Source organism: Zea mays, chromosome 10 (genome assembly GCF_902167145.1).
Source record: "Zea mays cultivar B73 chromosome 10, Zm-B73-REFERENCE-NAM-5.0, whole genome shotgun sequence".
Lineage (NCBI taxonomy): Eukaryota > Viridiplantae > Streptophyta > Magnoliopsida > Poales > Poaceae > Zea > Zea mays.
The window spans coordinates 52658201-52730289 of NC_050105.1; the positions used below are offsets into that span (position 1 = coordinate 52658201).

The window sequence follows — 72089 nt, forward strand, 5'->3', positions numbered from 1 at the left end:
TTCTCCTACAACAATAGTTACCAGGCCAGCTTGAAGATGTCACCGTTTCAGGCGCTCTATGGACGGAGTTGTAGGACTCCGCTGCATTGGGACCAGCCTGGAGAAAGACAGGTGTTTGGCCCCGACATCTTGCTTGAAGCCGAAGAGAATATCAAAATGGTTCGGGAGAACCTGAAGATAGCACAATCAAGACAGCGAAGCTATGCTGACAAAAGGAGAAGAGAACTGAGTTTCGAAGTGGGAGATTACGTCTATCTGAAGGTGTCACCTATCAGAGGAGTCAGAAGGTTCGGAGTTAAAGGCAAGTTAGCACCCCGGTACGTCGGACCATATCAGATCCAAGCAAAGCGTGGAGAAGTGGCCTATCAGCTCAACCTACCAGAAAGTTTGTCAGCAGTGCACAATGTGTTCCATGTGTCGCAATTGAAGAAGTGTCTGCGAGTACCAGAGGAACAGTTGCCAGTGGAGGACTTGGAAGTCCAAGAGGATCTGACCTACGTAGAGAAGCCAACGCAGATTCTGGAGTTTGCAGACAGAGTCACCCGAAGAAACACCATCAGAATGTGCAAAGTCAGATGGGGCCACCACTCTGAGGAAGAAGCAACCTGGGAACGAGAAGATGATCTGAAGGCCAAATACCCTGAACTCTTTGCTGACCAACCTTGAATCTCGGGGCGAGATTCTCTTAAGGGGGATAGGTTTGTAACACCCTGAAATTGGGGGTATAAAATTTCTTTGCTCATATTCACAAATTCAGGTGTTACTTCTCTTTTCACACTCTTCCCAATCCCCTCTTTCTCTTTTCTATAGAAGAAAAGTGGCTATTTACTTTGTGTAATTATAGCCTATTAGACTAAAACTCCAAGGAGTATGTATTGTGGCATCATGTCAAACCCTAAATTCTACTTTTGTTTGGTGCATAATTCTTAGAAATGCTAATTTGAATTTGTGGCTTATTTGGATTTGAATCAAATAGAGTAAATAAAAAGAAAAGGGAAAGCAAATGCCAGAATAAAAGAAAAAAGGAAAGAAGCCTGCTTCCCCCGCCCCCTCGGCCTTTCGGCCCATCTGGCCCATCCCCGCGCGCGCGCCCTCCTTCCCCCTCTTCTCTCTCTGCCCTGGCGGGCCCGCCCGTCAGCGCGACCGTCTTCCCCGCGCCCGCGCCCGCGCCCGCTTTCCCCGCTCTCTCTACTCGCGGGCCCGAGCTGTCAGCTCTTCCGTCTCCGCGTAACCGCCGCCCCGAGCCGCGCGTGCCGCGGACTCCGCGCCCACGTCGCGCGTGGAGCTCGCAACCACCTCGCCTCAGCCGCTTGAGCCCAGAACCTCGCTCGCCCTCTCCCCCTCCCTCATTTGCGCTCCTGCAGACCCCCCTTCCACCTCCCCCACGCTGCGCACACGCCAAAGCGCCGCCGCCATTAACCGCCGCCGCCCGAGCTCGTTTCTCCGTCGCCGTTGGAGCCCCGCTGTGCCCTCTGCCACGGTGAGCTTCGCCCCGACGTCCTCAACCCGGGACACACCCCAATTTCCCCTCTCCCTCCCCGAATTCCTCTGCCCGCGCTCACCCGACGTTCTCTGCGCAGTCGCCGAGGTCCGCCACTGTCGACTCGGGCTGCCGCCGCGTCTCCGTCGCCATCGAGGGGTCCCCGGAGTTCGCCTTGAGGTAAGGAACCTCTCCCGCCCTCTCCCGTCCTTTTTATTGCCCCCCGTCGCGTTTAATTGCTCGCCGGAGTTCTTTAGCGCCACCGCCGAGCCGCTTCGCCGTGGGCCGCCCCCCCTCCGGTGCCCCTGCCCCGACCCAGTCCCCACCGGAAGGTTCCTCGCGCCCTCCCCAACCTCCCCGGCCGCCCAGGTCGTCCCAAGGACCCGCAGAGTCCCCGCGCCCCTCGTCTCCGGCGAGTTCTCCGCCGCGGGGACGGGCGCCGCCGCCTCTGCTAGCCGGAGGGGAAGACAGAAGCCGGCCACCCAATCCTCGCCGTCCATCCCAGATCGAACAGCCCTGTTTCAAATAGCCCGAGCCCAGCCCTAGCCGTCCGCCTGAGATCCAACGGTCCAGGGCCGTTCCCCCCCCCCCCCCCCCCCCCCCCCCGCACTCCGCCTTCCTGCCATTTGGGCCCCGCCTGTCAGCCGTCCGCCCCGCGCTGCCCGCCCGGCCCCGCCTGTCAGCCGCTCGCGCGCCCGCGCTGCCCGCCCGGCCCCGCCTGTCAGCCGTCTGCCCCGCGCTGCCCGCCTGGCCCTGCCTGTCAGCCGCTCGCGCGCCCGCGCTGCCCGCCCGGCCCCGCATGTCAGCCGCTCCCACCGCCGCACGCTCGCTCGCCCGCCCGCGGATCTAATCTCGGGCGTTGATCCGAGATCCAACGGCTATAAGAGCCCGATACCCCTTCGCCCGCGCATTTTCTTAAAGAGACCCCCGCCTTTCTGCAAATTAACCCGCCGTCCCTGGATCTTCGCAGTTAGGTCCTCGGACCTTTTATTTAATCCAAAATAAGTATTTAAGGCATATTTTTAATCCCTAATCTTGTAAAATTCATAACTTTGTCATATGAACTCCAAATTAGGTGCTTCAAATTGCAAAATGTTCATAATATTCTTATCTATCTATTTAAACAATGTTTCCCTGCTGTTTTTATGTCCCAATTAATAGTTGATCATTAGGGTAAGATTAATGTTATTGGAACCCTATTTGAGATAAATAAAGGATAGTAGACTTTAATAAAAGTTGGAACACCTAAGTTTATGGACTTAACACCATGTAATGATTTAACCCCACCACTGACTTAGATCTGGTTAGTGGATAATGAATCACTTTGTATAGTCATCTACCCTAGACCTAGGGAACACCAGATTGCCAATCCTTTTCTACTGTGAACTTGTGATCTCTCTGCTGCATATGTTTGGTTTATTGCTCTTTGTTTGTTATTTCCCAAGTGCATAGAATGAATGATTACTTTACGTAGACAACGGGCAGTCTGTGTTTCCCGAGGAAGTTGCAGAGGAAGTCCCTGATCAGCAGTTTGGTGAAGGCAAGTGTCCTCTGACCCATTATGTCCTATTCACTTATAACTTACTATCCCGCATTACTTACTTGAAACCTAAGGATTGACTAGCTTTACACTTTACTTTATCCTTGATGACCTTCTGGGTTGTTATGGTTAGCATTTTGCTATTGCCTTAACTTAATCAATGAACATGATGTGACTATTTATGATACGATACTGTTATCCTGATGATATTGATGATCTTGTGATACTCTAGGGGGCTCAGGCTGTTTCCTGAGTACCTCTCCGTAAGGACCTGTTCGTTGAGAGACCACCCGGGATAACAGTGCAACCATGAGGGTGAAATGGGATACCCTTAGCCAATTAATTAGAGGAACTAGAGGTGTAGTTGCTTCGTCGTCGTGCCGTCAAAGGGGTCTAGGCACAGTGCTTGCTCTGCCGAGGCTGAGTGCCGAGGTTCTTTCGTTTTGCTTTTTGTTAGTCACTCTCCTGCGGGGAGGGGTATTGTGTTTATCAAACTGGAGAAACCTAACGGGCCGCTATGATCCCTAGGGAATCTTTGTAAAGGCTACGTAGTGATACCCTGCCGGACCACCTAGGTAGTGGTCAATGGGGATTAGCTCTCCCCGGGTAGAAAGGGAATCATGACTCATGGGTAAAGTGTGCGACCTCTGCAGAGGGTAGTGAAACTGATATATCAGCCGTGCTCACGGTTAAGAGCAGCCTTGGGATCCTCTTTGATTAGGGATATTCCGGATACACTTCAGATGATGACTCTAATGATGATGGTTAACGATGGTGACTTTAATTATGTATTCTAGTATTCCTTCTCGGAGGAAGTACTTTTTGGGTTTATAACTTGGGTTTTATGATAAAACCTGGCTCCTACTAATAATAAATACCTGACCAACTAAAAGCAACTGCTTGAGCCTAACCCCACATAAAGCTAGTCCACTTCAGCCAAACGGGACATTTGCTGAGTACGTTGATGTGTACTCATCCTTGCTTTACCACAAAACACCAGGTTGTCCACATTGTAACCACTGCTCAGGAGAAGACGAAGTCGTGGAAGGAGACTTCCAGGAGTTCCAAGACTATGACGAGTTTTAGGTGTGGGTTGGCGGCAACCCCCAGTCAGCAGCCTGTGAAGGCCTTATCTTTACTGTGTTTCGCTAGCACTTTGATTTATCTGTTAAGTTGATGACTATGTGGATGTCTATGACTCTGTGATGTAATAAGTTAATACTCTTTTATGTTATTATTCGAGCAATGTGTGTTGATGTTCATTTATGTAACCGCTGTGTACGTGAGTTCTGATCCTGGCACGTACATAGTTCGCATTCGGTTTACCTTCCAAAACCGGGTGTGACACCTTTCAACCCTTGCTCGTGATGTGTTATCTATGCAAGTGTCCACAGTTGCTTCGGAGTCGGCATTTAGCTCTAGTGGACGTGTTGTGTTGTTGATGTATTTCGTTCAAGACTCAAACCTAAAATTATTGAGGCCTTGATTTGTACCAAGGATTGGAAGATTGCTTTGGAGCAAGGTTTGATTTTTGTATACATTTGTTCGTTGCTCATTTCTATTTATTTATTTATGTATATGTGACTTGATGATGATGCTTACTAATATATTCTCTAAAATTTCAGATTTAGAGACTGAAATTAAAACCATAAGTGAAGCTATTAATGCATTGGACTTGGACGCAGATGCTGTTGCGGCGACATGACACCTTCAAGCATGTATTGCATTGGATATTTTTATGCCATTTGAAAACTATATCCATGTGTTCTGTTGGACTTGTTGAACTGTATTTTGTGAGTTGTGTGAACTAGTCATGTGTAACTATGATGTATGAACAATGAAGTTGAACTTGTGTGATTTGTTTGTGCTTTTGTAATGAACTATGCATGTTGTGTGGCTATGTTGCAAACTTGCAATGAACCTGTATGACTATGCTGCTTGTGTTATTATGCATATTGTGTAATTGTGTTGCAAACTTGCAATGAACTTGTGTGGCTAATGACTATGTCGTTGCAATTAAGTTGAAAGTTGATATCAAGGTCCATTTATATTTTGTAAGTGTACAAATAAAGTTCATGTGCTACACTTATTTTTTAGAATAATTAGCTTTACATTCAGAAATATCTGCCTGGATAATATTCGATATCCGTTTACTATCCGCCTAGATATTATCCGATCCCATCCTATATCCTACCCGACATTTTACTATCCGTATCCAGTCATGTATCCGATTAAAATTTATTTGGGTAGGATACGGGATGACCTACTATCCGTCCGTATCCGTCCCGTTTTCATCCCTAACTATGTTGGTGTTGTAGCTAGTCCAGTGTGCCACCGGACCGTTCGGTGACCGAGCCATGCCAGATGACTGTTGGAACTAGCCGTTGGGCCGACTATCCGATGCACCAGCTACCAGAGAGCTATTTGCAGAGCTTTCTACGCGGACGGTCTGGTGCACACTAAACATGTCGAGTGAGCCACAGGGTGCGTCACTGAACAGCCCATTTGTGGATTTCTTCAATCTTCTTTCTTGGGCTACTTGGTCTTTTATCTTGGATTTTTGCTGAGTATATGTTTATCCTTTTTTAGTCTTTTAGGTCTCCATTTGAGGTGTTGCATCCTCAGAGCCTTAGTCAATCCATTTCGCATCCTATGAACTACAAAACACAAACACTTAGAAACCATTAGTTTACAAGTTATGTTGTTCATCAAACACCAAAATCCCTTAGGTCCCGTTTGTTTCCTTTCATTTGGAGGAATTGGAATCTTAGTAATGGAATAGGCTATTTTTTTAAGAATGTGACATTCCACCACTTTCCAGAATTATCATATAAGCATATCTCAAATTCATGGGTTGATAGATGGAAATTGATTCTATAGATTTACATGCTATTTTTTCGATACACAACGTATATCACACTCTTCTACTTGCTTCGCTACAACATAAATGTAGTATATAACTATCTCTCTCATATGATTTAGGATAATATACAAATATATTACATATATAAATATATGAACTTAATTAGTTTGGTCTAAATTATAATTATTAAAATGGAATTCAATTCCAACAAAACAAACGGGGCCTTAGTTAAATGGGTCTAGATCCATTTTCCTTACTGAAAGTCGCCTAGAGGGGGGTGAATAGGGCGAATCTGAAATTTACAAACTTAAACACAACTACAAGCCGGGTTAGCGTTAGAAATATAAACGAGTCCGAGAGAGGGCGTGAAAACAAATCGCAAGCAAATAAAGAGTGAGACACAAGGATTTGTTTTACCGAAGTTCGGTTCTCGCGAACCTACTCCCCGTTGAGGTGGTCACAAAGACCGGGTCTCTTTCAACTCTTTCCCTCTCTCAAACAGTCCCTCGGACCGAGTGAGCTTCTCTTCTCAATCAATCGGAACACAAAGTTCCCGCAAGGACCACCACACAATTGGTGTCTCTTGCCTCGATTACAAATGAGTTTGATCGCAAGAAAGAATGAGAGAAAGAAGCAATCCAAGCGCAAGAGCTCAAAAGAACACAACAAATCACTCTCACTAATTACTAAAGCTTTGTGTGGAGTTGGGAGAGGATTTGATCTATTTGGTTGTGTCTAGAATTGAATGCTAGAGCTCTTGTAATTAGTTGGAAGGTGGAAAACTTGGATGACTTGAATGTGGGGGTGGTTGGGGTATTTATAGCCCCAACCACCAAACTTGACCGTTGGTGGAGGCTGCTGTCGACGGGCGCACCGGACAGTCCGGTGCGCCAGCCACGTCACCCGGCCGTTAGGGTTCGACCGTTGGAGCTCTGACTGGTGGGGTCGCCTGGCTGTCCGGTGGTGCACCGGACAGGTACTGTAGACTGTCCGGTGCGCCTCCCGCGCGTGCTCTGACTCTGGCGTGCACTGTAGCGTATTAAATGCCTCTGCAGGTGATCGTTGGCGTTGTAGTAGCCGTTGCTTCCGCTGGCACACCGGACAGTCCGGTATGCACCGGACAGTCCGGTGAATTATAGCGGAGTGCCCTTGGAAATTCCCGAAGGTGAAGAGTTGGGCGTCGAGTTCCCTGGTGCACCGGACACTGTCCGATGGTGCACCGGACAGTCCGGTGCGCCAGACCAGGGTGCCTTGCGGGTTGTTTTTTTTGCTCTCTTGTTTGAACCCTTTTCTTGGTCTTTTTATTGGCTTATTGTGAACCTTTGGCACCTGTAGAACTTATAGACTAGAGCAAACTAGTTAGTCCAATTATTTGTGTTGGGCAATTCAACCACCAAAATCAATTAGGAAATAGGTGTAAGCCTAATTCCCTTTCAATCTCCCCCTTTTTGGTGATTGATGCCAACACAAATCAAAGCAAGTATAGAAGTGCATAATTGAACTGGTTTGCATAATGTAAGTGCAAAGGTTACTTAGAATTGAGCCACTATAAATTCTCATAGGATACGTATGGATTGTTTCTTTATTTTACATATTTTGGACCACGCTTGCACCACATGTTTTGTTTTTGCAAAGGTTTTGGAAATTCTTTTCAAAGTCTTTTGCAAAGAGTCAAAGGTAAATGAATAAGATTCTTGAGAAGCATTTACAAGATTTGAAATTTTCTCCCCCTGTTTCAAATGCTTTTCCTTTGACTAAACAAAACTCCCCCTTAATGAAATCCTCCTCTTAGTGTTCAAGAGGGTTTTGATATTAATTTTGAAGAGGGTATACCAATTTGGAATTATATCACAAATAAGATACCAATTTGAAAATACTTCTTTAAAACCAAATTGAAAGACTAAAATTTTTGAAATTGGTGGTGGTGCGGTCCTTTTGCTTTGGTCTCATGCTCTCTCCCCCTTTGGCATAAATAGCCAAAAACGGAATCATTAGAGCCCTTTGGAACTACTTTCTCCCCTTTGGTAAATAAAACATGAGTGAAGATTATACCAAAGACGAAGAATGGCTCGGAGCGACGGCGAAGGATGAGTTATGGAGTGGAGTGGAAGCCTTTTGTCTTCGCCGAAGACTCCAATTCCCTTTCAATATACCTATGACTTGGTTTGAAATTCTCTTGAAAACACATTAGTCATAGTATATAAAAGAGAGATGATCAAAGGTATATTTATGAGCTATGTGTGCAAGACATCAGAAGAAATTCCTAGAATCAAGAATATTTAGCTCATGCCTAAGTTTGTTAAAAGTTTGTTGATCTAGTGGCTTGGTAAAAATATCGGCTAATTGATCTTTAGTGTTAATATATGCAATCTCGATATCCCCTTTTGTTGGTGATCCCTTAAGAAATGATACCGAATGGCTATGTGTTTAGTGCGGCTATGCTCAACGGGATTATCTGCCATGCGGATTGCACTCTCATTATCACATAGAAGAGGAACTTTGGTTAATTTGTAACCGTAGTCCCTAAGGGTTTGCCTCATCCAAAGTAGTTGCGCGCAACAATGGCCTGCGGCAATATACTCGGCTTCGGCGGTAGAAAGAGCTACGGAATTTTGCTTCTTTGAAGCCCAAGACACCAAGGATCTTCCCAAGAACTGGCAAGTCCCCGATGTGATCTTTCTATTAATTTTACACTCCGCCCAATCGGCATCCGAATAACCAATTTAAATCAAATGTGGATCCCTGAGGGTACCAAAGCCCAAACTTAGGAGTATGAACTAAATATCTCAAGATTCGTTTTACGACCGTAAGGTGAGCTTCCTTAGGGTCGGCTTGGAATCTTGCACACATGCATACGGAAAGCATAATATCCGGTCGAGATGCACATAAATAGAGTAAAGAGCCTATCATCGACCGGTATACCTTTTGATCCACGGATTTACCTCCCGTGTCGAGGTCGAGATGCCCATTGGTTCCCATGGGCCATGGGTGTCTTGATGGGCTTGGCATCCTTCATCCCAAACTTGTTTATAATGTCTTGAATATACTTCGTTTGGCTAATGAAGGTGCCCTCTTGGAGTTGCTTCACTTGAAATCCTAAGAAGTACTTCAACTCCTCCATCATAGACATCTCGAATTTTTGTGTCATGATCCTACTAAATTCCTCACATGTGGACTCGTTAGTAGACCCAAATATGATATCATCAACATAAATTTGGCATACAAACAAATCATTGTCAAGGGTTTTAGTAAATAAAGTAGGATCGGCTTTTCCGACTTTAAAGCCATTAGCAATAAGGAAACCTCTTAGGCATTCATACCATGCTCTTGGGGCTTGGTTGAGCCCATAAAGCGCCTTAGAGAGCCTATAGACATGGTTAGGATACTCACTATCTTCAAAGTCGGGAGGTTGCTCAACATAGACCTCTTCCTTGATTGGTCCATTGAGGAAGGCACTTTTCACGTTCATTTGGTAAAGCTTAAATCCATGGTAAGTAGCATAGGCAAGTAAAATGTGAATTGATTCTAGCCTAGCTACGGGTGCATAGGTTTCACCGAAATCCAAACCTTCGACTTGTGAATATCCCTTGGCCACAAGTCGGGCTTTGTTCCTTGTCACCACACCATGCTCGTCTTGCTTGTTGTGGAAGACCCACTTGGTTCCTACAACATTTTGATTAGGACGTGGAACCAAATGTCATACCTCATTCCTAGTGAAGTTGTTGAGCTCCTTTTGCATCGCCACCACCCAATCCGAATCTTGTAGTGCCTCCTCTACCCTGTGTGGCTCAATAGAGGAGACAAAAGAATAATGCTCACAAAAATGTGCAACACGAGATCTAGTGGTTACCCCCTTATGAATGTCGCCGAGGATGGTGTCGACGGGGTGATCTCGTTGGATTGCTTGGTGGACTCTTGGGTGTGGCGGTCTTGTTTCATCATCCTCCTTGTCTTGATCATTTGCATCTCCCCCTTGATCATTGCCGTCATCTTGAGGTGGCTCATCGTTTTGCCTCATCCTCATTTTGAGTTGGTGGAGATGCTTGCGTGGAGGAGGATGGTTGATCATGTGCATTTGGAGGCTCTTCGGTTTCCTTAGGACACACATCCCCAATGGACATGTTCCTTAGCGCGACGCACGGAGCCTCTTCATCACCTATCTCATCAAGATCAACTTGCTCTACTTGAGAGCCGTTAGTCTCATCAAACACAACGTCACAAGAAACTTCAACTAGTCCCGAGGACTTGTTAAAGACTCTATATGCCCTTGTGTTTGAGTCATATCCTAGTAAAAAGCCTTCTACAGTCTTAGTAGCAAATTTAGATTTTCTACCTCTTTTAACAAGAATAAAGCATTTGCTACCAAAGACTCTAAAATATGAAATATTGGGCTTTTTACCGGTTAGGAGTTCGTATGATGTCTTCTTGAGGATTCGGTGTAGATACAACCGGTTGATGGCGTAGCAGGCGGTGTTGACCGCCTCGGCCCAAAACCGATCCGAAGTCTTGTACTCATCAAGCATGGTTCTTGCCATGTCCAATAGAGTTCTATTCTTCCTCTCCACTACACCATTTTGTTGTGGGGTGTAGGGAGAAGAGAACTCATGCTTGATGCCCTCCTCCTCAAGAAAGCCTTCGATTTGTGAGTTCTTGAACTCCGTACCGTTGTCGCTTCTAATTTTCTTGATCCTTAAGTCGAACTCATTTTGAGCCCGTCTCAAGAATCCCTTTAAGATTTCTTGGGTATGAGATTTTTCCTGCAAAAAGAACACCCAAGTGAAGCGAGAATAATCATCCACAATAACTAGACAGTACTTACTCCCGCCGATGCTTATGTAGGCTATCAGGCCGAATAGGTCCATGTGTAGGAGCTCCAGTGGCCTGTCAGTCGTCATGATGTTCTTGTGTGGATGATGAACACCAACTTGCTTCCCTGCCTGACATGCGCTACAAATCCTGTCTTTCTCAAAATGAGCATTTGTTAGTCCCAAATGTGTTCTCCCTTTAGAAGCTTGTGAAGATTCTTCATTCCAACATGTGCTAGTCGGCGATGCCAGAGCCAGCCCATGTTAGTCTTAGCAATTAAGCAAGTGTCGAGTTCAGCTTGATCAAAATCTACTAAGTATAGCTGACCCTCTAACACTCCCTTAAATGCTATTGAATCATCACTTCTTCTAAAGACAGTAACACCTACATCTGTGAAAAGACAGTTGTAGCCCATTTTACATAATTGCGAAACTGAAAGCAAGTTGTAATCTAAAGAATCTACAAGAAAAACATTGGAAATAGAATGGTCAGGAGATATAGCAATTTTACCCAATCCTTTGACCAAACCTTGATTTCCATCCCCGAATGTGATAGCTCGTTGGGGATCTTGGTTTTTCTCGTAGGAGGAGAACATTTTCTTCTCCCCTGTCATGTGGTTTGTGCACCCGCTATCGATGATCCAACTTGAGCCCCCGGATGCATAAACCTACAAAACAAGTTTAGTTCTTGACTTTAGGTACTCAAACTGTTTTGGGTCCTTTGGCATTAGATACAAGAACTTTGGGTACCCAAACACAAGTTTTTGATCCCTTGTGTTTGCCCCCAACAAACTTGGCAACTACCTTGCCGGATTTGTTAGTCAAAACATAAGATGCATCAAGAGTTTTAAATGAAATGTTATGATCATTTGATGCAATAGGAGTTTTCTTTCTAGGCAATTTAGCAAGGGTTGATTGCCTAGAGCTAGATGTCTCACCCTTATACATAAAAGCATGATTAGGGCCAGAGTGAGACTTCCTAGAGTGAATTCTCCTAATTTTGCTCTCAGGATAACCAGCAAGGTACAAAATGTAACCCTCGTTATCCTGAGGCATGGGAGCCTTGCCCTTAACAAAATTAGACAATCTTTTAGAAGGGGCATTAATTTTGACATTGTCCCCCTTTTGGAAGCCAATGCCATCCTTGATGCCAGGGTGTCTCCCTCTATAGAGCATGCTTCTAGCAAATTTAAATTTTTCGTTTTCTAAGTCATGCTCGGCAATTTTAGCATCTAATTTGGCTATATGATCATTTTGTTGTTTAATTAAAGCCATGTGATCATGAATAGCATCAATGTTAATATCTCTACATCTAGTGCAAATAGAAACATGCTCAACGGTAGATGTAGAGGGTTTGCAAGTTTTTAGTTCAACAATCTTAGCATGTAAAATATCATTTTCACTTCTAAGATCGGAAATAGAAGCATTGCAAACATCTAAGTTTTTAGCCTTAGCAAGCAATTTTTCATTTTCAATCCTAAGGCTAGCAAGAGAAATGTTCAATTCTTCAATCTTAGCAAGCAAATCAACATTATCATTTCTAAGATTGGGAATTGAATCATCACAAGCATTTGAATCAACCTTAGCAATTAAATTTGCATTCTCATTTCTAAGGTTGACAATAGTATCATGGCAAGTGCTTAGCTCACTAGATAGTTTCTCACATTTTTCTACTTCTAGAGCGTAAGCATTTTTAACCTTAACATGCTTCTTATTTTCTTTAATTAGGAAGTCCTCTTGAGAGTCCAAGAGATCATCCTTCTCATGAATATCACTAATTAACTCATTTAGTTTTTCCTTTTGTTGCATGTTTAGGTTGGCAAAAAGGGTACGCAAATTATCCTCCTCATCACTAGCATTACCCTCATCACTAGAGGTTTCATATTTAGTTGAGGATCTTGATTTTACCTTCTTCCTTTTGTCGTCCTTAGCCATGAGGCACTTGTGGCCGACGTTGGGGAAGAGAAGACCCTTGGTGACGGCGATGTTTGCGGCGTCCTCGTCGGAGGAGGAGTCGGTGGAGCTCTCGTCGGAGTCCCACTCCTGGCAAACATGGGCATCGCCGTCCTTCTTGTTATATCTCTTCTTCTCTTTTCTTCTCCCCTTCTTGTCGTCGCCGCTGTCACTATCACTAGATAATGGACATTTTGCAATAAAATGACCGGGCTTACCACATTTGTAGCAAACTTTCTTGGAGCGGGGTTTGTAATCCTTCCCTCTCCTTTGCTTGAGGATTTTACGGAAGCTCTTGATGATGAGCGCCATCTCCTCATTGTCGAGCTTTGAGGCGTCGATTGGTTGTCTACTTGATGTAGACTCCTCCTTCTTCTCCTCCGTCGCTTTGAATGCGACCGGTTGTGCTTCGGACGTGGAGGGGCCATCAAGCTCGTTGATCTTCTTTGAGCCTTTGATCATTAATTCAAAGCTCACAAAATTCCCGATTACTTCCTCGGGAGTCATTAGTGTATATCTAGAATTGCCACGAATTAATTGAACTTGAGTAGGGTTAAGGAAAACAAGTGATCTTAGAATAACCTTAACCGTTTTTTGGTCATCCCATTTTTTGCTCCCGAGGTTGCGCACTTGGTTCACCAAGGTTTTGAGCCGGTTGTACATGTCTTGTGGCTCCTCCCCTTGGCGAAGTCGGAAGCGACCGAGCTCCCCCTCGATCGTTTCCCGCTTGGTGATCTTGGTCACCTCGTCTCCTTCGTGCGTGGTCTTTAGCGTGTCCCAAATCTCCTTAGCACTTTTCAACCCTTGCACCTTGTTATACTCCTCTCGACTTAGGGAGGCGAAGAGTATAGTTGTGGCTTGGGAGTTGAAGTGTTGGATTTGGGTCAATTCGTCCTCATCATAATCTTCATCCCCTACGGATGGTACCTGTATACCAAACTCAATAACATCCCATATACTTTTGTGGAGTGAGGTTAGGTGATATCGCATCAAATCACTCCACCTAGCATAATCTTCACCATCAAACGTTGGTGGTTTGCCTAATGGGACGGAAAGTAAAGGCGTATGTTTAGGAATGCGAGGATAGCGTAGGGGGATCTTACTAAACTTCTTGCGCTCATGGCGCTTAGAAGTTACGGACGGCGTGTCGGAGCCGGAGGTGGATGGTGACGAGGAGTCGGTCTTGTAGTACACCACCTTCCTCATCTTCTTCTTGTCACCGCTCCGACGCGACTTGTGTGAAGGGGATTTCTTCTCCTTCCCTTTCCCTTTGTTGCGGGACTCTTCCGATGAAGCCTTCCCGTGGCTTGTAGCGGGCTTGTCGCCGGTCTCCATCTCCCTCTTGGCGTGATCTCCCGACATCACTTCGAGCGGTTAGGCTCTAATGAAGCACCGGGCTCTGATACCAATTAAAAGTCGCCTAGAGGGGGGTGAATAGGGCGAATCTAAAATTTACAAACTTAAACACAACTACAAGTCGGGTTAGCGTTAGAAATATAAACGAGTCCGAGAGAGGGCGTGAAAACAAATCGCAAGCAAATAAAGAGTGAGACACAAGGAATTGTTTTACCGAGGTTCGGTTCTCGCGAACCTACTCCCCGTTGAGGTGGTCACAAAGACCGGGTCTCTTTCAACCCTTTCCCTCTCTCAAACAGTCCCTCGGACCGAGTGAGCTTCTCTTCTCAATCAATCGGAACACAAAGTTCTCGCAAGGACCACCACACAATTGGTGTCTCTTGCCTCGATTACAAATGAGTTTGATCGCAAGAAAGAATGAGAGAAAGAAGCAATCCAAGCGCAAGAGCTCAAAAGAACACAACAAATCACTCTCACTAATTACTAATGCTTTGTGTGGAGTTGGGAGAGGATTTGATCTATTTGGTTGTGTCTAGAATTGAATGCTAGAGCTCTTGTAAGTAGTTGGAAGGTGGAAAACTTGGATGACTTGAATGTGGGGGTGGTTGGGGTATTTATAGCCCCAACCACCAAACTTGACCGTTGGTGGAGGCTGCTGTCGACGGGCGCACCGGACCACCGAACAGTGTCCGGTGCGCCAGCCACGTCACCCGGCCGTTAGGGTTCGACCGTTGGAGCTCTCACTGGTGGGGTCGCCTGGCTGTCCGGTGGTGCACCGGACAGGTACTATAGACTGTCCGGTGCGCCTCCCGCGCGTGCTCTGACTCTGGCGTGCACTGTAGCGTATTAAATGCCTCTGCAGGTGACCGTTGGCGCTGTAGTAGCCGTTGCTTCCGCTGGCACACCGGACAGTCCGGTGACTCACCGGACAGTCCGGTGAATTATAGCGGAGTGTCCTTGGAAATTCTCGAAGGTGAAGAGTTGGGCGTCAAGTTCCCTGGTGCACCGGACACTGTCCGGTGCGCCAGACCAGGGTGCCTTCCGGGTTGTTTTTTTTTCTCTCTTGTTTGAACCCTTCTCTTGGTCTTTTTATTCGCTTATTGTGAACCTTTGGCACCTGTAGAACTTATAGACTAGAGCAAACTAGTTAGTCCAATTATTTGTGTTAGGCAATTCAACCACCAAAATTAATTAGGAAATAGGTGTAATCCTAATTCCCTTTCACTTATAGCTTAGTTATCTAATGATTCACCACCTCTTAGTCTTACGGCTTGTTTGAATGCAATAAAGCTAAAAGTTAACTAGCTAAAAATTGCTAACGAAATCCAAAATCAGTTGGCTAACAAATAGTTGGCTAACTATTAGCTGATTTTACCTAGGTTTATCTAGTTAACGAATTAATGGGTAATTGAGGGTGTAGCTAATAATTAGCTAGACTATTAGTTGAGAGTGTTTGAATGTCTTTAAATAAAAGTAGCTAATAGCTAAAGTATTAACTGGGTTGTTTGATGTCTCTAGCTAATTTTATTAGATAACTATCAGCTCTAGTGTATTTAAATAGAGAGTCTTAGGGAGTGTTTGAATGCACTAGAGCTAATAATTAGTTGGCTAAAAAGTTGCTAGCGAAATTAGCTCTAATGCATTCAAACACCCTTAGCCTAGTCACATAATTAGGGTGTATCTATTTCAGCTTATAATCTACCCATATTATATAATCTAGCTTAAATAATCTAGATAAAATATAAACAACAAATTATTAAGCTAGATTATATAATTTAGATGTCAAATTATCATAATCTCCTCAACAAATACTTATTTCAGCATATTTAATAAAAAAGACCTACCCATGACAACTTTCAAAAAAAATTACCCACCATTTCCAATCGTTACACAAAAAATGATTCATCAATTTTTTCTTAGCTCTCACCATGCAACATATGACTAAATCAATAATCAAAGTTTCAAAAAGCTAGATTGCCGGACAGCTACACCTAGATTATTTAATCTATATTATATAATTCAGATTATTTAGGCTATGTTTGTTTACTCTTTATATATATAATTCAGCTTAAAAAAGTTAAAAATACTAACAAACAACACAGATTATTATGTAGATTATATAATCTAGATACCTAGATTATAGTAATCCATAAATAGGTCATTAAGTGTTTATATAATTGATAAGCTAGATTACACCCCTCAATCCCCTCCTTCCAAAGACTAAGTGCTGATTTGGTAACAAAAGAATTGGATGAGATCCATGAGAGAAAATCCCTTGTTATTTAATTTTAAATAGTAATGGATTTCCTCTCATGTATCCCATCTAATTCTATTGTTAACAAATCAGCCCTAAATTGGGATAAGGTGAGCAAGTGATGCGCCAAAAAGGACCAGATGACCGCAAACCAGCATTGATTAGATACATATAAAATTTCTGTATAAAATGATGCACATATGTACATGCCCATGATTGATTAGACAGCGTCTGCCTATTTCTCTTGGAGAACGAAGCCCTTAGTTAGCAGACAGCTATATTGCAGCCTCCCTCCAGACATTCAACTACTCTGAGAAACAACTGCGTTTCTTTCTTTTTTTCCTTCATTTCCTTCATTCATGGGGCTTCAAATGGGGCCGATGGTTGGTTGAGTTCGGCCCTTGGTGCCTTTAATAGCGACTATCTGAACTGCAAATACTGAATCCCGATCATGATCAACTTAGATCAAAACCAGCTTCTGAATTTATCGCGTACAATAGTTTGGTTTGCATCTGCTCCTTGCTGTTCAAGGACCAAAGCAACTGTTAGTAAAGTTGTAATCACTTCATCAAACAGAATGCGCAGTAATTCATGGGTGACCAAGAAACAATAGTTCTACGAACCTTTTATAGGGGGGGAGCTTCAGAAGGTTCATGCAGGTAGCTGATGTCGGCAAGCGGTCTGCATGCTCCTCCAGACCTGGAACACCAGCTCTGCATTCAATGGGACAAAAAAATTAGAACATTTCATCATTTCATATGGAAGATAAATAAGCACTTGGATGTAGAGCAGACCTCTGAATGCAAAATTTCGGTTCGAGATACTGAAATCCAAGGAGGGGGCCACGAGAACATCCAGTCACAAACCTGTCCATTTATTGGCATCAACATACACAGAATATTACATACTCGATTTATTGTTTGTTACACTTCCACAGGACCACAAGTCATAGTGAATAATGTGGCGGCCTACATGCCACAAAGAGATCTCTAGATAAAACAGCAGCGCAAAGAAGAGGGAGAGGAGCTAACATGAATGCTCCCGTGTTTTTAGATATATGACATTAAACATCACATGTAAAAAAAGGACATAGTATGTATTAGTGTTAAAAAATACAACTTAAACAGTTGCTAGCGAGTGAACGGTAAGGGGGGAAAAGCTAGTAGAAGAGACACTAACTTGAGAAATTTTTTCTGGTTGTCTGAACTTAAGCTCTTCAAGACCTCCCAAAACATCTCAACAAGCTCATGATCCTGGAAAAAGAAGCCATCACTTCGCTAGATAAGATCAACAAAAATGATCTGACCTTCGAGCGCGGGGGCGTGTATTTGATATTTGTCACCTTTTGTCATAAACCCAATGGTCCATCACCTGCTCGTAATGGTACAGTTGAACCAACTAGACATGTGTGGGCTTGTTCGGTTAGCTCTCAATCCATGTGGATTGAGTGGGATTGGGTGGGTTTAAATCCCAAACAAGTCAAACTTATTCTTAATTTTTTCCAATCTCATCGAATCCATGGTTAACGGAATTAACCGAACAAGGCCTTAATTGAATGTATTGGGTCAAATCCAGGTGATAGACCACTGGTTTATCACCCTAGGTGACAAATAGCGCTAATACTTGACTAAGAACTTAAAAAGACAGTGCATATATCTGAGTTTTTGGTTGTGATGTCCAAATTTTATGTGAACGTTTTGATGATGATACTTGACTAAAACTTGACAGTCCAGATGACCAAAACTATGCTGTTTTATTAGCTTCAATTGGACAATACCTTGCTCAAATTTGCTTAAGAACAGGCAGAAGGGGGGATATTCTTCCTTCTACATTTGAAAGGACTGTGAGGTTCACCAGGTACACCACTATATCATGAACTTATATTCACAACCAGGTTTTTGCACAGCTACTATCCACAATATTTCAGTCCTTTTAAAGCAAATAAGAGTAGTCCACAAAGTGTGCCTACTGATACAGCATTACATAAATCATGCGGTCTCAGTCAAATTCCAATAGGATTGCTAAGCTACATTGAGTGATGAAAATATGGGCCTTGCTACATAAGAAAGAATCACATACTGGATGATATCCTGCAGAATAGTTGGTGTTCGACCGCAAGTCATCAATATCCAAGCTTTCTAAAGAGCCAGATATAAGAACCTGAAGGAGACAACACATACATATAAGAAAACAAGGTAGGAACATGCCATGTTAAAATACCGCTTTCTCTGAAACAAAACAACAAAAATGAAGCCAAAGCAGTTCAGCAACTATACTACTATAGTAGCACTATTTTTGCCAAATGTACACACTCCATTCAATATCACCAGAGATAGAAACCCATGTAGTGGTGAAGTAAGTTGAACTGTTGAAGTACCTGAATTTCATGTTCATTGAACATATCAATCCAGTCTTTTGGTATAAGCTGTTGAAAACCTCTCAAGAAGTGTGTACTTTGTGCACGGATCTATGATAGAAACCAGGAAAACAATTAGCAAAGCCTTCCAATGCATCCAAATGATATGACTACAATCTTTTTACCTGGTAGTTTAACCGATGATTGGCAACAAGATGGATAAAAGTAATAACATTATCATTCGTAACACGCATGTCCCTCCCACCAGGGAGAAGTTCTTCTTCACATTGTTCACCATATTCATTATTCACAATAACAAAATACAGTTCCAACTCTGAGATATCACCATTGTAATGCTGAGAATGGAAAAGAAGTGAGACCAGTAGGGACAAACTGAACATCAGATTGGAATGAACTCAAATTTGTATCCTAGTATCCACAGCTATGCAAATACAAAACATCAACAACCTTCCACATCTTTTTTTCTCGAAAAACGCAGGAGAACTGCGCCTCATTTTATTAAGTAAGAAGAAAAAAGGGTCGGAAAGGACCCGAATACAGGGCCTCCTTATGGAGGCCAGAAACAAGCATAAAGGAACATATTACTATTTGGTGACTAGTATAAAGGCCAGAAATAACCTTCCACATCTCAATATCTGGATTACAGTATCATGCATAAAGCTGGATTATTTCGTTTTCTCAAAAAACATATTACTATTTGGTGACTAGAAAATGCTTTAATAAGAAAATTGCAAATACTACTTCCTCTATTCCAAAACGTAGTCGTTTTAGTTTTGTCCTACCTCCTAAGCCAAACACAAACTTCTCAACTTTGACCAATTTATAGAAAATATATTAACATCTACGATATCAAAGAAATGGTGGATTTAATTAAACTAGTTTGATGCTCTAGATGTTCGCACATTTTTCTTAACAAGTTTAGAGAAGTTTGACTTAGTACACAACTTAAATGAATTACATTTTGGCACAAAGGGAGTAACTAGTAAGTCAGAAAGTTCAATGGTTTGTGCAACATAGCAGCAGGATCTAATTACACATCTAGAAAAGATGATTCTTTCCAACTCCAGGAACATATATCTACTTTACCCATTAATAGAAATAGGGACAAACCTTTAAAAATAGAAGATGTCGATACAATTCTGGATCCAATGAAGGAAGATCATTTAAAAAATTGTATCTAATAGATGAGTAGAAGATCAGTACAAGCTAAACATTAATCAACAAAAAAATGTACCACAAAAAAACACAAAGAACGAGGGAGGGAGGCAGATGAGTACTTTTGTTTCACCTTGCTCAAGAAGAACGTTGCAAATGGCAAGTCAACAAGTATGCCTTCATACATTGCCTGAAAAAACATGAACAAGAAAAATAATACCAGGATCATGACAACTACTTAAAGAAACTATGCTATAGCTAGCTTCATGCAGCACCCAATACAAAAAAATGTAGTAACAACTTTTGCACGGGCATTCAGTCAACAAAAAATTTGAGTGGCACAACATTAAACCCTAAGAAACTTGGGGCAGCTCCAGTGTGGCGTTGAAACTCCTGCTACCCTCCAGCTTTGAATGACCTCACGAAATTGTGGAACACTAGGAATGAAAATTCAAAGTAGTAAAACAATATTTTGGATGCCAACCTAAGTCTTAGGGAACGCCACAAGTTAACTTAAACTGAGGGCCTCTATTGGCAAGCTCCAGATCTAATCCAACTCCTTGGTGCTGGACATCCTTAAAACATCTTGATTTTGGTTCCATTTTAAACTAAGAGTAAAGGCTCAAACCACTTCATTTTAGGCCACAAACCCCAGATTATGCAAGAATCTAGGAGATAGATCAAGTATCTGCTTAGCGACGGAAAAAGGGGGCATGTACCTTCCCAAGTAGACTTCCAAGAAAATTGAAATATTGCAGATGTAGTTCATGAACCAATCCTGATCCTGGGTTTGGGTACAAAAGATGATCAGCCGTCTCCTACAAAAGAAAAAATCAAGAATTCCAAAAGAAGCATGTGAGGTGATGAGGTCTCATCCAATCAGTAAAGGAATACTACAAGTATATTATATAACAGCTATTCCACCAGAGCAAATGTGTTTGACATAAAAAAATACATGTGTGAACCATCATTCAACTAACTTAGTGGCACGCAACAGGTATTCGGACACATAAACAAGGTTTTAAAATCGTCTGACTAATCGTGATTAGTCGGCCTTATCGCTAGAGCGAGCTCAATTAGGGTGTACTGTTGTCCTGCTCAATTAGGGTGTACGATATCTAAGGTAAGTGATCTTTACCTTTTACTTTTAGTGAAAACATGCTTGCATTTACATTGTGATATTGTCAATAGATCTGCTGATCTGCAATATAGTATACTGTTGTCCTGCTCTAGCTACTGTTGTCCTGCAGTCCTGCTACAGCTATATATATTGATATATATACACACACATGGTCCTATTATAGGTGGACGACTAGAAATTGACTAGGCTCGACTAATCGAGCAAATCGACGACTAATCGCGTTTAGTCACCTTATCGGTGCTCAGGCGACTACAGTCGACTAGCCGACTTTAAAACCTTGCACAAAAAAATAATGGCCATTACTGCTGCAATGACATCAACCCAAAAAAAAACAGATACCTTGAAGAGACCGTACTGCACATCAAAAGCGGCTCGAGTAATATTTTCCATGAAATCCTTGAAAATTCCACCACCATCGATTCCAGCCTCTTCCTCGCCATGTTCATTAATAAATGAAACTCGAATCTACATACATCAAGAAGTTTGAAATATCATATGCTATTAGCACTTCAGCAGAATATGTGTCATGTGTTAAAGCCATGAGGAAAGGTAAGAGTATATCATCATACCGGTCCTTTGAGATCTTCTTCAGAAAGCAAACTTAGCTGATCAAAAGCATCTTCCAGAAGTCGGTTTCTTCTTATTTTGAACCGTTGTCTTGTCAATGCAGAATGTGATGTTGATTGTCTAGAACTCGTTAATTGGGACTGCTCACAGAAAGTTTTAAAAAATTAAGGCATTGTTCTAAAATATGTACCAAACTTAAGACATTGCTCAAAATAGTTTAATGATTGAAAATTGGTCAACAGCCATAGCTACATGCTTCTCAAGAAAATGAAAACAATGCAATCTTTAGCCTATAAGGAGTTTATGCCACATGCTCATGAAACAAATCAATTATCAATCCCATCATTGAACAAAAAAAGAAAATTTTCAGCAGCAATAGGTGTAAGCAGTTTTTTTATTTTGTGCTATTCCAGCTGTTTTTCTCACAAACAGTATGAAGTTTACTCCTGAATTTTACTATCTGTGCATTCTTTTCTCCACTTTACTTCAGCTGCTAGCTGTCGTTTTCAAGCAATTTATAACAATTATACTTTTTGAACAAGTACACACATGTCTTATTCAGCAGTCAGCACTATTTACACGATAAATTAGCGGTAACTTACAGTGAATATTTTGACTCGACTGGTAAATGGAGCCAAAAAAGGAGCAAGCTTTATGATCTCTGATGCTCGAGTATTACCAAGTATTGCCTGAAAAACACATGCATAGTCATAGAAGAATGAACACATGAAATACATTTCAGTTAATCCAAAATAGCATATGCATTCATACCTGAGACACAAAATTTTCGCTTGTTGCTTCTTGGGAATAGAAATCACTTGCAGAAGTGAATGGAAGTCGGTTGTTCCAGTCTTGCAACTGCGATGAGGTAGCACTTAAATTAACATAATGAACTATATCTTATAATTAAATAATACTCCGTATATGGAGTAGCTGCACGTTTTAATCAAAACAGACATAAAACAGCAATAGTCAACAGAAACCACTCACAGACAGACAGAATTCATATAAATAAACAAGAAATGACTGCAAAACAAATAATACTAATGCTCAAATATTAGTCTTGTAACTGAAGAACCATCCTTTGGCCCTGAATAAAACTATAAACAGAAATTCATGGCACAGCATAAGGTTCATGATGTGTTTCCCGAGACAACCGACCACATGTGCACTACCCAAAGAAACACCAGTAAGTCCAGTATGCATACAGTATCATTTGCATTTTCTCAAAGTCCTTACAACAAAAAAGATACACAACCTGCCCAAAATCAGAATTCAAAGAAACCAATAGAAGAAATAATAACATGGTATCAAGACGAGATTATCAACCTGTGTGAGCAATTCAGACAACCCAACCCTAGCTCTGATCTTGACATTCTCCACTGACAACTTCTTAAGGCCTGAAGGGTTGGATGACACTTTCTGAGTAGAAGAGGATGGAATAATCCACAAAAGTTGCCATAATGCCTGCAGATTCATGTAGTATTCAATCGAAACCAACAATGCACACTCAATATTGTAGGACAGCAAATCACAGTTGAAACAATAGTTATGAATTATGATGTATGCCCTCTTTTTGACAGTTTCAGAAAATGCCACTATTTTTGTTCAAATTTTTATAGGCTTAGTTAACAAGTACAAAACAGGACTGGAACTTGTATCCCAGTCAGAATTACTACAGGGACTTAGCATGCTTGAAAACAGGGTGCACGTGCACCCACCAATAACAGAGCTTCCATAAGATCAGAACAAAGGGAGAGTTAATGAGTTATAACCAACAACAGAAAGCATAAGAGGACCACAGTAACTAACAACAGCTATGATGTTTAAAAAAATTGTATGCTAAACACAGCACGAGAATGGCTTATGATAACACAATGGTAATAGCTGTGTTATTATACCTGCTTTAAAATAAGAACCAAGGACTTCAAATCTTTAAGGGAAAGGGGTTTCTCTTGCTCATAAAACTCCCCATTATCAATGATCTTCAACATGTGCCTGGTATGAGAAGCAAAGACAAAGCATCTGAGGGAAGTTGTTGCACTTCTACCCAATAAATTGATAAAACAAGCCGTTATAAAAAAAACATTATTCGCTAACAGGAGTTTCACAGTAAGGAAGGGGGGACTGCCTTACTTGTATATGGGACAGAATACAGACATGGGAAGGAGCCAACCAGGAGCATCAGCAGGTAATGAAGATGCAAACTTCGAAAAAAATGGCCATCTTCGGTTTGCATGGCACCGCTTTATGAAGTTCCACAGTGCAGGAACAATTTCAGTCCGGTAGGCCAGTACAGTCATAATTCGCTCTAGAGGGAATGTATTGAATGTGACATGAAGAAAAGCACAAATACATCCTACAGCATCCACTTCAGCATCTGATGGTTCAGACAGATCAGAATCATTTATGCTTAATGTACCTCTGAAGAGAGCATTCACCTATGAATTAGACAACCTATGGTCAAACAGGATATAAAAGAATAAGAAGCCCCATTGGGTCATGGGCAAGAACATCCACAGTTGTTTAGGATTCGTACCAAATGTTGAAGTAGCTTTGGATCAATTGCTGCAGTTATCTGTCTTTCCAAATCAACATCAAGATTAATTTTAATATCAACATCCATGGGTGTCTCATCATCATCATCTGCCCCTGTATATATTAAAAAAACTTGTATTAGAGATTTAGAGTTTATCTTATCATATTAGTCAGACCTTTGATATGCAATAACTAGATCCCACAGGGAACCTAGTCCTAGTTCATAGCCTCGTGATTGGCTTAATAGGTATGCTTTGAAAAGCTATGTACATGTTATGCACAGTGTTAAGGCCCATAAGGCCCATATATTATTGCCTGCCTATATATATGCTACAGTACCCGAGGGGGCTATTATCTCGCCTAATCCAGGTTAGTAACATGGTAACAGAGCAGGTTAGGGTTAGGGTTTACATCTAAACCCGACCCTGTTCCAAATTTTTGGCGCCGTCGCGCCGTCACTGTGCTGCCATCGCGGCCAGCTCTCCGGTCAGCCCTCTGGCCGTCGCGCTGTCTCTCTCCGTCGCGTGGCCTTCCCCTTGCCTGCAACGTCCGCCGCCAGGGGTGGATCTCGGTCTGCGCCCCGTCTGCAGCTTCTTCCTCGATCTGCCATCGCGGATCGAGCTGCCACTGTGCCGTCTGCCCGCCAGGAGTCCTGCGCGGATCTTGTCTGCGTCGCCCGCAGCCAGGGGCCCCGCCTGGAGTCCGCCGTCTTCTTCCTGCGCGCGGATCCGCCGTCTTCTTCCTGTGCGCGGATCTTCTCTGCGTCGCCCGCCGCCAGTGGCCGTCCGCCGCCATCTTCCCGTGCCCGCCAGGAGTCCGCCGCCCTTCCTGTGCCCGCCAGGAGCGGATCTCGGTAGGCCGCCGCCCTTCCTGTGCCCGCAAGGAGTCCGCCGCCTTCTTCCTGTGCCCGCCAGGAGCGGATCTCGATCGGATCTCGCCAGATTTCTGCTCTGCGCCGTCACCGGATCTGCGTCGTCCGTCTCAGATCTGTGCCGTCCGCCTGCGCCTGCTCTACGCCGTCACCATTTCTGCGCTGCGCCCGCGCCACTTCTGCGACAGCAGGACTGCAGATCTCTGCACCGTCGCTGTCGTCGCTGCTTCTGCGCAGGTGGCTGTCATTGCGGGCAGAGTCGCGGTGATCTAGATTATCTGCAGCAGGTCTCGGCTTCCGCTGCCCAGGATCTTCGTCAACTCGTCCACGTCGGGCTGCTGTCAGCTGCGGCTCCTCTGGTTTGTTTGGTTTCACTGATTTCCATTGGATTCAATATGGCGAAAAATGCTATTGTGGTCAATATCACTCTTGATGGTCAAAATTATCCGGAGTGGGCTTTCTGTGTTGAGACTGCACTCCGGGGACATGGATTACTCTTCCATTTGACTGATGCGGCACCTGTTCTTGCTGATGATCGTCGCAATGCTGCTGATATCAAAACATGGCAGCTTAATGATGGTAAAGTAATGGCTGCTATGGTGAACAGCGTCAAACCGTCGATGATTATGAGCTTGTCTAAATTCAAAACTGCTAAAGCCATCTGGTCTCATTTGAAGGAGCGTTTTGTTCAGGACAGTGGTGCTCTATTACACACTCTCATGCAGCAGACACATGTTATTGAGCAAAATGATATGAGTATTGATGAGTACTACTCAGCCTTTGATCGCCTGATGAGTGCTTTGACATCAATGGTGCCTGCTTGTACCGCTGATCTGTGTCCGGCTCATAAGTTTATTGAGAAGTTCTTCACTTACAGATTTGTTATGGGCGTTCGGGCCGAGTTTGATTCTCTTCGTGCTCGTTTACTTCAGGGTTCTGACACTCTCACAATGGCTAAGGCGTTGTCTGCTTTACTTGCTGAAGAGACTCGTCTTAATTCTCTGTCCTCTACTGGTGGTAATCCTCACAGTGTGTTGGCTGCTGCCCAGAAACCTAAGAATATCTTCAAGCCTTGTGATCATTGTGGCAAGACCAATCATCGATCTGAGCTTTGCTTTGTCAAGTTCCCTGATAAATTGACTGATTTCCATGCACGACGTGCTGCTCGTGGTCGTGGTCCAGGACCATCTAATAGAGGCTCAGTTGTTGTTGCTGCCACTTCGTCCGCTTGTACTTCAGAGTCGGCCTGGGTACTTGATTCAGGAGCTTCCTTTCATGTCACATCTGATCAGTCAAAGTTGGCTTCTACTACACCTGTCACAGATGATGCTTCAGTGCAGACAGTTGATGGTACTGTATGCCACATTACTCATAAGGGTTCTCTTTCAGATCCACACTTTACAGTTCCTAATATTTTCTTTGTTCCTGAGCTATCTATGGACCTTCTTTCAGTAGGCCAAATTACGGATCATAATTGCTTTGTCGGATTTGATGACTCATCTTGTTTTGTACAGGACCTTCGCACAGGGGAAGTGATTGGGACTGGCCGTCGCCGTAGAGCTGCTCCTCGCCTCTACATCTTGGACTCTTTGCGGCTTCCTTCCTTGGCTACATCTCCAGCGCATGTGCTTTCAGCTACCCTTGCTTCTGTTGCGTCTTTTGCCCAGTGGCATCATCGTCTAGGTCATTTGTGTGGATCTAGATTGTCTACTCTAATAAAGTCAGGTTGCTTAGGTCATACTTCGGTTGAGTCTGATTTTCATTGTAAGGGTTGTCATCTTGGAAAACAAATACAACTTCCATATTTTACTAGTCATTCTCATTCTGTTCAACCCTTTGATTTGGTTCACTCTGATATTTGGGGTCCTGCACCTTTTGTGTCAAAAGGTGGATATAAATACTATGTTATTTTTATTGATGATCATTCTCGCTACACTTGGATTTATTTCATGAAACGCCGCTCTGAGCTGATTTCTATTTATAAAACCTTTGCTCATATGATTCACACTCAATTTTCCACTCACATTAAAACCTTTCGTTCTGATTCTGGTGGTGAATATTTATCTGATAATTTCCGCTAGTTTTTGACTTCAGAGGGTACTCTTGCTCAGCTTTCTTGCCCTGGTGCTCATGCACAGAACGGTGTGGCTGAACGCAAACATCGTCACATTATAGAAACTGCTCGCACTTTGTTGATATCTTCTTTTGTCCCGTCACATTTTTGGGGTGAAGCAGTTTCTACTGCGGTTTACCTCATCAATAGACAACCGTCATCCAAACTCTCTGACAAAACACCTGGTGAAGTTCTTTTCGAAACTCCTCCACGATATGACCACCTTCAAGTTTTTGGATGTACGTGTTATGTACTATTATCACCTCGTGAACGTACTAAATTGACTGCTCAATCTGTTGAGTGTGTTTTTCTTGGATACAGCCCTGAACATAAAGGCTATCGATGTTATGATTCATCTTCTCGTCGCATGCGTATTTCTCGAGATGTGAGCTTCAATGAAAATCGTCCCTTCTTTTACAACTCTTCCACTCATTCTTCTTTTTATTCCACAGAGTCTACCTCCTTCATGAGCCTTCCTCCCATTTCTGAAACTTCATCAGTATCACCACCTACTGTTTCTACCCCAGATGTCCTTATTCCCATCACACCACCTTCCACTTCCACATCATCTCCGTCTTACTCTTCCAAACCACCTGTCACTCAGACTTACATTCGTCGTCCTCGCTCTACTCCCACGGCCAGTCCTGATGACGATCCTGTTGCTGATACTTGTACTAACAATGATGACTCTCATGTTGTTTTTAATCAGGGGTATCATCTTCGTGACCGTGGCACCATTGCAGCTCCAGAACGTTATGGGTTTTCCCGTGCTGGTGCAGTCATTGCTGAACCATCATCTTATAAAGAGGCGTCTGGTATACCTGAGTGGCAGCTTGCTATGACTGATGAATTAAATGCCCTTCATCGCACATGTACATGGAATGTTGTTCCGTTACCTGCTGGTGTTGTACCTATCACGTGCAAATGGGTATTCAAGGTTAAAACCAAATCTGATGGGTCTATTGAGCGATATAAAGCTCGTCTTGTGGCCAGAGGCTTTCAACAGACACAGGGTATTGACTATGATGAGACTTTTGCACCTGTGGCCCATCTGACTACTGTCCGAGCTTTACTTGCTGTTGCAGCCTCATCTTCTTGGACTATCTCTCAGATGGATGTAAAAAATGCTTTTCTTCATGGTGATTTACATGAGGAAGTCTATATGCATCCACCTCCTGGGATAGAGGTTCCATCAGGGCATGTATGTCGTCTCCGTCGGGCCTTGTATGGTCTCAAACAAGCTCCTCGTGCTTGGTTTGAGAGATTTGTTTCTGTCATCAAGGCTTGTGGTTTCTATTCTAGTGATCATGATCATGCATTGTTCATTCATGTTTCTTCACGAGGACGCACATTGCTATTATTATATGTTGATGACATGTTGATTACAGGCGATGATCCAGACCATATTGCTCATGTGAAGGCGTCTCTGAGTAAGGAATTTCAAATGTCTGACTTGGGGGCACTCAGTTATTTCTTGGGCATTGAGGTTTTGCAGACCCAAAATGGTATTTACCTTTCTCAGGCCAAGTACATACAAGACCTTCTTGATCGTTCTGGTCTTAGTGATACTCGCACTGTTGCCACGCCTATGGATCTTCACTTATCTCTTCGTCCTACAGATGGGACACCTTTGGAGGATCCATCTCGATATAGACATCTTGTTGGCAGCTTAGTTTACCTTACTGTCACCAGGCCAGATATTGCTCATGCGGTTCAGATCTTGAGTCAGTTTGTCTCTGCTCCTACATCAGTTCATTATGGGCACTTACTTCGTGTGCTTCGATATCTACGGGGGACAAAACAACAATATTTATTTTATGACTCAAATTCCCCACTTCAGCTTCATGCTTACTCTGATGCTACCTGGGCCAGTGATCCTACAGATCGTCGCTCCATCACTGGTTACTGTATTCTTCTTGGATCATCTCCTGTTGCTTGGAAATCCAAGAAGCAAGCTGCTGTATCTAGATCTAGTACTGAAGCAGAACTTCGAGCCCTGGCTACTACTACTGCTGAGATTATCTGGATTCGTTGGCTCTTGGCTGATCTAGGCGTTTATTGTGACTCGCCTACACTTCTTCGCTGTGACAACACTGGAGCTATACAAATTTGTCATGATCCAGTGAAGCGTGAACTCACAAAACACATTGGTGTTGATGTCTCATTCACTAGATCTCATTGTCATCAGAAGACCATTGATCTTCAATATGTGCCCTCAGAATTACAGCTTGCGGATTTCTTCACAAAAGCACAAACTAGGGCACAACATCAGTTTCATCTAATCAAACTCAATGCTTCAAATCCTCCACTTCCGCCTTGAGTTTGACAGGGGGTGTTAAGGCCCATAAGGCCCATATATTATTGCCATCCAGGTTAGTAACACACAGATGGAAAGGAATTAGGCCCAGTTCAGATAAGAGGGACTGCTCTAAAAATTTTCAGGATTTGTCAAAGTAATCCTCCATGCAAATAAGCCCTAACTGACTGAATATTTATTTCCTCTCAGATGGTTCACTTGCTTGTCAAATTTAAATATTTCTTTAAGATCCATGTCTATCAAGGCCAAAGGCATTCAAACCCTAGAGTGTGGCCATGTAGGATAAATACTCTCTGGCTCCTTCAATTGCTAGTTTATTAATTGCAGGTCATGGCTGATTTGTCCCATGAATCCTTGAGTAAATTCGGACAGTGAAGTTAGTAGTTTTTAAATATACGTCCATTAAAATGTTCATCAATTGGCAAAGTACAGATATCCCTGCTTCATGAGCTAGCGTGTTGGGTAATGGCTGGGGCCAAACATCTGGAATGTTTAGGCCTTGCAACAGCCCTTAGCTCGGCAGGAAGGATTTAGTGGGTTGTTTGTGGTTGTGTTTTCTACTGTATCTCCTGATGGATCTTTTCCTGTCTTTGTGTTTTCGGCCGCCTTAAGGGGGCCTGGGATGCTTGTATCTGTCCACATGGACTTTTTCCCCTCTACTTAATATAATGATGTGCAGCCCTCCTGCGTTTTCCGAGAAAAAGAGCTAACAAAGATTTTCAATAAAATTGAATAATAACAAAATAAGGCCACATAAACACAGTGCTAAGCTATGCCACCGAAAACAAAACTAGAACCTAGAAGGAACTAGGTGGCATTTTATTAAGAAGAAAATAAGCACCCAAATTTGCCTCAAAGACTTGCCCCTAGATGGTTTGGGCATACATCCACACCCAAAACCAACTGAGCTAGCTCAGCTTCCTTGCTATTTTTTCGCAAAAAAGCAGGAGAGCTGTGTTTCTTTGCATTAAGAAGAAAAGGGCCAAGAACCCTTACAAATACATACAACATACCAACAAAAAAATAGCTTCCTTGCTATGCTCCAACAGATCAGAGTTCATAATTTGCTGGCATGTAACTTACTTTCAGTAGGTGTTGTGACTGCTGGCAAGGTATCCAACAACGAGGTAGAAACAGCAATGATGTCAGCCGCCTGGTTTGGAAAGAATATGCATGGAAAATATTTAGAAACAAATAAATCACACATATGGACAGTGAAAAACTAGCTAAGACAGCATAGCTCACATAACCTACATAGTATTCGAGAAAAAACATATAACCGACATGGAAAGCTCTTTGAAAAGTATGAAAAATAGATTCCACTGTTTTTTTTCTCGAGTACACAGGAGAGCTGTGTATCTTACTTACTATTAAGAAGAAAAACAAGGGGTAAGAACCCTTACAACACCCACCACCCACTACACTACACCATTAAGATGAAAAACAAGAGGTAGATTCCACACTTTCCTATTTATTTTAGCTGCACTGGTTCATGTACTGAAACTAAAAGTCCCTATGTTGTGTTAAGATTTTAGAAGCACTCTTCTTCACATCCAAGAAGAACATTTGCTGTCAACTGAATAAATCAATATACTAGCAGCAACCGAGGTCAACAAAAAGAAATGGCTAGTATACAATGCATGAAATTAGACCAAATCCACAAGAAAATGAACATTGTTTTTCAAAATCAGGACACTGAGTCAAGATTGAAGGATGGTAAAGATATCCATCTCCCAAGAAGCTAATCAGCTAGCTTAGACTCCAAATAAGCAAAAAGAGAAACAAGCATTGAACTGAGATTTGCTATTATCTTACATAAGAAATAGAGAAGGGCATGTCTGGTGCAGTGGTGAGAGCTGTCTCACTGAGTCACGGATTCAAAGCAGCCTCTCCGCATTTGCGGGGGGGGGGGGGGGGGGGGGGGGGGGGGGGGGGGGGGGGGGGGGGGGGGCTTATCTCGGTTTATCCCTTCCCCAGACCCCACTTATGTGGGAGCCTCCAGGACTTGGGTATGCCCTTTTTTACATAAGAAATAACAGAAGAATGCATCTAAGAGTTTGCAAGTAGCATAATTCATCAAGTAGCCTAAGGGGTGAAAAGACAACCTGCTTGACATGGATACTTGGACCTAAATCTTACTTATCTGAACGCATGGATTTAAAAGCTACTTTGGAATAACAACTTAATGCCAGTTTTCACAACATGAACCAACTTTTGGTGGTCAAACAAAATGCTCTAGAAAGTAGAAACCCAGAAGGTAGAAGAAAACCTACTGAATCAGAAGCAAACTTAGCATCAGACAAAATCCAGGTTGCAGCTTCAAGAACATTTGCAAGGACACACGCATATCCTGGATGATTAGCTGATATGTCATTTGGAAGGACATCAGCAAGACTGGGCAAAAAGCAAGCTATTTGATGGATGTAATATTTGCTGAACCCGTTAACTGAGAAAACCTGAAGTATAAAGAACAAGCACATCAGATATAATACCATTGAATAATCGGTGAAGGAACTTAATTCCTTAAAGAATAATAGTCAAGGGTATCAGTTTAATCCCCTAGTAGTCTAGGGTTTCCCTCATGTCCCTCGTACTCTACTCTATTTATAGTCCCCTTTGGGCCTCAATACAGTCATCCAGTTTCAGTCTCCACTTATTCGTAACATGGTACCAAAGCTATAGGTTTTAGATGCATCTACCACTCTTCCCCTCTCTTGCGCTGCCACCGGGGAGCATCCATCTGCTGCTACCAGAGGTGGCCTCGTCGATCTTTGATATTTTTTTGCTTAGATGTTGTAAGATAATGGAAGACCTATAGTATTGCATAGGAGATGGTTACATAATAGAGACAAACCTAGGTGAAACCCTATCCCTAATGGGCCGACAGCCCAACAGTGGTGCCAGCCCACCTACACATACATATAGGACCACACACTAACATCCCTCAGCAGTCGTTGTTAAGGCCCATCCTATTGCAATGGCCTGCTGGACTCTATATATAAACATAGAGGGCACCAGGTCATAGCAATAGGATGAGCCTAATAGGCCTAACAGTCGCAACCGGAGCACTGCAAACGATGATAGTAGAGCAGAAGCCGAAGGTAGGAGCCGACAGTTGAAATCCCCCCGCACTTGTCATGAGGGTGCGAGTGTTGTGGCTGGAGAAGACTGGAGAAGACACTGGTGTGCACTCCATGTAGATGCTAGCCCCTAGATGCCGAGGTAGCCGAAGTCGAGGTGATGCGTTGCTCCAGCTTGGAGACACGCAGCAGCAGCCTCTTGGACCTTCATGCTTCTTTCAGCGAATGGACGTCGAAGAGCTCCGCCAGGGAAGCCAGCGGCAGGGCACGCGTCTGCACTGGTCAGGGTGGTCGCGCCCGCCAGAGGACGCTTCGACGTTCGCTCTACGGACGCTTCGACCGCGGGGGGTGTTAGACAGTTATCTACTGCCATACTTGTGCGGCCTAGAGCCTAGCTTCCATAGCCGGCTAGCCTTGTATAGAAGGATAGGATAGAGAGATTTGGGGAGGAGTCTATCAATCAAGATCATGTCATATCTCTTGATTGAGTAAGTTTCCTTTAGCCTCCAGACCTCCTCCCCTATATATATGTACATGTATTTCCTCTCTATCAACTATGTCGGTACCCCAAATATGGGGTACCCACTCCTGCTATGTCTAGGTGGGACCCCTGTGGCTATCCGTAGCCATACGATGACGAGCAGTCTACTCCAACTTAGAGTTTGGGCCCGATGAGGCCACTAGCCTCCGGGCCACCAGCGCCATCACGCGCCCCGTCGGTGGGATTGCTCGGCATCTACAGTCTGGGGCCAGACCCCTACGTGTGCTATTCAAACCTCCAACCAGGGGAGGTCTGGTGCCGCCACATGTTCGGGCCATCACGAATGCGACCCGAACCTCCACAAATGCCTTCCAGACTCTCGGACAGGGGAGGTCCGAAGCTGCCACGCGTCTGCATGCGCTCCCAACCACTTCTCTCTGCCCAGGCGGGGTGCGATGCTGCCATGTGGCCCGAGGCGTATCACGAAAGCTGCCAGGCGTCGCTTGACACAAGCCTCTGACACGAGGGCCGCCCGCATTAAATATGGGCAGGATGTGCACATGTCCCCACCAGTGGCAGGTAGCATGCGCCCCGTATTAAATGCAGGCGGCGTGTGCAGTACGCAACGCCTGGGGCGCGCCAATAACCCGCGAGTTACCGAGGGGAAGACCATTGACCCATTGTGCCACGTGTGGATAACTCCCATCATGACTCTAGTTGTTCCACTACAGCACCAAGCGAAAAGATAGGCAGAGGGGACAGGACGACACCATCCACCTACTCCCCTACGCAAGACGACGGGGCAGTATACTGTATACGCCGCAGCTTACGCCAGAGCCTTCACCCACACGTTGACAAGACGGAGCGAAGACGAGTCTGGCCAGAGGAGCTCGCACGGTGACCAAGGGAGGATACTTGCTCGCTGCGGGGGAAGACCTTGGTCCACCAAGGCACCAACTCTATATGTTGCTTCGCGCTTCATATTTTTAGTATTCCTAGGCCCACATGTCGAGACCTAGCTCCCTTATATGTGCTCCCCTTGGGCTATAAAAGGGAGGGCATAGGCATTGCAAGGGAACGGACTCAAGTGCCCTAGGACTAGAACCCATGGGGGACAGACTCACTTGAACCCCTAGGGAGGCAAACCCTAGATTGTCCCTTGTTCTTAGGATTAGGCAGGTGCATTCTGCCACCTGGCTGGAGTTTTCTCTCAGACAAATTCAACCAACTATTCTTTCCAATCCACATTACTTACACATAGTGCCAACTATCCAAATGCAACGTCACTGCATTCATGTTGCATTTGAGAGGGGGTACTAAGGTATAATAGTCAAGGGTATTAGTGTGATCTCCTAGACAAGGATTCCCTCATGTGCCCCTCATGTACTCTATATATAGTCCCCCTTTGGGCCTCAATACAATCATTCAGTTTTGTCTCCTTTTATTTGTAATTCCCTTTATTCGTAACAAATGTATCACAATTTCTATGTTTGTCAATCATTAGAAATAATCCAACAAAAAGCCAAACAAAGATATTAAGGGAAACGCTGACCTTCTTGAGGTGTGGTAAACGATGCCATAGAGAAGGGATGGACAGAAGTTGAGAAGAGAAACTCCATCTTGGATCCACTTTCAGACAACAACAGGGATGATGGCCAACATGTGAAGCAACAAGCATGAGAACTTGCTCCAGCACAGATGTACCATCAAAATGCCCAGAATTTCTGACCTTTTGCTGTATCACAGTCATAGAGATCAGAAAAAACTATATAACAAATCATTGTAGCACTAGCATTATTAGAGTAAACTCCATGTGTCATCTACCAGACAAATGATATTTTTGTTTTTAGAACCTATCAGACAAATAAATGACAGAACATGGTTTGCCTAAAAAGTAAACCTGGCTGATACACATGGTTTCGACATATGCCTTAGGTGTTACAGAAATAAACAAACTCGACCTGCAGGGAGTAAGACAGCCCCCGAGTATTGTATTAAGAACTTCTCACACAGGTCGAGAAAACCCCCGAACCCCTACCCCCTCATATACAGTGGCACCGTAGCCCATGTGAGAATGACTGCGACAGAGGCTGGACCTTAGACCTATGCTTTGGCATGGGACAAACGAGGGTTTTTTAATCCCAACCTGAAATTCGCTCCCATGGAAAGTTGAACGCAGAACCTGAGGAGTGCTACTTAGACAACCTGACCAACTCAGCTAAAGGACCTTTCACAAACAAGATATTTCATTTCTTTTAAGAAAGGGGGTTGTTTCTTAAAATAAGTTAGCAGTTACATAGCAATACTGAAGGAACTAGAGGCATGTACAATCAAGTGCCAATTATCAGGGTCAGGTGAACTAAAAATATCCAAATGGATGTCAAAGAGCAAATACAAGACCATAGCAGTATAGCACAGAAACAGAACTTACTGGTACAGATATGACAATTCCACGGAATAAGCAATAGATCTTTCTCTGCTGAAGATAACCTACTACTTTGCAGTTCCAAGGAAATTTTGGATTTATCAAGCAACCTACAGTTTCCAGTAATGAGACAGAAGGCACTGATGTGCTTCCAGGTGTTGTCAAAAGTTGGCTGCCCCAATCATGCCTGCCAAAACATATAACGATGTCACATGTTATGTTGTTAACTTCTGATGCAGGAAGGCTGCACTGGGGGGAGGGGGGCATTAAAGACACAAGAAGATAGTTTTAAACATGTGTTCACAAAGAAATGCCCAAAGAAGAATAAATGCTAAAACAGTTTTGCATGGTTGAACTTACCTCTTTTGATAGACTGCTTGCACACAGATGAGAGTAATTTTTTTTACTCTGTGAGCAACGAGAGGTTGCAGTGAGGAGCCATTCACACCAGTAAAGAGAGTTACAACATCTCCTGCAACAAGAAAATATCAATACAGCCAATGCTACAAAAACAAGGAGAACAAATATAGAACATCAAGATGAGAAGATTGTGTCCGAGTTAAATGCAAGTCGTACCAAATATTAAACTAACTAGAATCCTCTAATGCTTGAAGAGTTCAAAAATGCAAATAACATAATGAAATAACAACGTCTAGAGAAATTAACCGTCATATCATTGATCAATGTTACTTGAAAAAAACACAAACAGAAGGATCATTTTTTTACATACAGAATGGTTGTAAGTTTATGACAAAGTAACAGCAGAATCAAATAGGGATAAGATAATTAATAAAATTAACACATGTCTGAGAAACAGCGGTGAAGCTTTATACAAGCTTGTGGGTGCAGATGCACCCACGAAAAATAGAATACAATTGAGTAGATCGATTTTTCAATATGGTTACGGTTCAAGTCTACGTGTCTATAAGGCAGGCACACACCCCTGTAATTTGATCTATAGCTTCACCACTGCTGAGAAATGTATATATAGTCAAAGCCTAGCGAGTCCACATGTGAGGGTAAATGGGGGCAGGGCGCAATATTTTTGTTAAGTACGAATGTTAGCTAATACTCCCTCCGCGGGGATTTACAGGCGCACAAGCGATTTTCATCAAGACTAAGGAGAAATTAAGTAGCATTAATTCTCAGCTCTGAATGCTGATAAACCCTTCGTTTCCCACTCTGCAGTGCAGGCCCTGCAGGCCGCACGTTCCAACTCCCTGCAAGGCGACATGCATACGCTCCCCATAACACCCAGGCCTGTGCTCTCCCGTGACTCAAAAGCCCACATGTCGAAGCAACTCCCACACGGGAAGACTGAACATGAGCGTCAGCACCAGGGCATGCAACAACTTGGGCACCTGTGAATCTCGGAAGCATTTCCAGACCCAGTGTGCCTCTAAATCCTGGATGGAGTAAAATTTAAACAGACAGCATATTTGCTGATAATGTTTGATACAAAATTAACCCAGAGCAGTGGGAGCAAATTCCTCCCAGCTGGCATTCAACGTATATCAGCTCTTCAAAATTAACTTTCAAATGCATATCTGATCCAGAAAATCGATCTCAATTGGATGTATCCTCTTCTACTATTTCAAGTTTTCTCATGAGTACATCAAAATCAGAACTATAGCACACACCTGAATGCCTTAATTGTCTTTTTCCTTCCCGGTCCTTATATTGCAATACTACTTCAATAGTAACTGGTTTGATACTTCATGTCCTTAAACTTTGTTATATTACGTTATATAAACAAGATGCAATTCCAAAGTTTCAGTTTTGGCAAGGGGCAACCGAAGCTCAGCAACAAAATATATGCAGTACCAAAAAGGAAAAGAACATTGCTAAATAATATTATGATTATAATACTTACCGCCTTGTTTAACATATTGCAGCAGCAAGTTGCAGATTTGACAAAGTATAGCTATGTCATTGTCTTCATTTGCATTAAAGAAAAACAGTAATTGACGAAGAAAGTCAGAATTAGTTCCGAAGTTGTTCCTGATTCAGTAACAAAAGTAATCAGAGAGCTTGACAATTAGGGACGTGATGTGTCTTTCAGGTTAGGTATAATTACCACTCTATCCGCTCGCAATGCTCCCCAAAAGTTGAGCAAAAATTCTTCCGAACCTCTGAGCGTGCCAATTCCAAAGCCTTCTTCCCTCTGAAGAATTTCTGCAGCTTATAATTAGTCAAGCTCCATCTTTTATGAACTAAAGTATGCATATGTCAGCTAATATGCACGACTACCGGAATGGTAATTCCACTCATAAGTGCCTAGACTATCCTGGGGAGGTCCACAATGGCAAACAAAACCAAGTAACTGCAATAAACACCTTGCCAGCTCATGGCATTGCGTGTGGCCTAACCCACAAAAGCAAAGTGAGAACTCCCCCCCCCCCAACCCCGCCCCTTGTAACGTCCTAAAAACAAAAACAAGGAAAACAAGAAAAAATCCAGCCATTTAATCCACACACACAAAACAACAATACAGATAACCAAATATATGAACAAACATCCCACTCCATTCGACTCATGAAACCCAGCAAACCAAAAGGAAATTGCCAGAATTTCTCTGGCAGTCTGTCAGACACCACACCCCTGGTTTCCCCATGTTCCTGCCTAATGTGCAGAAATAGACAAGAAAAACTTCAAATGTGATTTAGTAAGCTACCATAGCTTGCCTGGACAGGCAGCATGAACACACTAATCCATCTCATTTAACACAGAACCCGTCTTCAGCAGAAGTAGACCAGCTAAACCATGACCATTCACAACCGCCGATCGCACTGCCCCAGCGCCTAAACCCTGCCTGAGTGCCTTATTCCCAAAGTTGAATCTCAGTCAGAACTCATGACACTACCGAGAGCAGAGGCAGCTAAACCCTGCCTGAGTGCCTGATCGCACTGCCCCAGCGCCTACTACGAGCCACACCACGGGCACCCGGCGCGAGTCGTGAACAGACCTGGATCTTCGTGGCGGAGGTGTTCTGTAGTCGGAGGCCCTGGCGCCGACGCCGCTCCTCGCGCGTCTGCTCGAGCAGCACCTTGCGGTCCCGCTCCTTGCTGCTCCGGCCGCCGAGGTCGACCCGCCGCCGCGCCGACGGGTCACCCGAGAAGAACATCGCCGACCCCCTCACGTACCTGCACCACGCGCCCGCGCCCGCGCCCGCACCGACAACCGAAAAAGAAATCAGCAGAAAACCCCAACAAAATTCGTGGGGGGAAAGAGGAACTTGGACCGGTTCGATCGTAGTACCGGAACGAAGCCCCGGGCACGATCGGGGATGTAATATCGTGGAGACCTCGGGAAGAGGCGAGCGAGGGTCGGGCGGCGACGAGACGAGACGAGACGCGGAGAGGGAGTCGGGGAGGGGGAAAAGAAGAGCCGAGACGGTGGTGGCGGCTGACGTCAGAGATTTGCAAATTTGCCATCTTTATTACCGCGCTTTAAAAAATACCCTCCACCCACAATTCACATATGGTTTTTTTTACATTCTTTTCTCAAAATCTGACTGCCGAGAGAATTTAGTTGTGGAGAAAATTTAAGTATCATGAAAATTATGTAGAAAGAAAAATAAAAAAGTTTATAAAATTTATGATCTAGAAAGTGATAGATTCTTACTACCTAAGACAATTCGGTTGATTGTATGTTCACATTGATTTTGAATGGTTTTTATCAAAACGGTTCTCTCAAAATTGGTCCGAAAAGCTAGATGTTGGTAGTTCACGGCAGTTTCTGGTGGCCAGAAGCTGAAAAACTGAAACAAACAGGGTAATAGACACCGACAAACTCATAAATCGTATAGTTATAATAAAAAAGTCAACGAAATCATGGCACATTTCCAATTAGGCTTGTTTGATCCTTATAATTGAATTCCATTCTAATAATTTAAATTTAGTCATAGATCAATTAAAATAATACAGTTTTATATAGAATATATGTGTCTACTATTATCCATATGAGGGGATATCTAAGTGATAGATTCTTACTATCAAAACGATTTGGTTGATTGTATGTTCACATTGATTTTGAATGGTTTTCATCAAAACGATTCTCTCAAAAGCGAGCTGAAAAGCTAGACATTTGGTAGTCCATGGCAGCTTCTGGTGCCCAGAAGATGAAAAACTGAAGTAAACGGGGTAATACACATCGACAAACTCATAAATCGTATAGTTATAAAAAAAGGCAACAAAATCATGGCACATTTTCAATTAGGCTTGTTTGATCCTTATAATTGAATTACATTCTAATAATTTAAATTTAATCATAGATCAATTAAAATAATATATTTTTATATAGAATATATGTGTCTACTATTATCCATAAGAGGGGATATCTATATGGTACATTTTTATTATAGGGAACCAGCCGAATAGTTGATTATAAGTTGTAGAGTTGAAACATAAACTAATTTTACATAAAATCAATTTTCACCCTCTCATCCTATAAAATTAAGATAGTAAACTTTAGAAAATGGTGGAATGTCAAATTCCAAACCATTATTAAGTAGATTCCAATTCTTTCAAAACAAAGGGATCCAAACAACCCTTTACACTATTTCCAATTCATAGTATCATACACATTTAATACATGCCCCATAACATTTTTATGAAGTGGCAAGAGAGTCAAGAGAAAAGAAAAGAGAGTTGTATCTTGAAGGAGATACTACTTAGACATGGGATCAAATTTTAATATCGAAGTGACTCACATCTCATACTCCCATATATATACTAACATTTAATGTTCTATAGAGGGTCAAAAAGTAATTTATGGTACCTTACATAGGTATAGTTATATTTTATATAATTTTATATGACATGATAGCTTTGGATATTGTGACAAGATATAATAGACTGGAAATAGCCTTATTTTCATGATGTGATGATGCTTTGGGATTTGTGGACAGTTCAATTCACGTGATTGTCTATAGCCATGTGATAAGGTCGGTTTCAGTGCATTCGGCGTATCGACCATGACATTAGCTAATGATCGTACTAACAACTGTATATCATCAATCCTTATCTATACAAGGCTCTAGTGTAGAGACTTTATTGTTAGCCTACAACCATCTTAACGTAATATCTGCTTTTCTTTTACAAACTTTTAATTAACATGAAATAAGGTGTTTTATTAAAAATAAAAATCATCGAGTACATAATTAAGCAAATAAAAATTACATAATTTATAAAAAATAAAAATTATATTACTCGAAAAGAATACATAATTGATAAAAATAAAATTCTAATTATCATGACGCATATATCTCAAATATGCTCCATTAAAACATTTTAGAGCTAATTATATAATGTGACTACCACGTATTGCAGCCTCGCAATGAAGAATGATTGTAAAGATCATCGATGCTTCGAGGTGATGGCTAATGCTGTAACTAGGGGTGGGCACTTTTTTACCATAAACCGAAAACCGAACCGAACCGAACCGAAATTCCGGTTTTTCGGTAGTTCGGTTCGGTTTCGGTTTTTATATCTCAGGAGTTCGGTTTTCGGTATCGTAATCGGTTTTCACCGTATACCGAACCGAAATACCAAAAAAACCGAATACCAAACTTTATCAATTCTAAAATTTGACTTTTCGATTATGTGAACTAAATGTGTGAAGTAATTAAATTGTTATGCACTTATTTATATGTGATGTATGATATATCTCTAAATATTTGTACCTATATAATTTTTACTTTATAAAATTATGTGTAATCTATCATATAAATTTGTTGTATGTGTTGTCTTGAGTATAAGTTTGGTATTCGGTTTTTACCGAAAAACCGAAGTAAAAAACCGAAACCGAAGTTTTCGGTTTTCATTTTCTAGAAAACCGATTGGTTTCTAATGTCTAGAAAACCGAAAAACCGAACCGAAATTTCAAAAAAAAACTGAATGCCCAGCCCTAGCTGTAACGGAGGACTTTTCTATCTCATAGTTGTCTACATCGTATGATCATCCACACTCAATCTCAATGATCATGTTGTGCAGAATAATACATGTATGCATGATCACATCGAGTACTTAGTGGAAAAAAGAATGATCCGGACTAGCGAGAATATGAAAGGGAGCCTTGAATACCTCAAATGTTTTCTTATGTTCTTCAAGTTAATTCATTTTTTTAGGATCATTAGCTTGAGCCAGTTTCTCCTCGTTTTTTTTGTCATGGAGACCATGTTGACTGTTGCTTTTGTGGTCGACCTACTACCATCTTTGTCCTAGCACTACTACAATAAACCTCTATACAGGCGGTCCAGTTAGTCTCTACACAGGCGTTTCTAGGAACCGCTTGTGGTGCACCGCTTGTGATGTAAAACAACATCACAGGCGGTCAATCAAAAACCGCTTGTGATAGACACACATCACAGGCGGTTCTATCTAAAGGAACCGCCTGTGATAGACACACATCACAGGCGGTTACTTATCCTAGCCGCTTGTGTTAGACACACATCACAGGCGGTTTCTAATCCTAGCTGCTTGTGTTAGACACATACCACAGACGGTTTTAAATATAGGTCCGACTGTATTTCAATATACAGATTCCAAATTCATATGCAAATTCCAGATCCATATACAAAATTAATAACAGATTCATACACATATTCATACACATATCAAGTTCCATACACAGATTCATACACATATCAAGTTCCATACACAGATTCATACACATATCAAGTTCCATATATGATGAGGACATCACTATAAGTACGACTACACCAGCAGCACCTCCACATCAAGCGCCACTTCCTTCATTAGCTGGGCCAATCACTCGGGCCCGTGCCAGAGATCTTAACTTCGTCATGCTACTGAAGAATAAGGGCCCAGAAGAATAGACGACCAGCCCAACTGCGGCCCATAGTGGACGACCTAGGGTTGGCCGCCCCTAGGGGCTGCGCCCCCTCTCTCTATTTATATAGGAGCTACGCCTCCTTTGTTTTCCGAGTTTTGTTTTACATCTAGCTTTAGCTACCCTAGAACACGCACAAATATGTGATGTCCTCTGTGATTCAAAACTCCACCTCGAGTGATATTAAGATTGCTCGCATCTTTTTCTTGTTCGTTCTTCGATTGCGCACAGGAAACGATCTTCGTGATCAGGCTGATCTCGCATCAGCAAGGTCGGTAACCATTGGAAGTTGGTTCAGCGATTGCATTGGCGCTTCGGGATCGCTCGTCGTAGTCGCATCGTGAGGGTCTACTTCCACCAAATCGGAATTATCTCCACTCACCGAAAGATCGGGCACTCCAGCTCTATCAAGTGGTATCAGATTTCCAGGTTGATCGGTGAGTTTATCGAGTGTTTTTTTCTCCTACAGTCCACAAAACCACATAAAAATTCAGGTTAGACCTTATACCAACAACCTTTTGAGCCTCGCACCTTCTTTCAATAATCTGCATTGTTGAATTTGTGTGCTTTCGCGTCATTTGTTGCTGGTCGCATTGTGTTTTTTCTCACCATCCTTCTTTATTCCTTGTTTTCTCCTTCGGTTACATCAAACCCTAGCGCGCTGCAACCATCTTCCTTGTTTTTCTCCTTCAGTTACATCAAACCCTAGCACGCTGCAACCATCTTCCTTGTTTCTCTCCTTCGGTTACATCAAACCGAGTCAACGCCACAAACCGAGTCAACGCCGCTTCCTTATTTTTCTCCTTCGGTTACGTCAAAAAAAACAGAAAAAAAACAAACCGAGTCAACGCCGCTTCCTTGTTTTTCTCCTTTGGTTACGTAAAAAACAGAAACAAAAAAAAGAAAACGAAGGAGAACAGATACAAAGCGGTTGTCTCATCTCGGTCATTTTAAACATACCTTCCTTAAACCGGGCATAACTTTTCGCTCAGTTGTTCAAAAAATCTGAAATTCTTACAGGAGTTTGTTGACACCATTCTGAGGCTGGCTAAACTCACCTTCGGTCTCTTTGGTTTCGACAAAATTGTCAAAAAAATTCAGGAAAATAAAGAAAAAAATTCATCAAAGTTCTCGCACGCTTTTCAGAGAACTTCCTGATTTTCTGTAGACCACATCTGAACTCTGTTTTAGGTGAAATTTCGTGTAGCTCCTAGTTTGTTGCTCCTTGTGCTGAGAAAAATATCAAAAAATCATACAAAAAAAGAAAAACAAAATCAACTGTGTTTCCTACTAGTGCCTTTTTGGCCTCGCTAGTACAATATTTACGGTACTGCCATTCTGCTAGTTCCATCCGTCCTTTGCACTTGTGGCCAGCAATATAGTTTCGTGTTTTGCACTATAATTCAACTTTGCATTATTGTTTGATCGTGCTAATCCTTGACTTGAGTGCAGCCTACCCAAAACTCAACATATTTCTATGACGAGAAGGTTTCTGTTTCTCCAGGCAATCGCTCATCCAATCTTTCACTGGTTCCACCTGTTGGTTGCAGTTCACCACTGTGGCTTGGTAAGAACGGATAATAATTTGATAACAGCATTTCATTGAGCGAGTTGTCACCACCATTTCCCTGTTGTCGTCGGTTTTTCTCCTTTTGGTGTTTTGGTGTTTGCGCTAACTATGGCAGGAGCACACGACACGGTGGACGCCCAGTTGCTGGAAGTAAGGGGACAAGTTGATGGACTTGCTGATGACATTAGGACGATGCATGAATGACTTGATTCAACGGTCACTTCGACGACCGAGCGTTTCAACCAGCTTGACCTTGCTCAAACGGCGACTCGCACCACACTCGACACCATCCTGGCACGCCTTGATGCGTTGACCACAAAGATGGAGCAGGACTACGGCGGTGACACTGAGCGGGACGATGGAGATCGCCGTGGTCGTGCACGCCGTGTGGTTCGTCATCCCCCTAATGACTTATTTTCTAAGATTAAATTTAAAATTCCACCTTTTAATGGCAAATATGATCCTGCTGCATATCTTGATTGGGAGTTAGAGGTTGAACAAAAATTTTCATGCCATGATATTGCTGCACATTCTCAGGTTAAAGCTGCTATTAGTGAATTTACTGATTTTGCTTTAATTTGGTGGCGTGAGTATAAAATGAAACATCCCACTGCCATTCCAACCACTTGGGATCAGTTGAAAGCTGCGATGCGACATCGATTTGTGCCTTCGTATTATGCTCGTGATTTGCTTAATAAAATGCAGCGTTTTCAGCAAGGTTCTCAATCTGTTGAGGACTATTTCCAGGAGTTACAAAAAGGTATGATTCGTTGTGGGATATTGGAGGACAACGATGCTGCTATGGCACGTTTTCGTGGTGGTTTAAACCGCGAAATCCAGGATATACTTGATTATAAGGAATATTATGATATGACTACTTTATTTGAATATGCTTGCAAAGCTGAACGTGAAGTGCAGGGACGCCGCTCGAAGACGTATTCTAACCCTTTTGCAGGACGAAGCTCGACATCCACCTCAGCACCAGTTCCCCCTGCGCCATCCACGTCCACCACTACTCCACGCGAGAAGACGACCAAACCAGCCAGCACTGCCCCACCCACAGGTCGTACACGGGATATTCAGTGTCATCGCTGTAGAGGATTTGGCCATGTGATTCGAGACTACCCAAACAAGCGCACTTTGCTCATTCGTGACGATGGTGAGTACTCTTCCGCTAGTGATTCTGAAGAAATTGAACATGCACTACTTGCCACTAACCATGCAGCTCAGGCGGAGGTACATGTTAACCCGGGCGACGCTGATAGGTATGAAAGTCTTGTTGTGCAGCGTGTTCTTAGTACACAGGTCGCTTTGCCCGAGAAGAATCAGCGACACACTCTGTTCCATACAAAGGGTGTTGTGCAGGAGCGGTCAATTCGCATCATTATCGACAGCGACAGTTGCAACAATTTGGCGAGTACCATGTTGGTCGAAAAGTTGTCGTTACCCACTCGTAAGCATCCAAACCCATATCACATTCAATGGCTTAATGATGGTGGTAAAATAAAAATCACGCGTTCCGTGCGTGTTCCTTTCTCCATGGGTGCTTATTCTGATTTTGTTGATTGTGATGTTATTCCCATGGAAGCATGCTCTTTGTTACTTGGTCGACCTTGGCAATATGATACTGATAGCTTGCATCATGGTCGTTCGAATCATTATTCTTTCATTTTTAAGGGTCAGAAAATAATTATACATCCAATGACACCTGAACAAATTGTTAAAGATGATCTTGCCCGAGCTGCTATAACTGCTAAACAACTTGATCCATCGCCCTCTGTTCCTTCTGAAATCAAGTTGAAGGCTCCTGTTTTACTTGCTACACGTGCTGATTTTGATGATCTACACGGTGCTCATTTGCCATGCTATGCACTTGTATGCTCTAGTGTCCTCATTTCACTTGATGATGCACCATCTTTGGCTATTCCCCCTATGGTTGCTAACCTTTTGCAGGAGTACGCTGATGTCTTTCCCAAAGACTTACCACCGGGTCTCCCACCGCTTCGTGGCATTGAGCACCAGATCGACCTCATCCCCGGCGCACAGCTTCCGAACCGCGCACCGTACCGTACAAATCCGGATGAGACGAAGGAGATTCAGCGCCAGGTACAGGCGTTGCTTGACAAGGGATACATTCGTGAGTCTCTTAGCCCTTGCTCTGTTCCTGTGTTACTTGTTCCCAAGAAAGATGGGTCATGGCGTATGTATGTAGACTGTCGTGTTATTAATAACATCACTATTCGTTATCGATATCCTATACCACGCCTTGATGATATGCTAGATGAGCTTAGTGGTGCCATTATTTTCACTAAGATTGATTTGCGTAGTGGTTACCACCAGATTAGAATGAAACTGGGTGATGAATGGAAAACGGCTTTTAAAACAAAATTTGGTTTATATGAATGGTTGGTTATGCCGTTTGGATTGACTAATGCTCCCAGCACTTTTATGCGAGTGATGAATGAAGTTCTGAGGCCCTTCATAGGATTGTTTGTGGTTGTTTATTTTGATGATATCCTTATTTACAGCAAATCTAAGAAAGAGCATTTGGAACATTTAAGTGCTATTTTTGATGCATTGTGTGCTGCCCAGTTATTTGCTAACATGGAAAAATGCATCTTTTGCACACGACATGTCTCATTTCTTGGTTATGTTGTTACTCCACATGGGCATTGAGGTGGATAGCAGCAAGATTGCTGCCATTCGGGAGTGGCCTACACCGACGACGGTCACACAAATTCGGAGCTTTCTTGAACTTGCCGGTTTCTACCACAGATTTGTTCGTGATTTTAGCTCCATTGCAGTGCCTCTACATGAGCTTACAAAGAAAGATGTGCCGTTTGCTTGGAGTGATTCGCAGGAGGAAGCGTTCAGCACTTTGAAAGATAAGTTAACCCAAGCTCCCCTATTGCAATTGCCTGATTTTAGTAAAGTGTTTGAGCTTGAATGCGATGCTAGCGGTATTGGGCTAGATGCTGTTTTGTTACAAGAAGGAAAACCAGTTGCTTATTTTAGTGAAAAATTAAGCGGTGCTAGTCTGAAATATTCTACTTATGATAAGGAGCTTTACGCTTTAGTGCGCACTTTGCATACATGGCAGCACTATTTGACATCGTGAGTTCATAATTCATTCTGATCATGAGGCTTTAAAACATATTCGTACCCAAACAAATCTGAACCGTCGTCATGCTAAATGGGTAGAATTCATTGAGTCTTTTCCTTACATTATTAAACACAAGAACGGGAAGGACAATGTTATTGCTGATGCTTTGTCTCGTCGCTATACCATGTTGTCACAGTTAGATTTCAAAATCTTTGGTTTGCACACTGTGAAAGATCAATATGTTGACGATGCTGATTTTAAAGATGCTTTCGGCCATTGTATTAATGGGAAACCATGGGGCAAATTTCACATACAGGATGGGTTCCTGTTTCGCGCTAACAAGCTGTGTGTTCCAGCTAGCTCGGTTCGTCTTTTGTTGTTACAGGAAGCGCATGGAGGCGACATGGGGCACTTTGGCGTCTACAAGACACATGAGGTGTTGGCTGCCCACTTCTTTTGGCCTCGGATGCGCGCTGATGTTGAGCGCCTTGTTGCACGCTGCACTACTTGTCAGAAAGCTAAGTCACGGTTGAACAACTGAAAGGGAAATGTGCCTTTGGGCCATTTCTAAGTATTTTGGTGATTGAATGCAAACACAAGTGCTTAAATGTAAATCAATGCCCATGGATGAACAAAGTGCAAATCTTCAACAAAGGTATGTTTCTAAGTCTTAGTACATTGGTTTTGTGTACTAATGTATTTGTCTAAGTGTTAGAAACAGGAAGAAGAAAAGAAGTGGAGAGTAGCTGTGTGCAGCCAAAGGCTGCTTCGGGCTGGGGCACCGGACTGTCCGGTGTGCACCGGACAGTGTCCGGTGCGCCAGACCAGCGCGGAGCAAACCAGCCGCTCTCGGGTTTTTCTCCGGCGACTTCGGCTAAAATTCACCGGACTGTCCGGTGTGCACCGGACTGTCCGGTGAGCCAACGGTCGGCCGGGCCAACGGTCGGCCGCGTGATCGGCGCGCGACACGTGGCCGAGCCAACGGTCGGAAGGAGGCACCGGACTGTCCGGTGTGCACCGGACTGTCCGGTGCGCCAGATCTGCAACGGTCGGCAACGGTCGGCTGCGCTGTTTATGGAAATAAATCGGGCACCGGACAGTGTCCGGTGTGCACCGGACTGTCCGGTGCGCCCGACGACAGAAGGCAAGGATAGCCTTCCAGATGTGCTCTCAACGGCTCCTAGCTGCCTTGGGGCTATAAAAGGGACCCCTAGGCGCATGGAGGAGACAACCAAGCATTCCTTGAGCACTCTTGATCGCTCACACATCAATCTCGCGCACTTGTTCGACATTCTAGTGATTTGAGCTCTGTTCTAGTGTGCTAGTCTTTTGAGCTCAAGTCTGGGTCTTGTGTGTGCGTATTCGCTGTGATCTTTGTGTCGTGTGTGAGTTGCTAATCCCTCCCTTGCTCTGTGATTCTCTGTGAACATCTTTTGTAAGGGCGAGAGGCTCCAAGTTGTGGAGATTCCTCGCAAACGGGATAGAGAAAAGAAAAGCAAGAACACCGTGGTATTCAAGTTGATCATTGGATCACTTGAGAGGAGTTGAGTGCAACTCTCGTCCGTTGGGACGCCACAACGTGGAGTAGGCAAGTTTTGTACTTGGCCGAACCACGGGATAACCACCGTGTCATCTCTGTGATTGAATTCTTGTGGTTATTGTGTTTTGACTCCTCTCTAGCCACTTGGCCATAATTGTGCTAACGCCTAATCAAGTTTTTGTGGCTTAAGTATTGAAGTTTTACAGGATCACCTATTCACCCCCCCTCTAGGTGCTTTCAACAACCATGGTTTGTATATGCCTTTGCCTGTTCCTACTTCCCCTTGGATTGATATTTTGATGGATTTTGTTTTGGGATTGCCTAGAACTAAGAAGGGGAGGGATAGCATTTTTGTGGTTGTTGATCGATTCTCCAAAATGGCTCATTTCATACCTTGTCATAAGACTGATGATGCTAGCAATGTTGCTGAATTGTTTTTTAGAGAGATTATTCGTTTGCACGGTATTCCCAATACAATAGTCTCAGATCGTGATGCTAAGTTTCTTAGTCATTTTTGAAGATCTCTGTGGAATAAATTGGGAACTAAATTGTTGTTTAGCACCACTTGTCACCCTCAGACTGATGGTCAAACTGAGGTAGTTAATCGAACTTTGTCTACCATGCTTAGGGCTGTTTTAGACAAAAATTTGAAACGTTGGGAGGATTGCTTGCCTCATGTTGAGTTTGCTTATAATCATGCAACACATTCTTCTACAAAGATGTGCCCTTTTCAAATTGTTTATGGTTACATTCCTAGGGCGCCTATTGCTTTGTTTTCGCTTGATGCTGCGGACGCCCCACACATAGATGTTGTTGCACATGTTGAACAAATGATTAACCTCCATGAACAAACTCAACAAAACATTGCTGCTACTAATGCAAAAAATCAGGTTGCTGGTAGTAAAGGAAGAAAACTTGTTACTTTTGAGCCAGGTGATATGGTTTGGTTGCACTTGAGAAAGGATCGGTTTCCTACTTTGCGCCGTTCTAAATTAATGCCTCGTGCTGCTGGTCCTTTTAAGGTGCTAACAAAGATTAATGATAATGCTTATATCCTTGACCTGCCTGCGGAATTTGGTGTTTCCACTAGTTTTAATGTTGCAGATTTGAAACCATATATGGCCGAGGATGAGGAGTTGCCGTCGATGACGACTTCACTTCAAGAAGGGGAGGATGATGAGGACATCACTATGAGTACGACTACACCAGCAGCACCTCCACATCAAGCGCCACTTCCTTCATTAGCTGGGCCAATCACTCGGGCCCGTGCCAGAGATCTTAACTTCGTCATGCTACTGAAGAATAAGGGCCCAGAAGAATAGATGACCAGCCCAACTGCGGCCCATAGTGGACGACCTAGGGTTGGCCGCCCCTAGGGGCTGCGCCCCCTCTCTCTATTTATATAGGAGTTGCGCCTCCTTTGTTTTTCGAGTTTTGTTTTACATCTAGCTTTAGCTACCCCAGAACACGCACAAATACGTGCTGTCCTCTGTGATTCAGAACTCCACCTCGAGTGATATTAAGATTGCTCACATCTTTTTCTTGTTCGTTCTTCGATTGCGCACAGGAAACGATCTTCGTGATCAGGCCGATCTCGCATCAGCAAGGTCGGTAACCATTGGAAGTTGGTTCAGCGATTGCATTGGCGCTTCGGGATCGCTCGTCGTAGTCGGATCGTGAGGGTCTACTTCCACCAAATCGGAATTATCTCCACTCACCGAAAGATCGGGCACTCCAGCTCTATCAATATACAACTCAACATCTCAAGTTCCATATACAACTGAACATCTCAAGTTTCAAACTAAAGATCTAAACACTGTGTGATATCGTGTACAAAGTTAGTTTTGGGAAGTGTTGCAAATTTCCATTTGTACTGTAGAATAGCCCTTGTTGATGAAGAACTCCACGACGCATAAAGTAAAGCAAGTCTTTTACAACCTTAGCCATGCCGACAGAAACCATATCTCTTTCTAACCATTCAGCATTGATCTTGGATTTAGGAACCTGCAATGAAAGCAAAAAGCAAGCAGTGCTAAGAGTAATGTGATGAGCAACAATATAACATAAAAATTGCAACATAGACAATGATAGCGAACTTACATCCTCACAATTGACCATGTAATGGAAGGTGACACGACACCATTCGCATACATAATAACCGCACAGGACAGTACCCAGAGGTTGTTTGTCACCATATGGAAATAATGATATTGACAAATTAGGCTTGTCCTCTGGATGTTCGCCGCCAAGATCTTTCCAATAAAAACGGTATGCACTGCATATAAGAATAGCATTGTGAGATTAAGAATACATTTGTTAAGTTGTAATAAGTACAAGTGTGCAATAATAATCATACTTCTCTAAAATCTTCAAGAAGTCATTATACGCAGCCTTTTTCATTCTCAGTAAGTCGAAGACCACGACTTTACCATGCTTTGGAAAGATCATGATACAAATGTAGTGGTCACTATATAGACATAGACGAAAACACATGTTAAGATCACGATTGCCATAATTTGTAGTTCAAAACCATGTCGAGAACTTACTTAAAGTGGTGCGGAGCTATTATTAAGTCCTTGCCATGTTGTACATGATTATACATGGCTCGTCCAATGTATGCCGCCATTACCTTCATTTTCTTTCTCTGATTTTGTTTGACGACTTTCTCAAATTCATCATCATCCAAGTCTTTGTATTCTTCTCCATGTCTCCGAACAACTTCTTTGTAGCGAGCTTGGGATATCATCAATGGGCCAAGAAACCCTGTTTTAAGTTGTTTCTTCTTATCATCCATGTATTGCATCCTACGTGTAAAAAGTGTTAATCGTTAGACTCTCGTTTATGTGTGCGTGTACAAAACTAACAAATATGAAAGTTTAGAGGTACTTACAAGCAAAAGAGGGTTAAGTAGTTGGTTTCCATCCTTTGTCGGTGGTACAACGACCAGAGATCGTCAAAGAATAAATGCCGCACAGAATCTATATTATCTTTGCTCCAAAATGCATCTTCTGGCACAACAAATGTGAAGTCCTCGAGTTTGTATTTGTTGCTAGCCACCATGTACCACTCATGCATTCTAATCTCCGGAGTCGACAACTTAGAAAGTTGCACTGTCGTCAAGAACGGCCTCCCATTCACAAATTTAGGAGGAACAGCCTCCTTATTGTATATCGGGATATTGATTTTAAGACATAATGATTCTCGAGTATGAATCATTCCATCTTCTTCCCATACTTCGAAATTGTCTATTTGGGACTATGTGCGTACTCCACGAGATGCTGATTCCGCTTTTGATTGATCTGTCATAACTCTCTATAATTTTTGCAGGTAGCGTGTCACTGATTCTGACGGTTTCTTGACATTGTCAGTAGCGATTCGCTGATGAATTTTCTTTGAAGTAGTTGGCCCTTCAACATTGGTGTCAACCTTTGCTTCCTTTTTGATGTTTGCGTCGACATTCTGAGGAACAATTTTGTCTACGTCCCCCTCGTCGAGTTCCTTCGCAAGAGGTGATATGATTATTTCAACGATTTTTGTGGAGGTCGGTGCTATATTTTCCTGCACCATGGGGTATGGAATGATCGAACTATCTTTCTGTTGCATTGGTGTTGAATTCGGCATTGGTGACTTATGATGCGATAGACGGCTTAAGATCGGCTCGTCACCCAACTTGATGTCGCGTCGATACCAAAGGACCAACTCGTTCATTGCCTTCTACAAAGTTATGATCCCCTCAACTGGAAAGTCTATCTCCCAATCTTCACAACCACTATCTGTGATCTCTAGAACTTGGACCACAACATAGTGTGGCGGGACAGGATTATCCTTGTAGTTAACAAGTCCTGGTTTTACCAAACCAGTAGCAGCTTGTTTTGTTTTTGTCCCAGATCGATTGATTGGAATATGAAGAAAGCAAGGCTTGTCCTCAACAATATCGTCTATAGGGTACTTGGTGCCCAATACGAAGTCTTGCACAGATCCTACGCTGCTAGGGACTAGAGGTGGACTCATGTGGCCTGACTTGAGTTCACATGATATGCATTCTATTCTTCATTTTGTTCATCACGTCATTAATAGCCTTTTGTACCCTTTCATCAATAGTCTCTTCAAGGGTCCTTTTCGACTTCTCGTGTTTCCTATATGACACCGCATACTCTGGAAACGCCTCTCTCCAGGAAATCTTAGAAGAGATTCCCCGAGCCCGTCCAGTGTGTTTAGGATTGCCTAGTGCTGCAGTTAGTATGTCATTCTCCCTCCGAGGCTTAAATTCGCCCTTCTTTCTCTTTTCTGCATATTCTTGAATTTTTGTCGAAACTTCGCCTACCAATTCTGGATGCAAAAGTTTGCCGTCCTCAGTCAAACCTGCCCAACCTAAGATCCAACGAATAGCTCGCTCATCGATATCTTTTAATATTGGGTCCAAAGTGTCGTTAGCTATAGCTTCCTCGATTATCTTGTTCCACTGCACAACTTTATGGTGATATCCGGTTGACCCCAGGCGATGGGGGTGTTTGTTCATCTTCGCTCTCTGAGAATTAGTTTCGCCCAGTTCTTTGGCCTTCAATTCGGTCTTCTGACGAACAAATTCCTCCCACTGAGCTTGAGTGATTTTCCCCATTTTCTTGGGCAGAGGAACCTTATTCTTCTTAACAAAATCCCTATTCATCTCGGTCTTCCACCCACGAAACATCTTGGCCATAGCAGAGAGCATCGACTTCCTTACTGCATCCTCTGTGCCTTTTGGGACCTTGAATGACTCAGACAACTTAGCCCATAACTTATTGCAGGTGTCTTCATCTAAATCCTTCCATTTCTGAAGTGTGATTGGCACTATATCTCTAACAGTAGACCCGCAGGAATTTCAAAACTTTGTAACCACGTCAAGTGGTTCTTCAGGAAACCCCTCTGCATTGAATTTTGTTACGTACATAACTGCACCTTCTTTCATCTGATTGGGACCTCGTCGCCCTCATTTCCGCTTATGTGAAACAGATGATTCAGGCATCAGAGCATCCTCCGTGTTTCGTGTAGAACATGCATCCTCTTTCTTCTCTTCATTTGAAATCTATATATTGAAACAATTAATGGCCTTTCATATATGAACATCATTTTAGAATATAGTCGGCATATTTCTATTTACCTCTTCATCGTTGGGAATATAGTCGGCATCAAGCTCATCTGATGTTTTTTTCTTCCTTGGAGGTATAGGAGGAAAAGGATTGTCGTCACTAGAACTATCCTCCCCGCTCCCTTCACCGGAGCTGCTCGTTGTCTGCCATTCAAGTTTGGTCGCGTCTTCATCAACTCTGTTAGACGCACCAGTGCAGACCACATCCGTCCTAGTAGGTACCTAGTGCACAGCTGGTTCCACCAATAAGGGGGTCGACCGAGGATATACTGTTAGTCTGATATACTGGTTCCATCAATAAGGGAACTTGGAGAAAAGGTGATTCAAAAGAAATCGAGCCCAAACCCTAGCTATACCCGGCCGCCGCCGCCGGCAGCCTCCCCATCTTCCGGCAGCGGTGAAGGCGATGGCGGCGCCTCAAGGCCCGCCTCCATGTCCCTCCTTTCCTCCCCAAACAGGAAGGCAGAATGTCTAGTAACTGTGAGGTCCCAGAGTCTTTACTGCCTACGAAAGACGAAATTCCGGAGCAGGATCGGGCCAAGAAGCACGAAGCAGACATAAGTGCACTTTCCAATGCAGTTAGACAGAGAAGGCATGGCTGTGATGTTATAATGCTGAAGGACCCCAAGAAGAGATTATGGCCTATCGTTTACCACGACAGCCCGTTATTTGTGGGCTTCACCGAGGGCTGGAAACATTTGGTGGCAGCAAACGATCTTCGGGCTGGGGACGTCTGCGAGCTTGTTAAGGGGCCAGACGATGGTGAGCCGGTGTACTCTGTCCGGATGTGTGGTCACAAAATTTAAAGCCGCCCCGGTTTTGTCGGGGACCATAATTAGGGTACCCCCAAGACTCCTAATCTCAGCTGGTAACCCCCATCAGCACAAAGCTGCAAAGGCCTGATGGGTGCGATTAAGGTCAAGGCTCGGTCCACTCAAGGGACACGATCTCGCCTCGCCCGAGCCCAGCCTCGGGCAAGGGCAGCCGACCCCGGAGGATTCACGTCTCGCCCGAGGACCCCCTCAAGCAACGGACACACCTTCGGCTCGCCCGAGGCCCAGTCTTCGCCAAGAAGCAACCTTGGCCAGATCGCCACGCCAACCGACCGTATCGCAAGAGCATTTAATGCAAGGGTGGCCTGACACCTTATCCTGACGCGCACCCTTCAGTCGACAGAGCCGAAGTGACCGCAGTCACTTCGCCACTCCATTGACCGGCCTGACAAGAAGACAGCGTCGCCTGCGTCGCTCCGACTGCTGTGCCACTCGACAGAGTGAGGCTGACAGCAGCCAAGTCCGGCCTTGGGCGCCATAGGAAACTCCGCCTCGCCCGACCCCAGGGCTCGGACTCGGCCTCGGCTCTAGAAGATGACGAACTCCGCCTCGCCCGACCCCAGGGCTCGGACTCGGGCTCGGCCCCGGAAGACGACGAACTCCGCCTCGCCCGACCCCAGGGCTCGGACTCGGGCTCGGCCCAGGAAGACGACGAACTCCGCCTCGCTCGACCCCAGGGCTCGGACTCGGGCTCGGCCCCGGAAGACGATGAACTCCGCCTCGCCCGACCCCAGGGCTCGGACTCAGCCTTGGCCTCGGACGACGGTCTCCGCCTCGCCCGACCCGAGGTTCGGACTCGACCTCGACCTTGGAAGACAGACTCGACCTCGGCCTCGGAGGAGCCCTCGTCTCACCCGACCCAGGGCTCGGACCGACCACGTCACAAGGGAGGCCATCATTACCCTACCCCTAGCTAGCTCAGGCTACGGGGAACAAGACCGGCGTCCCATCTGGCTCGTCCCGGTAAACAAATAATGATGGCTCCCCGTGTGCTCCGTGACGACGGCGGCTCTCAGCCCCTTACGGAAGCAAGGAGACGTCAGCAAGGACTCGACAGCCCCGACAGCTGTCCTTCCGCAAGGCTCCAACACTCCTCCGACGGCCACAACATCACATGAACAGGGTGCCAAAACCTCTCCGGCTGCCACGACGGCATGTACTTAGGGCGCTAGCTCCTCTCTGCTAGACACGTTAGCACACTGCTACACCCCCCATTGTACACCTGGACCCTCTCCTTATGCCTATAAAAGGAAGGTCCAGGGCTCTCTTACGAGAAGGTTGGCCGCGCGGGAGGACGGGACGACGCGCAAAGTCCCTCGCTCTCTCCCATGCGGACGATTGTAACCCCCTACTGCAAGCGCACCCGACCTGGGCGCAGGACAACACGAAGGCCGCGGGTTTCCCCTTTTGCCTGTCTCCCTCCTCTTTTCCCCCCTTTGTGCTCCGTCTCACGCCGACCCATCTGGGCTGGGACACGCGGCGACAATTTACTCGTCGGTCCAGGGACCCCCCGGGGTCGAAACGCCGACAGTTGGCACGCCAGGTAGGGGCCTGCTGCGTGTTGACGAACAGCTTCTCGTCAAGCTCCGGATGGGTAGTCTCCAGCAACCTTTCCAACCGGGACGGTGCTCCGTTTCGGGAGTCTTGAGTTCATGTCCCTCGACGGCAGCTACGACATGATACTCCTTCCTCCGCCGCGCGACAGCGACAATGGCGGCCGTCAGCCCGCCCGCCGGCGGCGGAATCAACGACGTCTTCCCCACGTGGCGGAAGAACAACATCCGAGTTTGTCCCGTCACCTCCCCCGCCGACGGAGGAGGAGGAGGCGGGGCAACCGTGGCCAAGCAGGAGGCGACACCTCGTCGGCTGTCGAGCGAGTCGACAGCGCCGGCGCCCCGACGGGGGACACGTCGGGCGTCGTCCTCGCGTCTGAGACGAAGACAAGCCCCGTTTCCCCGCAACACGCCAACTCCAAGCGGACGGACGACGCCAGCACGCTCGCGAAGGACTTGTTGGGCGTCACCCTCATACCTGAGACGACGGTGCAGTCCGCCCCTGACGTGACTTCGTCACCGCCTGTCGACCAAGAGGTACCAACCGATTCCCATCTCGTGCCTTTCGGATTCAGCCTCGAACCACCAAGCGACCCCGCTTCGGTGGAAGCCTTCATAGAGGCATGCACCCACCCTCCGGGGTATCATATGCAGTCATCCTGGGACCGGCTGACGGCCGTCTCGACCTACGGACCCTCGGGTTCCGAGGAAGATGACGAGCCCGACTTTGGTTGGGATTTCTCCGGGCTCGGAAACCCCAGTGCCATGCGGGACTTCATGACCGCATGCGACTACTGCCTCTCCGATTGTTCCGACGGCAGCCGCAGCTTCGGTGACGAAGACTGCGGCCCAAGTCGTGAATGTTTCCACGTCGATCTAGGGGGTCCCGACAAAGGCAACCATCTTGGTATACCGGAAAACGGTGATCCCCCTAGGCCTGCGCCTCGCGTTGACATCCTTCGGGAGCTAGCTGTGGTCCCAGTCCCTGCGGGGGGGTCAGGACACACAGCTCGAGCAAATCCACGAGATGCAGGCCAGGCTCGACGAGGGAGCAGGAACACTTGAGCCGCTCCGCCGGAACATCGGGCAGGAATGGGTAGACCGAGCTCCGGCCGGAGAAACGCGTCATCTACCCCAGGGCATCCAGCTTCGCATTGCCGACGACGTCTGGGCAAGGCCGCCACCGGCTTCCAGTGGGGTCGGCCAGAACCTGGCTGCAGCAGCAATACTTCTTCGCGCAATGCCGGAACCATCAACCACCGAAGGGCGGCGAATCCAGGGAGAGCTCAAGAATCTCCTGGAGGATGTCGCGGTCTGACGGGCTGAAAGCTCTGCCTCCCGAAGGCAGGGATACCCCTCGGAGCATCGTGCCGCGACTTCCCGATTTATGCGGGAAGCCTCGGTCCACACCGGGCGCACGCGCAACACAGCGCCTGCTGCCCCGGGTCGCCTCGGCAACGAGCACCACCACTGCAACCATCGAGCCCACCTCGACGAGAGGGTACGCCGAGGCTACCACCCCAGGCGTTGGGGACGCTACGACAGCAGGGAGGATCGGAGTCCCTCGCCCGAACCACCCGGTCCGCAGGCTTTCAGCCGAGCCATACGACGGGCGCTGTTCCCGACCCGGTTCCGAACCCCGACTACCATCACAAAGTACTTGGGGGAGACAAGGCCGGAACTGTGGCTCGCGGACTACCGACTAGCCTGCCAGCTGGGTGGAACGGACGATGACAACCTCATCATCCGCAACCTCCCCCTGTTCCTCTCCGACACCGCTCGAGCCTGGCTGGAGCATCTTCCTCCGAGGCTGATCTCCAACTAGGACGACCTGGTCCAAGCCTTCGCTGGCAACTTCCAGGGCACGTACGTGTGCCCTGGGAACTCCTGGGATCTCCGAAGCTGCCGCCAGCAGCCGGGAGAGTCTCTCCGGGACTACATCCGGCGATTCTCGAAGCAGCGCACCGAGCTGCCCAACGTCACCGATTTGGATGTCATCAGCGCGTTCCTCGCCGGCACCACCTGCCGCGACCTGGTGAGCAAGCTGGGTCGCAAGACCCCCACCAGGGCGAGCAAGCTGATGGACATCGCCACCAAGTTTGCCTCTGGCTAGGAGGCGGTTGAGGCCATCTTCCGGAAGGACAAGCAGCCCTAGGGCCGCCAGCCGGAAGAGGTTCCCGAGGCGTCCACTCAGCGCGGCACCAAGAAGAAGGGCAAGAAGAAGTCGCAAGCGAAACGCGACGCCACCGACGCGGACCTTGTCGTCGCCGCTGAGTACAAGAACCCTCGGAAACCTCCCGGAGGCGCCAATCTCTTCGACAAGATGCTCAAGGATCTGTGCCCCTATCATCAGGGACCCGTCAAGCACACCCTTGAGGAGTGCGCCATGCTTCGGCGCCACTTTCACAAGGCCGGGCCGCCTGCGGAGGGTGGCAGGGCCCGCAACGACGACAAGAAAGAGGATCACAAGGCAGAGGAGTTCCCCGAGGTCCGCGACTGCTTCATGATCTACGGTGGGCTAGTGGCGAACGCCTCGGCTCGGCACCGCAAGGAAGAGCGTCGGGAGGTCTGCTCGATAAAGGTGGCGGCGCCAGTCTACCTAGACTGGTCCGACAAGCCCATCACCTTCGACCAGGGTGATCACCCCGACCGCGTGCCGAGCTCGGGGACATATCCGCTCGTTGTCGACCCCGTCATCGGCAACGTCAGGCTCACCAAGGTCCTCATGGACGGAGGCAGCAGTCTCAACATCATCTACGCCGAGACCCTCGGGCTCCTGCAGATCGATCTATCCTCGGTCCAGGCCGGTGCGACGCCTTTTCATGGGATCATCCCCGGGAAACGCGTCCAACCCCTCGGGCAACTCGATCTGCCCGTCTGCTTCGGGACTCCCTCCAACTTTAGAAGGGAAACCCTCACGTTCGAGGTGGTCGGGTTCCGAGGAACCTACCACGCAGTGTTGGGGAGGCCATGCTACGCCAAGTTCATGGCCGTCCCCAACTACACCTACCTCAAGCTCAAGATGTCGGGCCCCAACGGGGTCATCACCGTCGGCCCCACGTACCGACACGCGTACGAATGCGACGTGGAGTGCGTGGAGTACGCCGAGGCCCTCGCCGAATCCGAGGCCCTCATCGCCGACCTGGAGAGCCTCTCCAAGGAGGCGCCAGACGTGAAGCGCCATGCCGGCAACTTCGAGCCAGCGGAGACGGTTAAGTCCGTCCCTCTCGACCCTAGCAACGACGCCTCCAAGCATATCCGGATCGGCTCCGAGCTCGACCCCAAATAGGAAGCAGTGCTCGTCGACTTTCTCCGCGCAAACGCTGAAGTTTTCGCGTGGAGTCCCTCGGACATGCCTGGCATACCGAGGGATGTCGCCGAGCACTCGCTGGATATCCGAGCTGGAGCCCGACCCGTGAAGCAACCTCTGCGCCGATTCGATGAAGAAAAGCGTAGAGCCATAGGCGAGGAGATCCACAAGCTGATGGCCGTAGGGTTCATCAAAGAGGTATTCCATCTCGAATGGCTTGCCAACCCTGTGCTTGTGAGAAAGAAAGGAGGGAAATGGCAGATGTGTGTAGACTACACTGGTCTAAACAAAGCATGTCCAAAGGTTCCCTATCCTCTACCTCGCATCGATCAAATCGTGGATTCCACTGCTGGATGCGAAACCCTGTCTTTCCTCGATGCCTACTCAGGGTATCACCAAATCAGGATGAAAGAGTCCGACCAGCTCGCGACTTCTTTCATCACACCTTTTGGCATGTACTGCTATGTTACTATGCCATTTGGTTTGAGGAATGCGGGTGCGACGTACCAAAGGTGCATGAACCACGTGTTCGGCGGACACATTGGTCGAACGGTCGAGGCTTACGTCGATGACATCGTAGTCAAGACGAGGAAAGCCTCCGACCTCCTTTCCGACCTTGAAACGACATTCCGGTGTCTCAAGGCGAAAGGCGTAAAACTCAATCCCGAGAAGTGCGTCTTCGGAGTCCCCCGAGGCATGCTCTTGGGGTTCATCATCTTCGAGCGGGGCATCGAGGCCAACCCGGAGAAAATCGCGGCCATCACCAACATGGGGCCCATCAAGGACTTGAAAGGCGTACAGAGGGTCATGGGATGCCTTGCGGCTCTGAGCCGTTTCATCTCGCGCCTCGGTGAAAGAGGCCTACCTCTGTACCGCCTCTTAAGAAAGACCGAGTGCTTCACTTGGACCTCCGAGGCCGAGGAAGCCCTCGGGAACCTGAAGGCGCTCCTTACAAACGCACCCATCTTGGTGCCCCCCGCCGCCGGAGAAGCCCTCTTGATCTACGTCGCCGCTACCACTCAGGTGGTTAGCGCCGCGATCGTGGTTGAGAGACGAGAAGAAGGGCATGCATTGCCCGTCCAGAGGCCGGTTTACTTCATCAGTGAGGTACTGTCCGAGACCAAGATCCGCTACCCGCAAATTCATAAGCTGCTGTACGTGGCGGAAGTTGCGACACTACTTCGAGTCTCATCCGGTGACTGTGGTGTCATCCTCCCCCCTGGGGGAGATCATCCAGTGCCGAGAGGCCTCGGGTAGGATTGCAAAGTGGGCGGTGAAAATCATGGGCGAGACGATCTCATTCGCCCCTCGGAAGGCCATCAAGTCCCAAGTCTTGGCGGACTTTGTGGCTGAATGGGTCGACACCCAACTCCCAACGGCTCCGATCCAACCAGAACTCTGGACCATGTTTTTCGATGGGTCGCTGATGAAAACAGGGGCAGGCGCGAGCCTGCTCTTCATCTCGCCCCTCGGGAAGCACTTCTCTACGTGCTGCGCCTCCATTTCCCGGCGTCCAACAACGTGGCTGAGTACGAACCTCTGGTCAACGGGTTGCGCATCGCCATCGAGCTAGGGGTCCGGCGCCTTGACGCTCGCGGCGACTCGCAGCTCGTCATCGACCAAGTCATGAAGAACTCCCACTGCCGCGACCCAAAGATGGAAGCCTACTGCGATGAGGTTCGGCGCCTGGAGGACAAGTTCTACGGGCTTGAGCTCAACCACATCGCCCGACGATACAACGAGACTGCGGACGAGCTGGCTAAGATAGCCTCGAGGCGGACAACGGTTCCCCCGGACGTCTTCTCCCGAGACCTACATCAACCCTCAGTCAAGACCGACGACACGCCCGAGCCCGAGAAGGCCTCGGCCTTGCTCGAGGCGCCCTTAGCTTAGCCCGAGGCGCCCTCGGCTCGGCCCGAGGCACCCTCGGTTCGGCCCGAGGCATCCTCGGCCCCAAGGGTGAGATACTGCGCGTCGAGGAGGAGCGGGATGGGGTCCCGCCTAATCGAGACTGGCAAACCTCGTACCTGCAATATCTCCACCGAGGAGAGCTGCCCCTCGACCAAGCCGATGCTCGGCGACTGGCGCGGCGCGCCAAGTCGTTCGTCTTACTGGGTGACGGGAAGGAGCTCTACCACCGCATCTCCTCCGGCATCTTCCAGCGATGCATATCCATCGCCGAAGGCCAGGAGCTCTTACAAGAAATACACTCGGGGGCTTGCGGTCATCACGCAGCGCCCCGAGCCCTTGTTGGAAACGCCTTCCGACAAGGTTTCTACTGGCCGACCGCGGTGGCCGACGCCACTAGAATTGTCCGCACCTGCCAAGGGTGTCAATTCTACGCAAGGCAGACCCACCTGCCCGCTCAGGCTCTGCAGACAATACCCATCACCTGGTCGTTTGCCGTGTGGGGACTGGACCTCGTCGGTCCCTTGCAGAAGGCACCCGGGGGCTACACGCACCTACTGGTCGCCATCAACAAATTCTCCAAGTGGATCGAGGTCCGACCCCTGAACAGCATCAGGTCCGAACAGGCGGTGGCATTCTTCACCAACATCATCCATCGCTTTGGGGTCCCAAACTCTATCATCACCGACAACGACACCCAGTTCACCGGCAGAAAGTTCCTGGACTTCTGCGAGGATCACCACATCCGGGTGGACTGGGCCGCCGTGGCTCACCCCATGACGAATGGGCAGGTGGAACGTGCCAACGGCATGATTCTGCAAGGACTAAAGCTGAGGATCTACAATGACCTCCACAAGTTCGGCAGGCGATGGATGAAGGAACTCCCCTCGGTGGTCTGGAGTCTGAGGACAACGCCGAGCCGAGCCACGGGCTTCACACTGTTCTTTCTAGTCTACGGGGCCGAGGCCATCTTGCCCACGGACTTAGAATACGGTTCCCCGAGGACGAGGGCGTACGACGACCGAAGCAACCAGACCAACCGAGAAGACTCACTGGACCAGCTCGAAGAGGCTTGGGACATGGCCTTACTACACTCGGCGCGGTACCAGCAGTCCCTGCGACGCTACCACGCCCGAGGGGTTCGGTCCCGAGACCTCCAGGTGGGCGACTTGGTGCTTCGGCTGCGACAAGACGCCCGAGGGCGGCACAAGCTCACGCCTCCCTGGGAAGGGCCGTTCGTCATCGCCAAGGTTCTGAAGCCCGAGACATACAAGCTGGCCAACAGCCAAGGCGAGGTCTACAGCAACACCTAGAACATCCGACAGCTACGTCGCTTCTACCCTTAAGATGTTTTCAAGTTGTTTGTACACCTCGTTCACATACAAAGTCTAACCATCAAGGAAGGGTCAGCCTTGCCTCGGCAAAGCCCGACCCTCCCTCGGGGGCTAGAAGGGGGGAGCCCCCTCTGCATCAAAATTTTCTCGGAAAAAAGGTCTTTCTGCCAGAACGTCTTTTGTGCTTTTTGACTACTTCAAAAGTGGGATCCTCAAAACGACGGAGTACATGTAAGCAGCCAAGGCCGACTGAGCCGAGGGACTCCTACGCCTCTGGGATACGGATACCTCACTCATCACCTTCTGCGATAAGTAACTCACGCTCGGATAAGCGATTCCGCTGACCGAACAAGTCTTAATGCTCGGAAACCTTTCTGCCGAAACGATTTTTCGGGCCTTCTCGACTACATCGTTAGCAGAATCCTACGGACGAGTAAGAGTACACGTAAGCGGCAAGGTGAGAGCACCTAGAGGGGGGGGTGAATAGGTGATCCTGTAAAAACTTAAACTTATAGCCACAAAACTTGATTAGGCGTTAGCACAGTTTATGCCAAGTGGCTAGAGAGGAGTCAAAACACAATAACCACAAGAATCCAATCACAGAGATGACACAGTGGTTATCCCGTGGTTCGGCCAAGTACAAAACTTGCCTACTCCACGTTGTGGCGTCCCAACGGACGAGAGTTGCACTCAACTCCTCTCAAGTGATCCAATGATCAACTTGAATACCACGGTGTTCTTGCTTTTCTTTTCTCAATCCCGTTTGCGAGGAATCTCCACAACTTGGAGCCTCTCGCCCTTACAAAAGATGTTCACAGAGAATCACAGAGCAAGGGAGGGATTAGCAACTCACACACGACACAAAGATCACAGCGAATACGCACACACAAGACCCAGACTTGAGCTCAAAAGACTAGCACACTAGAACGGAGCTCAAATCACTAGAATGTCGAACAAGTGCGCGAGATTGATGTGTGAGTGATCAAGAATGCTCAAGGAATGCTTGGTTGTCTCCTCCATGCGCCTAGGGGCTCCTTTTATAGCCCCAAGGCAGCTAGGAGCCGTTGAGAACAATTCTGGAAGGCCATCCTTGCCTTCTGTCGTCGGGCGCACCGGACAGTCCGGTGCACACCGGACACTGTCCGGTGCCCGATTTCTTTCCTTAACAGGCGCAGCCGACCGTTGCCGACCACTGCAGATCTGGCGCACCGGACAGTCCGGTGCACACCGGACAGTCCGGTGCTTCCTTCCGACCGTTGGCTCGGCCACGTGTCGCGCGCCGATCGCGCGGCCGACCGTTGGCCCGGCCGACCGTTGGCTCACCGGACAGTCCGGTGCACACCGGACAGTCCGGTGAATTTTAGCCGAAGTCGCCGGAGAAAAACCCGAGAGCGGCTGGTTTGCTCCACGCTGGTCTGGCGCACCGGACACTGTCCGGTGCACACCGGACAGTCCGGTGCCCCAGCCCGAAACAGCCTTTGGCTATACACAGCCACTCTCCACTTCTTTTCTTTTCTTGTTCTTCCTGTTTCTAACACTTAGACAAGATATTAGTACACAAAACCAATGTACTAAGGCTTAGAAACATACCTTTACTTGTGATTTGCACTTTGTTCAACCATGGGCACATTTAAGCACTTGTGTTTGCACTCAATCACCAAAATACTTAGAAATGGTCCAAAGGCACATTTCCCTTTCAATCTCCCCCTTTTTGGTGATTTATGCCAACACAACATAAAGCAACTAGAACAAGTGCAGAATCACTTCAAATAAAATAAATTTGAGTTTTATTCAGTTTTGGCATATATGGATCATCCTTTGCCACCACTTGGTTTGTTTTTGCAAATCAAACTCAAATCTCTATCTCTAAGTCAAACACACATGTTGAAGCATAAAGAGAGTCATTCCAAAAGAGATTGATCAAAGATTTCAAAAACTCCCCCTATTTCCCATAATCAACACTTCTCCCCACAAGGAGCCAACTTTTGACAATAGAGACAATAAGAGACAATAAAAGCTTTTGACAAAACAAAAACTCTATTCTACTATTTTCAAAATCTCTCAAGTGGTAGCTGATCCATTTATCACTTTGGCCTTTATTTTCTCCCCCTTTGGCATCAAGCACCAAAACGGGATTAATCTTGGCCTTTTTAACCCCATTGCCTCACCAAAGTCTTCAATTAAGAGCAAATGGCAATAAGGTTTCATGAGATGAACTTGGAATTAGTTACCCTCTCATCGGAGTGCAGTGGAAGTCTTTCATGGTCCAAGTCCACCTTTTCCCTTTCAATCCTCCTTCGAGACTAAATCATCAAACTCAAGCACATGGTTAGTCTCAAAGGGTCAAGTTGTAACACATCTCCCCCTACACATGTGCATCACTTTGCAACGGACTTGTGAGGTCCAGGGAGTGTTTGTACAACTTGAGCACCATAATAAGCAACAAAATGCAAGAAGGAACATGATCAAAAGCATAAGTACATGTATGCTACAATTCAATCCAAGTTCCGCGAATCTAAGACATTTAGCTCACTACGCAGCCTGCAAAAGGTCTTCTCATCTAGAGGCTTGGTAAAGATATCGGCTAGCTGGTTCTCGGTGCTAACATGAAACACTTCGATATCTCCCTTTTGCTGGTGGTCTCTCAAAAAGTGATGCCGGATGTCTATGTGCTTTGTGCGGCTGTGCTCAACAGGATTCTCCGCCATGCGGATAGCACTCTCATTGTCACATAGGAGTGGGACTTTACTCAGATTGTAGCCAAAGTCCCGGAGGGTTTGCCTCATCCAAAGTAGTTGCGCGCAACACTGTCCTGCGGCAACATACTCGGCCTCAGCGGTGGATAGGGCAACGGATGTTTGTTTCTTAGAGTTCCATGACACCAGGGACCTTCCTAAGAATTGGCACGTCCCCGATGTACTCTTCCTATCGACCTTACATCCAGCATAGTCGGAGTCTGAGTATCCAACTAAGTCAAATGTAGACCCCTTTGGATACCAGAGCCCGAAGCAAGGCGTAGCAACCAAATATCTAAGGATTCGCTTCACCGCCACTAAGTGACACTCCTTAGGATCAGATTGAAATCTAGCACACATGCATACGCTAAGCATAATGTCCGGTCTACTAGCACATAAATAAAGCAAAGAACCTATCATTGACCGGTATGCTTTTTGATCAACGGACTTACCTCCTTTGTTGAGGTCGGTGTGTCCGTCGGTTCCCATCGGCGTCTTTGCGGGCTTGGCGTCCTTCATCCCAAACCGCTTTAGTAGATCTTGCGTGTACTTTGTTTGGGAGATGAAGGTGCCGTCCTTGAGTTGCTTCACTTGGAACCCAAGGAAGTAGTTCAACTCGCCCATCATCGACATCTCGAATTTCTGCGTCATCACCCTGCTAAACTCTTCACAAGACTTTTGGTTAGTGGAACCAAATATTATGTCGTCGACATAAATTTGGCACACAAACAAATCACCATCACATGTCTTTGTAAAAAGAGTTGGATCGGCTTTCCCAACCTTGAAAGCATTAACAATTAAGAAATCTCTAAGGCATTCATACCATGCTCTTGGGGCTTGCTTAAGTCCATAGAGCGCCTTAGAGAGCTTACACACATGGTCGGGGTACCGTTCATCCTCAAAGCCAGGGGGTTGCTCTACGTATACCTCCTCCTTGATTGGCCCATTGAGGAAAGCGCTCTTCACATCCATTTGGTACAACCTGAAAGAATGGTGAGCGGCATATGCTAGCAAAATACGAATGGACTCTAGCCTAGCCACAGGAGCGAAAGTCTCCTCAAAGTCCAAACCTGCGACTTGGGCATAACCTTTTGCCACAAGTCGAGCCTTGTTCCTCGTCACCACCCCGTGCTCGTCCTGTTTGTTGCGGAACACCCACTTGGTTCCCACAACATTTTGCTTCGGACGAGGCACCAGCGTCCAAACTTCATTTCTCTTGAAGTTGTTGAGCTCCTCCTGCATGGCCAACACCCAGTCCGGATCTAGCAAGGCCTCCTCTACCCTGAAAGGCTCAATAGAAGAGACAAAAGAGTAATGCTCACAAAAATTAACTAATCGAGAACGAGTAGTTACTCCCTTGCTGATGTCACCCAGAATTTGGTCGACGGGATGATCCCTTTGAATCATCGCTCGAACTTGGGTTGGAGGTGCCGGTTGCGCTTCTTCCTCCATCACATGATCATCTTGTGCTCCCCCTTGATCATATGCCTCCAGTTGATGAACCTGTTCATCGTCTTGAGTTGGGGGTAGCACCATAGTTGAGGAAGATGGTTGATCTCGTTCATCTTGTTCCTGTGGCCGTACTTCTCCAATCGCCATGGTCCGTATAGCGGCCGTCGGAACATCTTCCTCATCTACATCATCACAATCAACAACTTGCTCTCTTGGAGAGCCATTAGTCTCATCAAATACAACATCGCTAGAGACTTCAACCAAACCCGATGATTTGTTGAAGACTCTATACGCCTTTGTATTTGAGTCATAACCTAACAAAAACCCTTCTACTGCTTTGGGAGCAAATTTAGAATTTCTACCCTTCTTCACTAGAATGTAGCATTTACTCCCAAATACACGAAAGTACGATACATTGGGTTTGTTACCGGTTAGTAGCTCATACGACGTCTTCTTGAGGAGGCCATGAAGGTAGACCCTGTTGATGGCGTGGCAAGCAGTGTTAACGGCTTCCGTCCAAAAGCACTCGGGGGTCTTGAACTCTCCTAGCATCGTCCTCGCCATGTCGATGAGCGTCCTGTTCTTCCTCTCTACCACACCATTTTGCTGTGGTGTGTAGGGAGCGGAGAACTCGTGCTTGATCCCTTCCTCTTCAAGGAACTCCTCCACTTGAAGGTTCTTGAACTCGGACCCGTTGTCGCTCCTTATCTTCTTCACCTTGAGCTCAAACTCATTTTGAGCTCTCCTGAGGAAGCGCTTGAGGGTCCCTTGGGTTTCAGACTTATCCTGCAAAAAGAACACCCAAGTGAAGCGGGAAAAGTCATCAACAATGACTAAACCATACTTACTCCCTCCTATGCTCAGATAGGCGACAGGTCCGAAGAGGTCCATATGCAGCAGCTCCAGGGGTCTTGAAGTGGTCATCACGTTCTTGCCGTGATGCGCTCCTCCCACTTGTTTACCTGCTTGACAAGCTGCACAAGGTCTATCTTTTTCGAAATGCACGTTAGTCAAACCTATCACGTGTTCTCCCTTTAGAAGCTTGTGAAGGTTCTTCATCCCCACATGTGCTAAGCGGCGATGCCACAGCCAGCCCATGCTAGTCTTAGCTATTAAGCATGCATCTAGACCGGCCTCTTCTTTTGCAAAATCAACTAAATAAAGTTTGTCGTCTAATACACCCTTAAAAGCTAGTGAACCATCACTTCTTCTAAAGACAGACACATCTACATTTGTAAATAGACAGTTATACCCCATATGACATAATTGACTAACAGATAGCAAATTATATCCAAGACTCTCTACTAAAAATACATTAGAGATAGAATGCTCATTAGAAATTGCAATTTTACCTAACCCTTTTACCTTGCCTTGATTCCCATCACCGAATATAATTGAATCCTGGGAATCCTTATTCTTGACGTAGGAAGTGAACATCTTCTTCTCCCCCGTCATATGGTTTGTGCATCCGCTGTCGATAATCCAGCTTGATCCCCCGGATGCATAAACCTGCAAGGCAAATTTAGGCTTGGGTTTTAGGTACCCAACTCATGTTGGGTCCTACAAGGTTAGCACAAATATCTTTAGGGACCCAAATGCAAGTTTTGTCTCCCTTGCATTTTGCCCCTAACTTCCTAGCAACTATTTTCCTATCCTTTCTACAAATAGCAAAGGAAGCATTTAAAGCACAATAAATTGTAGAAGGTTCATTCACTACTTTCCTAACAACATTTCTCCTAGGCATTTGATGAACAACATTTCTTCTAAGCCCATTTCTACCATGCATAACATGAGAACTAGAAGCAGTCATAGCATAAGAGTCATAAGCATGTGAATCAAAAACATCATGACCTCTAAAAGCATTTCTCCTATCATAGTACATGAAAGCATGATTCTTCTTAACACTATTAGCCATAGGAGCCTTCCCTTTCTCCTTGGTGGAGATGGGAGTCTTATGGGTTGTTAAGTTCTTGGCTTCCCTCTTGAAGCCAAGCCCATCCTTAATTGAGGGATGTCTTCCTATTGTGTAAGCATCCCTTGCAAATTTTAACTTATCAAATTCACTTTTGCTAGTCTTAAGTTGGGCATTAAGACTAGTCACTTCATTATTTAACTTTGCAATAGAAGCTATGTGTTCACTACAAGCATCAATATCAAAGTCTTTACATCTATTGCAAATAACAACATTTTCTACACAAGTTGTTGATTTACTAGCTATTTCTATCTTAGCATTCAACTCATCGTTAATGCTCTTTAATTTTGAAATTGTCTCATGGCATGAAGATAATTCACAAGTAAGCATTTCATTTCTTTTAACTTCTAGAGCATGAGATTTTTGAGCTTCTAAAAATTTATCATGCTCTTCATACAATAAATCCTCTTGTTTCTCTAAGAGTTTATCCTTCTCATTCAATGCATCAATTAATTCATTAATTTTGCCAATCGTAATTCTATCTAGACCTTTAAATAAACTAGAATAGTCTATTTCATCATCGTCACTAGAATCATCACCACTAGAAGAAGCATAAGTAGAGTTTCGAGTACTTACTTTCTTCTCCTTAGCCATGAGACACGTGTGACGCTCGTTGGGGAAGAGGGCCGATTTGTTGAAGGCGGTGGCGGCGAGTCCCTCATTGTCGGAGTCGGAGGAGGAGCAACCCGAATCCCACTCCTTGCCTATATGCGCCTCGCCCTTGGCCTTTTTGTAGTGCTTCTTCTTCTCCCTTTTGTTCCCTTTTTCCTGGTCACTTTCATTATCAGGACAGTTAGCAATAAAATGACCAAGCTTACCGCATTTGAAGCATGATCGCTTCCCCTTGGTCTTAGTCTTGCTCGGCTGTCCATTGCGACCCTTTAGCACTGTCTTGAATCTCTTGATAATGAGGGCCATTTCTTCATCATTAAGACCGGCCGCCTCAATTTGCGCCACCTTGCTGGGTAGCGCCTCCTTGTTCCTTGTGGCTTTGAGAGCAAAAGGTTGCGGCTCGTTGATCGGTCCATTCAAGGCGTCGTCCACATACCTTGCCTCCTTGATCATCATTCGCCCACTGACGAATTTTCCTAGGACTTCTTCGGGCGACATTTTGGTGTACCTGGGATTCTCACGAATATTATTCACCAAATGAGGATCAAGAACGGTAAAGGACCTGAGCATTAGTCGGACGACGTCGTGGTCCGTCCATCGCGTGCTTCCGTAGCTCCTTATTTTGTTGATAAGGGTCTTGAGCCGGTTGTATGTCTGAGTTGGCTCCTCGCCCCTTATCATCGCGAACCGTCCAAGCTCGCCTTCCACCAACTCCGTTTTGGTGAGCAAGGTAACGTCATTCCCTTCATGAGAGATCTTGAGGGTGTCCCAGATCTGCTTGGCGTTATCCAAGCCGCTCACTTTGTTATATTCATCCCTGCACAATGAAGCTAGAAGAACAGTGGTAGCTTGTGCATTCTTATGGATTTGCTCATTAATGAATGAAGGGCTATCCGAGCTATCAAATTTCATTCCACTTTCCACAATCTCCCAAATGCTTGGATGGAGAGAAAATAGGTGAGTACGCATTTTGTGACTCCAAAATCCGTAGTCCTCTCCATCAAAGTGAGGAGGCTTGCCAAGTGGAATGGGGAGCAAATGAGCATTTGAGCTATATGGAATGCGCGAATAATCAAAAGAAAAGTTTGAGTTAACCGTCTTTTGTTTGTCGTGGTCGTCGTCCTTTTGGGAAGAAGAGGACTCATCGCTGTCGTAGTAGACGATCTCCTTGATGCGTCTTGTCTTCTTCTTCTTCCCATCTTTTCGCTTGTGGCCCGAGCCCGAGTCATTGGACTTGTCATCCCTTGGCTCGTTGACGAAGGACTCCTTCTCCTTGTCGTTGATCACAATTCCCTTCCCCTTAGGATCCATCTCTTCGGGCGGTTAGTCCCTTTCTTGAAGAGAACGGCTTTGATACCAATTGAGAGCACCTAGAGGGGGGGGGTGAATAGGTGATCCTGTAAAAACTTAAACTTATAGCCACAAAACTTGATTAGGCGTTAGCACAGTTTATGCCAAGTGGCTAGAGAGGAGTCAAAACACAATAACCACAAGAATCCAATCACAGAGATGACACAGTGGTTATCCCGTGGTTCGGCCAAGTACAAAACTTGCCTACTCCACGTTGTGGCGTACCAACGGACGAGAGTTGCACTCAACTCCTCTCAAGTGATCCAATGATCAACTTGAATACCACGATGTTCTTGCTTTTCTTTTCTCAATCCCGTTTGCGAGGAATCTCCACAACTTGGAGCCTCTCGCCCTTACAAAAGATGTTCACAGAGAATCACAGAGCAAGGGAGGGATTAGCAACTCACACACGACACAAAGATCACAGCGAATACGCACACACAAGACCCAGACTTGAGCTCAAAAGACTAGCACACTAGAACGGAGCTCAAATCACTAGAATGTCGAACAAGTGCGCGAGATTGATGTGTGAGTGATCAAGAATGCTCAAGGAATGCTTGGTTGTCTCCTCCATGCGCCTAGGGGCCCCTTTTATAGCCCCAAGGCAGCTAGGAGCCGTTGAGAACAATTCTGGAAGGCCATCCTTGCCTTCTGTCGTCGGGCGCACCGGACAGTCCGGTGCACACCGGACACTGTCCGGTGCCCGATTTCTTTCCTTAACAGGCGCAGCCGACCGTTGCCGACCACTGCAGATCTGGCGCACCGGACAGTCCGGTGCACACCGGACAGTCCGGTGCTTCCTTCCGACCGTTGGCTCGGCCACGTGTCGCGCGCCGATCGCGCGGCCGACCGTTGGCCCGGCCGACCGTTGGCTCACCGGACAGTCCGGTGCACACCGGACAGTCCGGTGAATTTTAGCCGAAGTCGCCGGAGAAAAACCCGAGAGCGGCTGGTTTGCTCCACGCTGGTCTGGCGCACCGGACACTGTCCGGTGCACACCGGACAGTCCGGTGCCCCAGCCCGAAACAGCCTTTGGCTGTACACAGCCACTCTCCACTTCTTTTCTTTTCTTGTTCTTCCTGTTTCTAACACTTAGACAAGATATTAGTACACAAAACCAATGTACTAAGGCTTAGAAACATACCTTTACTTGTGATTTGCACTTTGTTCAACCATGGGCACATTTAAGCACTTGTGTTTGCACTCAATCACCAAAATACTTAGAAATGGTCCAAAGGCACATTTCCCTTTCACAAGGCCGATCGAGCCGAGGGACTCCTACGCCTCCGGGATACGGATACCTCACTCATCACCTTCCGTGAAAAGTAACTCTCGCTCGGACAAACAATTCTGTTACCGACAAATAAGTCTTGATACTCGAAACAAAGGGAAAAAGAAACACAGCTTTACAACACAATGGCAGTATGTTTGGGCCTCGGCGGCCGCAGAAAACATACGCACACTACAAGATAAACCGATCCTGCAGGTTCGGACCTCGATGGAGGGGGAGCAGCAGCACCC

The 72089-nt window shown here is 45.7% G+C and overlaps 1 protein-coding gene across 2 annotated transcripts; it reads right to left on the minus strand.

Annotated features, from left to right (window-relative positions):
- Positions 1-16373: 16373 nt before the first annotated feature.
- On the minus strand, positions 16374-38757 carry LOC103641081 (E3 ubiquitin-protein ligase UPL6). 2 transcript variants are annotated; one of them, XR_004853141.1, is made up of 27 exons: positions 38575-38736; positions 38282-38459; positions 37394-37491; positions 37190-37317; positions 35677-35788; positions 35323-35503; positions 34444-34626; positions 31604-31786; positions 30414-30483; positions 24031-24143; positions 23628-23932; positions 23393-23489; positions 22821-22958; positions 22263-22349; positions 22094-22180; positions 21494-21631; positions 21264-21389; positions 20503-20601; positions 19906-19973; positions 19739-19805; positions 18793-18963; positions 18629-18718; positions 18331-18411; positions 17283-17504; positions 17046-17117; positions 16875-16964; positions 16374-16773 (listed from the first exon to the last, which is right to left on the minus strand). XR_004853141.1 is itself a non-coding variant. In XM_020546225.2 (27 exons), the coding sequence occupies exons 1-27, from the start codon at positions 38748-38750 to the stop codon at positions 16707-16709; spliced, it is 3279 nt and encodes a 1092-aa protein (XP_020401814.1). In that variant the 5' UTR covers positions 38751-38757; the 3' UTR covers positions 16374-16706. The 2 variants fall into 2 exon arrangements, 1 of the variants encoding a protein (XP_020401814.1); XM_020546225.2 differs by having other exon boundaries at positions 17431-17504; positions 38575-38757.
- Positions 38758-72089: the final 33332 nt, after the last annotated feature.

What these genes read in the sequence shown, in the direction of transcription:
- LOC103641081 (XM_020546225.2), bottom strand. Translation starts at nt 38,750, where the DNA reads ATGGCAAATTTGCAAATCTCTGACGTCAGCCGCCACCACCGTCTCGGC. An exon ending in CTAAGTTTGCTTCTGATTCA is followed by an intron (nt 30,484 to 31,603) that starts GTAGGTTTTCTT and finishes TTTCCAAACCAG; the next exon opens with GCGGCTGACATCATTGCTGT. An exon ending in TTGAGCAAGGTGAAACAAAA is followed by an intron (nt 19,806 to 19,905) that starts GTACTCATCTGC and finishes CTCATCTATTAG; the next exon opens with ATACAATTTTTTAAATGATC.